This window comes from Syngnathus scovelli, unplaced genomic scaffold (genome assembly GCF_024217435.2).
Source record: "Syngnathus scovelli strain Florida unplaced genomic scaffold, RoL_Ssco_1.2 HiC_scaffold_29, whole genome shotgun sequence".
Taxonomy (NCBI): Eukaryota; Metazoa; Chordata; class Actinopteri; order Syngnathiformes; family Syngnathidae; genus Syngnathus; species Syngnathus scovelli.
Window position 1 is genome coordinate 500,766 of NW_026061381.1, and position 71,600 is coordinate 572,365.

Sequence of the window (71,600 nt, forward strand, 5' to 3'; positions counted from 1 at the left end):
GTTTACTTGTTTGTCTGTTGTGAGCCATGTCTTGTCACCGTGGGATAGGGGGGAACGAAATTTCGGTTTCTTTGTGTGTCTTTGGCATGTGGAGAAATTGACAATAAAGCTGACTTTGACTTTGACTTTGATCTTCTTCTATTATTTTACCTATGAAAAGTTTGAAAGGTTTCGAAATGGTCACTGTTAGGGTTTTCCAGGTTATCTTTATCGTAGGATTATGTTGGAATGTAGACTATAATGATTAAATCAATCTTGTCTTGCCCTCACAATGTAATGATTAAATCAATCTTGTCTTGCCCTCACAATGCAGAGTAAGATGAAGTGGTTGCTTCCACTGCTTGATTGACCAGCTGCAGGGGAAGCAATCAAAGTTGTTCTGTTTCCCACAACAGTGTAAAACACCCCCTGCTCTGATCTTATCAGAGGCCGGGGGTTCACCAAACCTGTCCACTCCCACCCCCACTCTGTTCCTCCTAATAAATATGCCCTTGCAGGAAGGAGACTTTTAGATTTCATTCCTGTAGCGAGTGATCTCTCCACCTGCAGGTGTCTAAAAGAACTTGCCTTGTCTCTGTGTGGTTCTTGCAAAATAAGTTGGAGTGAGCAAATCTCTAACAGTCACCCCGCTCTCTGGTTCCAGTGAAGAGGCTGTGTTCTTTGCTAAACGAGTGACTTTAGAGATTTGCTCACTCCAACTTATTTTGCAAGAACCACACGGGAGACAAGGCAAGTTCTTTTAGACACCTGCAGGTGGAGAGATCACTCGCTACAGGAATGAAATCTGGAGCCTCTCCCAACTGCAAAGGCATATTTATTAAGAGAAAGAGTGGGGGTAAGAGTAGACTGAATGGGAAGCCCTTGTGTTCTAGTCAAAACATATCAGGGGATGTTTTACGACCTTGTGTAGGATGAGACAAGGTAGGTTATTTATTACCGGTTGCATTCCAACATAATCATACGATAAGGATAATTTGAAAAACCCTAACATCTCCCTCTGTTTTATCATATGATTATGCCACCGCAAACAACAAAGACAAGTAAAAAAAAAACCACACACATATATATGTATAATGAAGAAAGAAGAATAGTAAAAATAAAAAACAACAAACAATGATAGCAACACTTTCCAGTGAAGATGAGGCATTACCTCAATACCCCAGATCAAACTTATTGTGTAAGCGAAAAACCTGCTGGCCAGATGTTATTAGCAGGAAAATTCTTACACGGCCCCGTTGCCACAGGCGACCAGAATGCTATCAATAAAAAACAAAAACACACAAACAGTACATCATTGTATCCATCACTTGCGAAGCATTTTCGATGGTCAAATCATCAAGTTTCTGTAAAACATGCTCAATAGAACAGCATCTACGCAATCCACGTGTCATTATCGTCATCACATCCGTCATCTCTAAGAAGTTGTATATGAACTTGGGCTACAGTAGAGGACACAAACTTCGACACAGCAGACTTCAAACATGGGATAACGCAGGACGTAAACAAGCACAACACCACCAGCACAACAAGCACAGGAGACAGCAATTTCAAAAGCAGTTGCCACCAGTTGCCAGAGAATAGCCACGAAAAGAAATCAAACTGATGTGGGACCTTGTCATTAGACATGGCCTGCTGTAAGTTCTTCAGTGAATTCATGGCGTCGTTGATGTGGGTGTCATTTTCTCCTGGTATGTATGTGCAACAGGAAGTCCCAATGATGTGGCACACGCCACCTTGTGCTGCCGTCAACAAGTCCAGAACCATCCTGTTTTGCAAGACCATCAGTCTAATAGCCTGAATCTCTCTATTTTGTCCATCATTGACTTGCAGTGAGAGATTCACAAAGGATTGAAAACGATAGTTCAGTGTCGCGATGAAGAGCGATAGTTTCCCAACCCCAATCTGAGGGAAGAGCGCAAGGACAACTTTGTCTCCGACGGACCATACTTTATGGTCCTCTGGAACGTTCGCACCCCAGACAGGGTCATGAGGGTCAAAGGTTGCAACTGCTCTGCGTCGACGTCCAGAAGAGTTGTGTGCTCCTGTCAGCTGATGATGTCGTATCCTGTAGGTGTGGTCCGTCACCCACACTGGTGCACACACTCCTGTCCAGTTGGCGGGCAGCATCGGATAAACCTTGTGACCACAAAGCCACCAGCCATTCTGTATGAAGTATGTTCCGTTCGATGGTGTAGCCATGTTCGTTGGAGAGCCCTCACCACCTGAAATGGCTCTCTTATCTTGACACTCATCGGTGATGTCCAAAGCTCCCATCCAGTTTCCTCCTGGAGAGCAGTCGTCGTTAATGCAGACATGGGTCTTGTTACCTTGGATGTAACATGTGTAATTCACTCCAGCTGGTCTCTCTGTGTAGGCCACTTGTGGTATTGTTCGTCCTCTAACAGTCACATTGAGATTTGTCCAGAATAGCTGATCACAGGCACCGTCAGCAAGTCCAGGGCGGTGCCATACATTTTGCTTCAGTGACATTCATTGCTCTGGCCTCCAAGCGAACTTGCGTGGAGGAAGGGGGGAGTTTCGAAGACACATAGCACGCCTCCCGTGTGTGAGCTCTCACAATGAACTTGACATACCGGTACCAAGTGTTGGTTTCGTATGGGTGTCTGGGGTCCCATGACCAGTCTTCAAAGTTCTCATCATGCGACCATCGTTTTCCACGGGCAACATTGTCATTTGGTCTGTTCAGATGAGTCAATAGACCATAGCACGCTCCAACCACAACGCAGCAGAGGATCCATCTGGCATATGGAGCCCCGTTGCTACTAGGATGGCAGAGACACCGGGACATCCCCTCGCCTAGCGGAGTGGGGATCGATGAATTCTTCACCAACAGTGAGACGTCTCACCCTAAACAATGGGACTCCTTTGTAGTTAGCCTTCCCCACCACTCCGAATTAGGGGTCCAGCACTCTCTGCAACTTGCAGTGGCTGAGGTGAATCCAACTGGGCCGTTGAGAAATCTTAACCGCCGTGGGAGTAGCAAGCAAAACTTGAAACGGTCCCTCCCACCGCGGGCTGGCCCAGTTCTTTCTTTTGATGACCTTGATGTAGACCCAGTCTCCTGGATTGATGGGGTTGTCCACCTGTGAGGGGGAGAGATCAGGCGGCAGTAAATTTGCATTGGACACATCTTTCAGTTTGAGCGTCCTGATTAGATAATCTGCCAAGGTCTGTTCTTCGTCTGCTTTTTGCAAATCTGCAGGGAACACTGGTAGTCTGTATGTTCTCCCATGTATGACTTCAAAAGGTGTTAGTCCTTCGGAAGTGGGAGTAATTCTCATATAGAGCTTCACTAAGTCGAGGCACTCTGGCCAAGGTCTGCCTGTTGTTTCCATGCATTTTTTCAACCTGCTTTTGATAGTAAAGTTTGCCCGTTCAACCAGGCCTGCGCTCGAAGGATGCCAAGCACAGTGTTTTTTTAACGTTATTCCAAGGTGTACAGCCATGTTCTGCACAACTTGGTTCACAAAGTGTGGACCATTGTCACTGTAAATGGTTTGGGGGATGCCATGAGTTGGTATGATGGTTTTGCAGATAGCTTTTGCCACTGTTAAGGCATCTGCGCGTTTAGATGGAACTACTTCCACCCATTTTGAAAATGCATCAATCATCACTAGGCAGTATTTGTGAGGTCCACTTTGTGTGAGTTCAATAAAATCCATATGCATGATTTGAAATGGATAAGAGGGTTTTGGAAATGAGCCTCTCTTAGGTCTCATGTTTCCTTGTGGATTATGTTTCACACAAACAGGACATGCTTTACAAAAAATGTTTAAGTAAGCATCTAAACCAAAGGTAGTGAATTGTTGCTCTATGATGGACTTCATCCCTCCTGTCGACACATGGCAAGGCCCATGTGTCGCAAGCGCTGCTGCCTTAAAAAGTGATTTTGGTAAAACAGGTTTGTCATTGATGCGGTGGATATTATCTGTATCCACTATTGCACCTTTTGTCGTCCACATTCGTAGCTGTGTGTAAATGTGCTGCCAGTGGTGTGAGCAGCACATTTACACACAGCTAGTTTAGCAGGTAAAAGAATGGCCTGCAACAATTCTTTTAACAAGGAGGCATGGGTAACCGGCTTACCGGTTGATGTTGTCATCCCTCTGCGCTCCCATTGTTTCGCAAAATAGAACAGAGTAGAAAACGCATACTGACTGTCTGTGTATACAGTGACTTCCTTATCTTCCGCTAATTTACAAGCTCTTGTTAGAGCAATCAGCTCAGCAGCCTGTGCTGACCTGGTGTATGGAAGCTTCTCTGCTTCAACAATCTGGTTTGGCAATTTCACAATTGCATAACCACTTTGATTGTTTCCTTTAGGATCCTTTGAACATGATCCATCCACAAACCACTTTTCCCCCTTGTCAAGTGGCGTGTCACTTAAATCTTCTCTGGGCAGCTATAGATGTTCTGTAGCATCCAAACAGTTATGTGGTGTTCCATCCCCTGGCAACGGGATCAACGTTGCTGGGTTAAGGATTGTGCACCTCTTTATTACGATATGTGGTTGTGACAGAAGTATAGCAGAGTAGGACAGATGTCTGGCTGGTGACAAAAAGTTCATTTTGCTTTGCAGCAGCAACACATCTACAGCATGTGGAACCAGCAGCTCCATTTTGTGAAAGAGCACCACATCTGCAGATTGTCTCACTGCAAGCGCCGCCGCGCATACTGCTTGGACACAGTCCGGCAAAGACAGAGCCACTGGATCCAGTTTTTTTGAATAAAATGCAATTGGTCTTAGTTTGCTGCTATGACTCTGCAGCAACACTGAGGTCATAAAACCATTCCTGCAGTCTGCTGTTTGCACAAAGGTTTTATTGTAGTCTGGCAAGATAAGAGTTGTGGTTTCTATCAGAGCCTGTTTCAGCACTACAAAAGCATCATCCGCTACTGGTGTCCACATGATTTTTTCTGTCATTGTCATGGGAACTCCATGCACAATATCCAGCAGCGGTTGTGTTTTTTCCGCATAATGTGGGATCCATGCTCTGCAGTAATTGCAGAGCCCCAAAAATGACATCATTTGTTTTTTTGTTTCAGGTTTCGGTGTATCTGAAATAATCTGCTTTCTGGTTCTTTGTATCTGTCTTCCAGAAGCCGACAAAGTGTGACCTAAATAGTTCACTTCCTGTCTGACCCATTGTAACTTATTTCTGCTCACTTCATTCCCTATAGTGTAACAGTAACAATGCTAAGGAGTCTACCTTGCAAGCAGCTTCAGTTTCAGAGGCCACCAGGAGATCATCTACATAAACTAGAAGTTGGCTTTTGTTTGACATCTGAAAATCAGCCAAACAGGCCATGATAGCTTGAACGAAAATAGTTGGACTATCAGCAAATCCTTGTGGAAATCTGGTGTATGTATAGCTCTGTCCTTTAAAGGTAAAAGTGAACCAAAACTGTGAGTCTGGGTGAATTGGCACTGCGAAAAATGCATTGCTGAGATCAATTACTGTGAAAAACTCTTTCATTTTTTCTTTTTTCCGGGTCCCTTTTCCTTTTTCCTTTTTTCCTTTTGATTCAGATTTTATTTTGTTGACTTGTATATCACTTTTCGCACCATAAACCACTAAATCCACTGGTCTAATTATTTTCATTCGTTCTGTTGCTTATTTTACATCAAATGTATAATTTGTGTTAATATTGTTTTATTTATTTATCTCTTTCGACTCAATCATCAATTAATATTTAATGTTACCTCTGTGTTTTTAATACTTCTGACATTTCGTAAATGATTTTAAATTAATTAGTATTTATACATTTTAAATTTTGACGTTCTAAACTTTTATGTATTTTTAAGCTTTCTTAGTGTTTTTGAAAATTTGTAATTGTCATTTTTTTTATTTTTACATGTTATAGTGGCAGAATTATAATTTAGGCGATTGTTGATGTTAGGATTGTGTGATGTGGGTGGGGTTAGGGGTTAGGGTTAGGGGTTAGGTTTAGGGTTAGGGTTAGTGTTAGAGATTTGCTCACTCCAACTTATTTTGCAAGAACCACACAGAGACAAGGCAAGTTCTTTTAGACACCTGCAGGTGGAGAGTCCATTCGTCGCTGTCTGAACAGCGATTATCGAATGAAGTCTGAAAAGTCTCCTTCCTGCAAGGGCATATTTATTAGGAGGAACAGAGTGGGGGTGAGAGTGGGCAGGTTTGGTGAACCCCCGGCCTCTGGTAAGATCAGAGCAGGGGGTGTTTTACGATGTTGTGGGAAACAGAACAACTTTGATTGCTTCCTCTGCAGCTAGTCAATCAGTTCAAAAGATCTTAGCACTTTGTTCTACTACTTTTGTTAAGACAGGACAGGCAAGTTTAATTATTACAGGTTACATTCCAACATAATCATAGGATCAAGATAACCTGGAAAACCCTAACAGTTAGGGTTAGGGTTAGGATTAGGTTTGGGGTTAGGGTTAGGGTAGGGTTAGGGTTAGGGTTAGGGTTAGGATTAGGTTTGGGGTTAGGTTAGGATTATGGGTAAGGAGTAGGGATTGGGGTTAGGTTAGGATTATGGGTAAGGAGTAGGGATTGGGGTTAGGGATGGGATTGTAGTAAGGATCCAAATCAAGTGGTGTATGGTGAATCTTCAATGCTTAATGTTTAGTCCAATTGGCTCCCTAGTTCCCAATGTAAATATCCAATACCGTTCCCTCCCTTTTCTTTCCATGTCTGTCCAATTAATGTTCCTTTGTAATCCCGCCATTCTCATTGAGGCCATACCATGATCAACAACATGTTTAACTAAGGGTGTGTCCATTTCTTTCTTGTTCTTCACATTATACCGATGCTGATACATGCGTGTGGACAAATTGTTTCGTGATTCGCCAACATATTGGATCCCACATTTGTTACAAAAAATAACATAAACACAATTTCTAGATTTTGGGTTGATTCCCTGGTCAATTCCAAATACTGTTCCCGTTTCTATATTTTTAATGAAATTTAGTCTCTTGAATTGAGTGTCCAACAATAAGGGTTTGTCCCACTTCAATGTTGGCAATTTTGCCCGGATCAAAATATCTGCCAGACTCTTGTTCCGCTTGTAGGCAGAAATGACCTTAGTGCCAGAAAATAGCCCCAGAGCACCCTGTCCGTCGTGGCTGCGCCAGCCATGCTGATCAGGCCAAGTTGGGCTTAAGAAACATGTATTTGCTTTGTATTTGTTGTTTGTTTTTGTGTTTGCACTTTGCCTATCCAGTCGCCTTTGTTATATATGTAATAAATGAGTCTCGACTTGGCATGATAGATTGACAGCGGCATTTGCGGTCAAATTAGTCGTACCTCGCACTTAATTCATCGACTCCCCTATCTGGGTGGAGCGAGAGCATCTTGCTCTGTGCGGCATCCATGCGCTCTCCTATCTGGGTAGAGCGTGAGTAAATTATAATTTTGCACCTAATTGTTTTCCTATCGGCGCTAGTTTGCGCTCCCTTTTATTTCCTCCGTGTGGCCATCGACAACGTTTCGGCATCTTTTGTGCCTTCCTCAGGTCTGGCACACGGGAATTGCAGCTAAATTTAGTTTCGTTGCATGTGGAGCTGTTTCCTCCTTCATGGCCGCATCGAGACTGAATTTCCTGCTCCGAGCAGTCCTTATATGTGTTTCATGTCAGCAATTTGCGTTTCGTTCCGGATAATTTTCCATCTACTCATTTTAGCTTATTAACTTGTTGTTTTTGCTCTTTTCTTGCAGGTACCGATTGGGTGTGAATATGTGAACTCGGCATAGTTAAGTATAACTGTGTGTTTTTCTGTTTCAGGTTATCCAGGTAAGTATTGTTTTTTTGATAGTGTAAACTTTTACTTTCAACCACTTTTTAGTTTATGTCAGGTGCAGAGCAGGGAGAGGACTCGAATGCAGAGACTTCAATGTCCAAAAAGGCTTTTATTGTCTCCACTGATAGTCGAACAAAAAACGCCTCAATAGGAGGGAAAAAAGGGAAAACTAAGGCGCCTCGAACCGAGGGAGAAAAAGGGGAAATCAAAGCACCTTGAACCGAGGGAAATACAAAAACAAGATAGCGATGTAACCAAGTTAACATCGGGGATCAAAGTCGCTCAAACAAGGCTTGTACGTGGAACTCGAGGGTTTCGTGATCGCTAGTGTTCTTACAAGGCAAGACGCACTGGCACTGGATACTGGGAAAGACGCGGGTTATATGGACACAGGAGGGGAACACAGGTGAAGACAGTTGGTCATTGACGCAGGTGCACACACTTGGAATCAGGGGTTCACGTGACCGGGCGCACAGGGGAAGGACACACCGACTGGAACGAGAGGAAAATCACACAATAAAACAGGAAGTGATCCGGACGACACATGACAGCATGACATAACCCCCCCCCCTCTAGGGCCGGATCCCAGACGGACCCGGAGCATCGGGGTGAGCCGCGTAAAAGTCATCTAGTAGCCCGGGATCCAGGATATAGCTACGCGGCACCCATTGCCGCTTCTCTGGCCCGTAACCCTCCCAGTCCACCAGGAACTGCCAGCCCCGGCCCTTCCGGCGCACGTCCAGCAACTTCTTAACTGTGTAGGTAGGCCCACCCCCCACCGTCCGCGTAGGCGGGGGTGCCGCGGGAGCCGGCACCATCCCACTCTCCCTAACCGGCTTGACCTTCCCGACGTGGAAGGTGGGATGCACCGCAAGGGACCGAGGCAGACGGAGTCGCACAGCCGCTGGACCGACGAACTTGGAGATCGGAAACGGCCCTACAAAACGGGGGGCCAGCTTCCTGGAGCCCACCTGGAGGGGAAGGTCCCGGGCGGACAGCCAGACCCGCTGGCCGGGCCGGTAGACAGGTGCCGGACGACGTCTCCGGTCAGCCATCCTCTTCACCCTGTCGCCCTGGCGGACCAGTATGGCCCTTGCCGCTGCCCAGATGCGCCGACAGCGTCTCACCACGGCGCGCGCCGAGGTAACTGACACCTCCGGCTCGCTGTCGGGGAAGAGCGGGGGCTGGTATCCAAAGACGCACATGAAGGGGGACATCCCGGTCGCCGTGATGGGAAGGGAGTTATGGGCGTACTCTACCCAGGTCAAGTTTTGACTCCACGACGAGGGGTTCTGGGTTACCAAACAGCGGAGGCCCATTTCCAGCTGTTGGTTAATGCGTTCTGCTTGGCCGTTCGCTTCCGGGTGGTAGCCCGAAGTGAGGCTCACGGTGGCCCCTATAAGCTTGCAGAAAGCCCTCCAAAAGCGGGACACGAACTGGGGGCCCCTATCTGACACGACGTCCGAGGAAATCCATGAATCCTGCAGACGTGGTCCATGAGAACTACTGCCGTACGTTTGGCCGAAGGTAATTTGGGCAGGGCAATGAAGTGGGCCATCTTGGAGAACCTATCCACGACGGTGAGTATCGTCGCCTTACCGCTAGACACCGGCAGTCCCGTGACAAAATCCACAGAGATGTCGGCCCATGGTCGAGAGGGAATGGAGAGAGGCTGCAGCAACCCCACACGGCGGCCCGGAGTGTTCTTACTCCGCGCACAGATGGAACAGGCTGCAACATACTCCCGGACGTCCGCCCCCATGGAGGGCCACCAGAATCTTTGTTGGATGACGTGCAGGGTTCTTCGCACGCCCGGGTGACACGTGAGCCGGGAGGTGTGCGCCCAGTGGATCACTTGGGATCGTAGTTGGGGCGGAACAAACAGTCTATTCTCGGGACTTCCCTTTGGGGGTGGATCATCGTGGTTTGCCCGCTTCACCAAGTCCTCTATGGGCCAGGTTACGGCTCCCACCACGCAGTGAGGGGGGAGAATGGGCTCTGGCTCTGTGGACACCGGGTCTGGGCTGTAGATGCGTGACAGCGCATCAGGTTTGGTGTTCTTGGCCCCCGGTCTGTAAGACAACGTGAAATGGAAACGGTTAAAGAAGAGGGACCAACGAGCCTGGCGGGAGTTCAATCGCTTGGCCTCCTTGATATATTGCAGGTTCTTGTGATCGGTCCAAACCAGAAAGGGGTGTTGGGCTCCCTCCAGCCAGTGTCTCCATTCTTCAAGAGCCTTTTTGACCGCTAACAATTCCCGATCTCCGACGTCATAGTTCTGCTCCGCGGGGGTCAGCCGTCGGGACAAAAAGGCGCATGGATGGAGCTTGTTATCGACCTGGGATCTCTGAGACAGGATGGCGCCGATTCCCTGACTGGAGGCATCACCCTCCACCACGAACTGACGAGATGGGTCGGGCAAGGTAAGGATTGGAGCGGTGGTGAACCGCCTCTTCAGCTCCTGGAAGGCGGCTTCAGCCTCCGCCGTCCAGCGAAACGGAACTGTCGGGGAGGTGAGAGCGTGCAGGGGAGCCGCGGTGGCGCTGAAGCCTCGTATGAATCGTCTATAAAAGTTAGCAAATCCCAGAAATTGCTGCACTCTTTTGCGGCTATCCGGTACCGGCCATTGGGTCACCGCGCTTACTTTGGCTGGGTCCATTTGGACCTTCCCTGGGGCTATGATGAAGCCAAGGAACGATATCGTTTCTGCATGGAACTCGCTCTTTTCGGCCTTTACATAAAGTCGATGGTCCAGGAGCCGTTGCAGGACCGACTTAACATGACTCTCATGGGTCCTCAAATCTGGTGAATAAATTAAGATGTCATCCAAGTAAACGAAAACAAAGTGGTCTAAGAAATCACTCAGAACGTCATTGATCATGGCCTGGAAGACCGCGGGGGCATTGGTGAGGCCGAACGGCATTACCCGGTATTCAAAGTGTCCCCGGGGGGTGTTGAAGCCCGTCTTCCACTCATCACCTTCCCGAATGCGCACGAGGTGATACGCGTTACGCAAATCTAACTTGGTGAATACCCGAGCCTGCTGCAACTGATCAAACACGGCCGACATGAGTGGGAGGGGGTACCGATTCTTTATAGTGATCTGGTTGAGGGGACTGTAATCTATGCAGGGGCGCAGGGTTCCGTCTTTCTTCCCCACAAAGAAAAACCCGGCCCCTGCAGGCGATGATGACGGCCTGATCAGACCCGCTTTAAGTGACGCGTCAATATAGTCATTTAAGGCCTTCTTTTCGGGGCCCGAAAGGGAATAAAGTCTCCCCTTGGGGATCGAAGCACCGAGCAATAGGTCTATGGCGCAGTCGTAGGGACGGTGGGGTGGTAAGGAGCTCGCCTTGGCTTTGCTAAATACCTCCGCAAGTTGATGGTAGCATTTGAGTACTTGGTTTAGATCCGGAGCTCTGAACTCTGGTTCAGGAGACGCAAAGTCCGAGGGAGAAGTGCATGTGGACTCGATCGAAGGGTTCGGTTTGACACACGATACTTGGCACTGGGATGCCCACCCCTTTATCTCCCCTGACTCCCAGTTTATTGCAGGGTTGTGGTGTTTTAGCCACGGATAACCGAGGATAAGTTTTTAATCAACGCAATAATTTACAACCGTTGACCAGTCGAAATAATCGTCGAAATTTGGCGTCTGTGGCTGGAAGCAGACGCCGAGTTCGACGTTCCTCCCAAACGCCACACTCCCTCGCTTTTCAGGGCTACACAAAAAAACATATTTTTCAAAACAACGAGTTGTAATTACCTTGTACGCTCTAGACCAGGGGTCTCAAACTCATGGCCCGCGTGCCAATTGCGGCCCTCGGGACAATATTTTGCGGCCCCCTGCGTGACATCTAAGCTGTGTGTTAGTGCGGCCCGCGAATTTCTTTTCGCACATGCATCTGGCCGTTTTACTTTTTTTGACACGTATGGACTCCCGTAGCTCAGGCTCGTGACAACTGGGCGAATTAGCAATTGGCTAATTGGCGAATTAGCACTTTGACATGTTTGAATGAACGAGTGGAGGGAAATATCTTGTCACTATCACCTAGTGCTGTACATTGTCAGCCCCCGTCATGTCTGTTTCAAAACCTGCCGTGAAGAGAAAAGTTGCGGATGAGCACAGGCAATTTCAGGAGAAGTGGGAGGCGGAATATTTTTTTGTTGAGCACAGGAACGTCGCAACCTGTCTAATATGCATGGGTAAAGTTGCTGTTAACAAAGAGTTTAACATCAGACGTCATTACTCAACTAAACATGCTGAGGAGTATGCAAAATACCTGGGAGATGAGCGAGAGGATCGGGTCGCCAAACTTAAATCATCTCTACTGAGGCAACAAGTTTTTTTCAAAAAAACAAGCAAAGAGAACGAAGCGGCTGTGAAAGCTAGCTATGTTGTGAGTGAAATGATAGCAAAAGCTGGAAAGCCCTTCAAAGACGGCGAGTTTGTAAAACAGTGCATGATCCAAGCTGCAAGTATTGTCTGCCCGGAAAAAAAGGAGCTGTTTGGTAACATCAGTATTTCCGCCAACACAGTGGCAGAGCGTATTTCTGATTTGTCGGGTAACATTTACGATCAACTGCGTGAGAAAGCTAAACATTTCCACTCATACTCGCTGGCTCTTGATGAGAGCACAGACGTCACTGACACGGCGCAGCTTGCAATATATCTCCGTGGTGTTGACAACATTTTTGAAGTTACGGAGGAGTTGCTCTCAGTGATTCCAATGCATGGCCAGACCACCGGTCAGGAGATATTCCGACAGCTGTGTGATTCCATTGAGGATGCCGGCTTACAATGGAAACGTCTGGCCGGAATAACTACCGACGGAGCGCCATCAATGACGGGGAGAAAAAACGGACTTGTAGCACTTGTTCAAAGAAAACTAGAAGAGGAGGGTGTGGAGGATGCCATTGCTCTGCACTGCATTATCCATCAGCAGGCGCTTTGCAGCAAAATCCTGGGGTTTGACAAGGTCATGTCTAACGTCGTGAAAATGATCAACCATATCAGAGCCAGGGCTTTAAAGCACCGACAGTTCCGCGACTTTTTGGCAGAAATAGAGTCGGAATATGAGGACGTGCTCTACTTCACCGAGGTACGTTGGCTCAGCAGGGGGAAAGTCTTGAAGAGGTTTTTTGAGTTGAGAGAAGAGGTGAAAGCCTTCATCGAGAAGGATGGGATGCCTGTTCCTATGCTAAGTGATCCTAAATGGCTGATGGACTTAGCTTTTCTTGTTGACATCACACAGGAGTTGAATGTACTGAATAAGAAGTTACAAGGCCAGGGCCAGCTTGTCAGTGCTGCATATGACAATGTCAGAGCATTCTCCAGGAAACTTGTGTTATGGAAAGCCCACCTTTCTCAGAAAAACCTCTGCCATTTCCCAGCTTGCAAGACACTCATGGATTCAGGCACAGCATTCAGTGGTGAGAAGTATGCTGATACCATTGGGAAGCTACAAGAAGAATTTGATCACAGGTTTGCAGACTTCAAGACACACAGAGCCACTTTTAACATTTTTGCTGACCCCTTCTCCTTTGATGTTGAGGATGCCCCCCCTGTTCTGCAGATGGAGCTAATTGACCTGCAGTGGAATACTGAACTCAAAGCCAAGTTCAGGGAAGTGAGTGGAAGAACAGTGGAGCTTGGACAATTTTTGAGAGAACTGCCCCCCAGCTTCCCTGAGCTTTCCAGGATGTTCAAGCGGACCATGTGCCTTTTTGGCAGCACCTATCTGTGTGAAAAGCTCTTCTCCACAATGAACTTCAATAAGTCAAAGTACAGGTCCGGAATTAAAGATGAGCATCTTAAAGCCATACTGAGGGTCTCAGTTGCCTCCTCCCTCAAGCCAAATGTGGCTCAGCTGTGTGAGAGGAAGCGTTGCCAAGTCTCTGGCAGCAAGGAGTAGGAGGAAGTAGAAATGAAGCCTATGTTCTGAAGAACTTTTCCTGTTCTGCATGTTCTAACTTTTAATTTGTTCAAATTGAGAAGATTGGATCAGTTGACCTTTTTTATGGATTACTTTTGTGGATTACGATTTGATGCGGCCCAGCCTCACCCAGACTCTACCTCCAGCGGCCCCCAGGTAAATTGAGTTTGAGACCCCTGCTCTAGACGGTCAAGTTGCAAGCTGAAAACAAAAATATTTGTCTTGTTAGTTGTCGTGTTACTAACCGCTGTGTCTTGTTTGCCAGCATTGCCGCTTTCCTACTTCCTGTTGCAAGTCACGCCCACGGATTATAATTTTGCCGTGAGTTCCACCTATTGACATCATGTCCGCGTCACATGACTGCGACATAATATTATCTAAAACTGTTTGTGCGGTATTGTGTTGTTTTGTGCGGTATTGTGTTATTCTGTGCGGCGTCGTGTTGTTCTGTGCGGCGTCGTGTTGTTCAGTGTGGCGTCATGTTGTTCAGTACGGCATGGTGTAGTTCAGTGCGGCATGGTGTTGTTCAGTGCGGCATGGTGTTGTTCAGTGCGGCATGGTGTTGTTAAGTGCGGCATGGTGTTGTTCAGTGCGGCATGGTGTAGTTCAGTGCGGCATGGTGTTGTTCAGTGCGGCATGGTGCTGTTCAGTGCGGCATGGTGTTGTTCAGTGCGGCATGGTGTTGTTAAGTGCGGCATGGTGTAGTTCAGTGCGGCATGGTGTTGTTCAGTGCGGCATGGTGTTGTTCAGTGCGGCATGGTGTTGTTCAGTGCAGCATGGTGTTGTTTAGTGCGGCATGGTGGTGTTCAGTGCGGCATGGTGTTGTTCAGTGCGGCATGGTGTTGTTCAGTGCGGCATGGTGTTGTTCAGTGCGGCATGGTGTTGTTCAGTGCGGGATGGTGAAGTTCAGTGCGGCATGGTGTTGTTCAGTGCAGGATGGTGTTGTTCAGTGCGGGATGGTGTTGTTCAGTGCAGGATGGTGTTGTTCAGTGCGGCATGGTGTTGTTCAAAGCGGCATGGTGTTGTTCAGTGCGGGATGGTGTTGTTCAGTGCGGCATAATGTTGCTCAGTGCGGCATAATGTTGTTCAGTGCGGCATGGTGTTGTTTAGTGCGGCATGGTGTTGTTCAGTGCGGCATAATAATGTTCAGTGCGGCATGGTGTAGTTCAGTGCGGCATGGTGTAGTTCAGTGCGGCATGGTGTTGTTCAGTGCGGCATGGTGCTGTTCAGTGCGGCATGGTGTTGTTCAGTGCGGCATGGTGTTGTTAAGTGCGGCATGGTGTAGTTCAGTGCGGCATGGTGTTGTTCAGTGCGGCATGGTGTTGTTCAGTGCGGCATTGTGTTCAGTGCGGGATGGTGTTGTTCAGTGCGGCATGGTGTTGTTCAGTGCGGCATGGTGTTGTTCAGTGCGGCATGGTGTTGTTCAGTGCGGCATAATGTTGTTCAGTGCGGCATGGTGTTGTTCAGTGCGGGATGGTGTTCAGTGCGGGATGGTGTTGTTCAGTGTGGGATGGTGTTGTTCAGTGCGGCCTAATGTTGTTCAGTGCGGGATGGTGTTGTTCAGTGCGGCATGGTGTTGTTCAGTGCGGCATGGTGTTGTTCAGTGCGGCATAATGTTGTTCAGTGCGGCATGGTGTTGTTCAGTGCAGGATGGTGTTGTTCAGTGCGGGATGGTGTTGTTCAGTGCGGGATGGTGTTGTTCAGTGCGGCCTAATGTTGTTCAGTGCGGGATGGTGTTGTTCAGTGCGGCATGGTGTTTTTCAGTGCGGCATGGTGTTGTACAGTGCGGAATGGTGTTGTTCAGTGCGGCATGGTGTTGTTCAGTGCGGCATGGTGTTGTTCAGTGCGGCATGGTGTTGTTTAGTGCGGCATGGTGTTGTCAAAGTCAAAGTCAAAGTCAGCTTTATTGTCAATTTCTCCACATGCCAAAGACACACAAAGAAACCGAAATTTCGTTCCCCCCTATCCCACGGTGACAAGACATGGCTCACAACAGACAAACAAGTAAACAAGTATAACAAAAGCGTGCTGAATAAATAATGAATAAATAACACAACAATAAATAAATAAATAAATAAATAAATAAATAAATAAATAGGAGGAGCAGAAAAAAAAGGAGCAAGTGCGCGTACAGCAGACATTCCCGAAAATAGCGCAACAGTGCCGCACGCTACGCAGAAGGGGGTAGCGAGTTCAGGGCCCTAACAGCCTGGAGAAAGAAGCTGTTGGCGAGTCTGGTGGTGCGGGAGCGCAGGCTCCTGTACCTCTTCCCAGAGGGCAGAAGGTCAAACAAAGAGTGAGCCGGGTGACTCACATCTCTGGCAATCGAGGTTGCCTTGCGGGCGACATGGGAGGTGTAAATGTCCTTCAGGGAGGGTAGCGAAGCACCAATAATCTTACCAGCCGTATTCACTATGCGCTGCAGGGCCTTCAAGTTCTGTTCAGTGCAGTTACCACCCCAGACAGCGATGTAATTGGTGAGGACGCTCTCAATGGTGCCACGGTAGAATGTAGACAGGACTGCCTGAGGAGCACATGCACGCCTGAGCTTCCGCAGGAAGTACAAGCGGCGCTGAGCTTTCTTCGCCAGTGACGAGGTGTTTTCGGACCAGGAGAGGTCCTCACTGATGTGCACCCCCAGGAACTTGGTGCAGCTCACCCTCTCCACCACAGCACCGTCGATGATCAGCGGCAGGTGTGTTGTGTGACCCTTCCGGAAGTTAACAATCATTTCCTTGGTCTTATTGACGTTCAGCAGGAGGTTGTTGTCCCTGCACCACGTGGTCAGAAGGTCAACTTCCGACCTGTACCGAGTCTCGTCGCCCTTCGTGATGAGACCCACCAGAGTCGTGTCGTCAGCAAACTTCACTATGCGGTTGTCGCTGTAGGTCGCAGTGCAGTCATGCGTCAGCAGGGTGAAGAGCAATGGACTGAGCACGCAGCCCTGGGGGGCTCCCGTGCTCAGCGTGATGCTGGCGGAGATTTTGTCGCCAACACGCACCACCTGAGGCCTCTGACAGAGGAAGTCCAATATCCAGTTGCAGAGGGAGGTACTGAGGCCCAGCTCGTCGAGTTTGCAGATGAGTCGCTGCGGCACAATGGTGTTGAAGGCAGAGCTGAAGTCCACAAACAGCAACCTCACATATGAGTCCTTTCTCTCCAGGTGGGTGAGGGCCGAGTGGAGGGCAGAGCAGATGGCATCCTCAGAGGACCGCTTGGCACGGTACGCAAACTGGAAAGGGTCAATGGTGGGGGGGAGAACGGACTTGATGTGCTCCATGACCAGCCGCTCAAAGCACTTCATGATGATGGGTGTCAGTGCCACAGGGCGGTAGTCATTGAAGCAGGACGGTGCAGGTTTCTTTGGCACAGGAACGATGGTGGCAGCCTTGAAACACGAGGGGACGATGGCCTGCTGCAGGGAAACGTTAAAGATGTCCGTGAAGACACCCGACAGCTCCCCAGCACAGTCCTTCAGCGCTCGACCCGGGATGTTGTCAGGGCCCGCCGCCTTACGGGTGTCAATAGCGGCAAACGCCCTCCTCACACCGTCGGCAGAGAGGCGCAGGGGCTGCTCGTGTGGGGGGGGAGTGGACTTCAGTGGGCAAGTGCTGTTCTGGGCATCGAAGCGAGCAAAGAAGCGGTTCAGATCGTTCAGCAGACGGACGTCGCCCTCACAGCTCCTCGGCGCGGGCTTGTAGTCCGTGATGGTCTGAATGCCCCGCCAAAGGCTACGTGCGTCCTTGCTGTCCTTGAAGTGGGTGGAGACCTTGCACGAGAACGCCTTCTTCGCTTCTTTGATGCCTCGGGACAGGTCGGCCGTCGCTGTCCTCAAGCCAGCCTCATCCCCCGCTCTGAAAGCCTTGTCCCTGGCCCTCAACAGTCTGAGGACAGCCCCCGTCAGCCACGGCTTCCAGTTCGCGCGAGTGACGACGGATTTCGAGCAAGTCACATCATCGATGCACTTTGTGATGTAAGAGGTAACAGAGTCAGTATACTCCTCTATGTCCGTCCAATCGTTGTAGGTTGCTGCCTGCTTAAACAAGTCCCAGTCAGTGGTGTCGAAGCAGTCACGAAGTGCATCGGAGGCACCCTCAGGCCACACTCGAACCTGCCTCCGAACCGGCCTGGATGCCTTTACCAATTGTCTGTATGCGGGCAAAAGCAAAACGGTGAGATGGTCAGAAAGCCCCAGATGGGCTTGTTCAGTGCGGGATCGTGTTGTTTAGTGCGGGATCGTGTTGTTCAGTGCGGCATGGTGTTGTTCAGTGCGGCATGGTGTTGTTCAGTGCGGCATGGTGTTGTTCAGTGCGGCATGGTGTTGTTCAGTGCGGCATGGTGTTGTTCAGTGCAGGATGGTGTTGTTCAGTGCAGGATGGTGTTGTTCAGTGCGGCATGGTGTTGTTCAGTGCAGCATGGTGTTCAGTGCGGCATGGTGTTGTTCAGTGCGGCATGGTGTTGTTCAGTGCGGCATGGTGTTGTTCAGTGTGGCATAATGTTGTTCAGTGCGGCATGGTGTTGTTCAGTGCAGGATGGTGTTGTTCAGTGCGGGATGGTGTTGTTCAGTGCAGGATGGTGTTGTTCAGTGCGGCATGGTGTTGTTCAAAGCGGCATGGTGTTGTTCAGTGCGGGATGGTGTTGTTCAGTGCCGCATAATGTTGCTCAGTGCGGCATAATGTTCAGTGCGGCATGGTGTTGTTCAGTGCGGCATGGTGTTGTTCAGTGCGGCACAATAATGTTCAGTGCGGCATAATGTTGTTCAGTGCGGCATAATGTTGTTCAGTGCGGCATGGTGTTGTTCAGTGCGGCATGGTGTTGTTCAGTGCGGGATGGTGTTGTGCAGTGCGGGATGGTGTTGTTCAGTGCGGCATGGCGTTGTTCAGTGCGGCATGGTGTTGTTCAGTGCGGCATGGTGTTGTTCAGTGCGGCATGGTGTTGTTCAGTGCGGCATGGTGTTGTTCATTGCGGCATGGTGTTGTTCAGTGCGGCATGGTGTTGTTCAGTGCGGCATGGTGTGGTTCAGTGCGGCATGGTGTTGTTCAGTGCGGCATGGTGTTGTTCAGTGCGGCATGGTGTTGTTCAGTGCGGCATGGTGTTGTTCAGTGCGTCATGGTGTTTTTCAGTGCGGCATGGTGTTTTTCAGTGCGGCATGGTGTTGTACAGTGCGGAATGGTGTTGTTCAGTGCGGCATGGTGTTGTTCAGTGCGGCATGGTGTTGTTCAGTGCGGCATGGTGTTGTTCAGTGCGGCATGGTGTTGTTTAGTGCGGCATGGTGTTGTTCAGTGCGGGATGGTGTTGTTTAGTGCGGGATCGTGTTGTTCAGTGTGGCATGGTGTTGTTCAGTGCGGCAGGGTGTTGTTCAGTGCGGCATGGTGTTGTTCAGTGCGGCATGGTGTTGTTCAGTGCGGCATAATGTTGTTCAGTGCGGCATAATGTTGTTCAGTGCGGCATGGTGTTGTTCAGTGCGGGATGGTTTTGTTCAGTGCAGGATGGTGTTGTTCAGTGCGGCATGGTGTTGTTCAATGCGGCATGGTGTTGTTCAGTGCGGGATGGTGTCGTTTAGTGCGGCATGGTGTTTTTCAGTGCGGCATAATGTTGTTCAGTGCGGCATGGTGTTGTTCAGTGCGGCATGGTGTTGTTCAGTGCGGCATAAAGTTGTTCAGTGCGGGATGGTGTTGTTCAGTGCGGGATGGTGTTGTTCAGTGCAGGATGGTGTCTTTCAGTGCGGCACGGTGTCGTTCAGTGCGGCACGGTGTCGTTCAGTGCGGCACGGTGTCGTTCAGTGCGGCATGGTGTCGTTCAGTGCGGCATGGTGTTGTTCAGTGCGGCATGGTGTTGTTCAGTGCGGTATCGTGTGTTTCCGTGCGGTATCATGTTGTTCAGTGCGGTATCGTGTTGTTCAGTGCTGTATCGTTGTGTTGTCCGTATTGTGTTGTGTTGTTCGTATTGTGTTGTGTTGTGTTGTTCATATTGTGTTGTGTTGTTCATATTTTGTTGTTCGTATTGTGTTGAGTTGTTCGTATTGTGTTGTGTTGTTCGTATTGTGTTGCCTTTAAAACTTAGCCTCTAACACTTAGCCTCTAACACTTAGCCTCTAACACTTAGCCTCTAGCACCTAGAAGGTAAATAAATAGGAAGGAAGGACTCACCGGTGACGTCTTTGCCCACGTCCAAGCGTTGTACTTTGTATTTTCATCCTTCTGACATTGGAAAACATATAGCCAACAAACACCGTGGAACCTAAACGAATGAAAGAAAACTATCATTTGGCCACAACCAACATTCACAGATACAACACAATGTGACGTGCGGTGGTAGAGGTTAAAGGTTGAGTGAAGGGCCCTCGTTTTAAACAACTTTTTTGAAAAGGATTGGGAACAAGTAAGACGTATTTAATTTATTTAATGGGAAGTAGTAAGAGCTATTGAATTTAATCTATGTATTATATTCTATTGTATTGTATTCTGTTGTATTCTTTTGGAGTGTATTCACACTAACCCCACTAAAACTTCAGCCCACAAAAACTCGCCTCTGGCGCCTAGCCTCTGGCACTTAGCCTCTAACACTTAGCCTTTAACATTTAGCCTTTAACACTTAGCCTAGAAGGTGAATAAATAGGGTTAAAGGTTGAGTGAAGGGCCCTCGTTTTAAACTACTTTTTTGAAAAGGAGTGGTAACAAGTAAGACGTATTTAATTTATTTAATGGGAAGTAGTAAGACTTATTAAATTTATTTAATCTACTTTTCTTCCCAGGCAAAATTTGATGTGCTGCAATTCCAAATTTCCAAAGTGAATGAAGGAATGAAGTCCTTTAAATTATGATTTTGTATAAATACTAGGCATAAACACAGAATCTACGGCACAAAATGGGCAGACTTTACTTGTTTGAAAAGGACTGGTTACAAGACATACTTTTTTAATTTATTTAATGGGAAGAAGAGTTATTTAGTTTAATTGATCTATTTTTGTTCCCTGGCAAAATTCGATTTGCTGCAATTCCAAATTTCCAAAGTGAATGAAGGAAAGAAGTCATTTAAATTATGATTTTGTATAAATACTAGGCATAGACACAAAATCTACGGCACAAAATGGGCAGACTTTACTTGTTTGAAGAGGACTGGTTACAAGACAAACTTTTGTGATTTATTTAATGGGAAGAAGACTTATTTAGTTTATTTAATCTATTTTTGTTCCCTGGCAAAATTGGATTTGCTGAAATTGTATTTTGCCAAATCTTGAATTGAGACCTGATAGGAAGTATTAAACGCTTAGTTAAATCGATACAAGTTGGTAATAAGAGCGAGTAATGTTGGTTGGACCGATGAATGAAGGTTGAAAGCAATTTAAATTATGACTTTGTATAAATACTAGATATTAACAGAACATCTACTGCGCAAAATGGGCAGAGTTTACTTGTTTGAGAAGGAGTGGCTTATTCAAAACTAAGATTTATTTAATCTGTTTGTTCCCAAGCCAAATTGGATGTGATGCAATTCCAAATTTCACCACATGTTGGTGCCCAATTTTGACTTCATAGGACATATTAAACACTTAGCTTGTTATTATGTTCAAGGTAATCAGATTTGTTTATTATTCTAATGGCCTTTTCAAAACTATTCTGGATTACTAGTTTGGATCTATTCTACATTACTCGGCAACAACATACTCTGTAACAGATTAGGCAGTATAATCACATATGTTAACTTGAGAGTGCCCACACTCAATCTACTTATCGTGATGTGTTAAATCAATTACTGTTAGACATTATTTGTCTGATAATCTACCAAATCTTTGAATTGAAGAATTTGTGATTTAATTAATAGCTTGTTATTATGTTCAGGGTAATCAGACTTGTATATAATTCTAATGGCCTTCTTTTGAAAACTATTCTGAATTACAACTTTGGATCTTATATTACTTTGCAACAATATACTCGGTGACGGATTAGGCAGTATAATCACATATGTTAACTTCAGTGCCCACACTGTATTTATTTATGGTTATTTGTTAAATCAAGTACTGTTAGACATGAAATAGGAAGTGTTTAACATAAATGTTATGGCTACTCACCATTGTAGCTCGCTCCTGGTCAATGATACTTGTAGCTCGCTCCTGGTCAATGATACGAGCCTCTTCTTGCAGTGGAAAACTTACAGCCAACAAACACCGTGGAACCTAAAGGAAGGAAATTAAACATTAACATTTAGCCTCAACCAACATTTACAGATGTAACGCAACGCAAACTACACAAACGTAAATCTTTTTAAACCTAATGAGTTGTACTTACCGTGTACGCTCTAGACGGTCCACTTGCAAGCAGAAAATAAAGATATTTCTGTTGATAGTCGTCGTGTTTGTATCCGTTGTCTCGCTCAAGGCCATTGCGCCCACAGATTTGAATTTTGGCGACAGTTCAGCCTATTGACGTCATTTCCGCGGTGTAATATGTCAGGCAGGGGACAAGACGGAGGACCCGGATGCAGAGTCGTTTCTTTCTGGGATTTATTCCAGCAAGCACACTGAGCAAAAGTACAAATCAAATCGCCTCTTGCGAGGGAAAACACGTGGCAAAAAGTACAAACAAAAGGTGTCGCACTGAGGCGAGTCAAAAGGCTAAAAGTACAAATCAAAACGCCTCTTACGAGGGAAAACACGTAGCAAAAAGTACCAACCAAAGGCGTCGCACTGGGGCGAGACAAAAAGGCGATGGGGACCAAGGCACAAACAAAAGCGTCGCTCGGTGGCAAGACAAAAAGGAGGGTTCTTACAGAGAGCTCGGACATCAAGGGATCGCTGGTGGTCGGGACGAGGCAAGACACACTGGCACAAGACAAGGGAAAGACACGGACTAAATACACACAAAAGGGCGGGGACACAGGTGATGACAATTAGTGTCAATTACGCAGGTGCACACAATCGGGATCAGGGAAGACAAGACAACCAAACACCGAGGAAGGAAACACGAACTGAAACGGAAGGGATGACAAAATAAAACCGGAAGTAAAGTTACGACAATCGACGAGACAAAAAACTGGAAAAATAAACGCGACCGCATGACAGAACCCCCCCCTAGGGCCGGATCCCAGACGGCCCAGGAGCCCCAGGGTGAGCCGCATAAAAGTCATCAAACAGTCCCGGGTCCAAAATATAACTAGGCGGCACCCATTGCCGCTCCTCCGGCCCATAACCCTCCCAGTCCACCAGGTACTGCCAGCCCCGGCCTCTTCTGCGCACATCCAATAGTTGTTTTACGGTGTAGACCGTCCCACCTCCCACAGTCCGCGGAGGCGGCGCAGGATCCGGCACCAATGGACTGTCCACCACCGGCTTGACCTTCCCGACGTGAAAGGTGGGGTGGACTGCAAGGGACCTGGGCAAGCGGAGACGCACCGCGGCCGGGTGCACGACCTTGGCGATGGGGAACGGACCCACAAAGCGAGGCGCCAGTTTCCTGGAGTCCCCCCGGTGGGGAAGATCCTTGGCGGACAGCCAGACCCGTTGACCTCGCTGGTACACGGGCGCCGGACGTCTCCTCCGGTCAGCCATCCGCTTGACCCGGTCCCCCTGTCGGACCAGCGTGGCCCGAGCCGCCGCCCAGACGCGATGGCAGCGGCGCACCAAGGCGTGGGCCGAAGTCACCGTCACCTCCGGCTCACTGTCAGGGAAGACTGGGGGCTGGTAGCCATACACACACTTGAATGGGGACATACCTGTGGCCGTGGTAGGCAGGGAGTTGTGGGCATACTCCACCCAGGAGAGGTTCTTGCTCCATGAGGAGGGGTTCTGGGAGACCAGGCAGCGGAGACTTGTCTCCAACTGCTGGTTGACCCGTTCCGTCTGCCCGTTCGCCTCCGGATGATAACCTGACGTGAGACTCACGGTTGCCCCTATGAGCCTGCAAAACTCCCTCCAAAACCTGGATACGAATTGGGGCCCCCTATCGGAGACAATGTCTTTCGGGAACCCATGAACCCGGAATATGTGGTCCATCATTACTATGGCTGTTCGTCTAGCGGACGGGAGCTTGGGCAAGGCGATAAAGTGAGCCATCTTTGAGAATCTGTCTTCTACTGTGAGTATGGTGGTCCGCCCATGCGAGACCGGAAGTCCGGTGACGAAATCCATGGATATCTCTGCCCATGGACGCGAAGGAATGGGTAGGGGATGCAGCAACCCCATACGGGCGCCGTGGGAGTTCTTGTTCCGGGCGCAGACGGGACAGGCTGCCACGTATTCTTTGATGTCAGCCCTCATGGAGGGCCACCAGAATCGCTGCTGGATGACAAACAGGGTTCTGCGCATGCCTGGATGACAAGAGAGTCTGGAGGTGTGAGCCCAATGGATGACTTGGGATCGGAATTGATCTGGGGAATAAATCAAAATATCGGCCAAATATCCATATACAAAACGGTCCAAACAGTCTCTCAAAACATCATTGATCATGGCCTGAAACACAGCGGGAGCATTGGTGAGACCAAATGGCATGACCAAGTATTCGAAGTGTCCTCGATGGGTGTTGAACCCTGTCTTCCATTCGTCCCCTTCCCGGATGCGCACTAGATGGTATGCGTTGCGCAAATCTAACTTTGTAAACACCCGGGCTTGCTGTAGTTGGTCGAACACGGTCGACATCAGTGGGAGCGGATACCGGTTCTTGATTGTGATCTGATTGAGAGGACTATAATCAATACAGGGACGTAGGGTGCCGTCCTTCTTGCCCACGAAAAAGAACCCCGCCCCCGCAGGCGACGATGATGGTCGAATCAGTCCTGCTTGCAGGGAGGAGTCTATATATTCGTTCATGGCTTGCTTTTCAGGTCCCGAAAGAGAATAAAGCCTCCCCTTAGGTATAGTCGAACCCGGCAGGAGTTCAATGGCGCAATCATACGGACGGTGGGGAGGTAGGGAGGTAGCCTTGGCCTTGCTGAATACCTCGGCCCATGGGTGGTAACACGCAGGGACCCCGGTTAAGTCGGGGGTTTGCGCGTCCCGAGCAGGAGGCACAGCGCGCGGGTTAGACCTGACACAGGAATCATGACAGTCGGGCCCCCATCCCGTTATTTCCCCTGATCCCCAGTCTATGACGGGGTTGTGGCGTTGAAGCCATGGATACCCGAGAATGAGAGGGTTCATTGGAGAGGTCACGACATGTAGCCTTATATTCTCCTGGTGGGGACCTATCGACAACGAGACTGGTTCTGTTATGTGAGTTATTTCAAAAAGTGCCTGTCCATTGAGTGCCTTAGCTTTCACGGGGGTGTTCATCAGCTCAGTCTTTACCCCCCACCGGCGAGCAAATGCCCAGTCTATCAGGCTTTCATCTGCTCCTGAGTCTATTAGTATTTCGAGTTCTATTTCTCTTCCCAACTGTGTAATCCTGCCCTTGGGAAGCACTCGCTCCGGGGACGGAGCCGCAGAGAAGGCGCTCACCTTCAGGGTCCTCCTCGCTGGACAGGAGAGAAGGAGGTGTCCGAGCTCACCGCAGTAGTAGCATCTTCCCTCTCGGCGTCGCCGTAACTTCTCCTCCTCGGTCAACTTAGCTCTGCCCAACTGCATCGGTTCTGGCTCCTGGCGCTGCCGATCCCCGTCCAGCCTGGAGTGGTGAACGTCAGGGCCGGCTACTGGGACGAAGGCGGGGGTGTTCCTGCTTCGGTGCTTCCTCCACTCTTGCACCCGGTTGTCAGTGCGGATAGCCAGAGCGATGAGGGCGTCGAGGTCGGTGGGAAGGTCTAAGGGGATTAGCTGATCCTGTATGGACCTAGAGAGGCCCCGGAGGAAGATGTCATATAGTGCCGTCACGTTCCAACCGCACTCCGCGGCCAGCGTGCGGAACCGGATGGCGTAGTCCCCGACGGTGTCTTGTCCCTGGACTATCTGACAGAGTTGGCGAGTCTTTTCTCGGTCAGCGGAGATTGGATCGAACACCGTTCGCAGAGCCTTGATGAAAGCGGGGAGAGAGTGACAGGAGACGGAATCCCTGGCCCATTCCGCGGTGGCCCACGTGCGGGCCCTTCCCGTCAGGTATGAAACCATGTAGGCCACCTTGGAGCGCTCGGTGGGGAACTCTGCTGGGGCCCTCTCAAAATGCATCCCGCATTCTGTAATAAATGCCCGGCTAAGGCCGGGTTCCCCAGAGTAGCGCTCTGGAGGAGCCAGTCTGGCACCGCCGGTCATGGGAGCTATGGCAAGGGGAGTGACTGAGGAAGCAGCGGGTGTACTGGAAGTCGCTGCTGGTCCCGCGTTCAAGAGCGAGAGCACGTCCTGCATTTGCTGGCCCAGCTGTGCTACTTGGGTGGCGACCGCTCCTCTGAATTCTTCTTGACACTTAGCGATTCCTCGGATTTCTTTCCCCAAGTCGCCCACTTGCTTCTGGTGCTGGGCGAGCTGTGAGGCATGGGAACGCACTGCGGCGCACAGGTGCTCCGACTCTGCCGAGTCCATGACTGGCCAGTGTGTACTGTCAGGCAGGGGACAAGACGGAGGACCCGGATGCAGAGTCGTTTCTTTCTGGGATTTATTCCAGCAAGCACACTGAGCAAAAGTACAAATCAAATCGCCTCTTGCGAGGGAAAACACGTGGCAAAAAGTACAAACAAAAGGTGTCGCACTGAGGCGAGTCAAAAGGCTAAAAGTACAAATCAAAACGCCTCTTACGAGGGAAAACACGTAGCAAAAAGTACCAACCAAAGGCGTCGCACTGGGGCGAGACAAAAAGGCGATGGGGACCAAGGCACAAACAAAAGCGTCGCTCGGTGGCGAGACAAAAAGGAGGGTTCTTACAGAGAGCTCGGACATCAAGGGATCGCTGGTGGTCGGGACGAGGCAAGACACACTGGCACAAGACAAGGGAAAGACATGGACTAAATACACACAAAAGGGCGGGGACACAGGTGATGACAATTAGTGTCAATTACGCAGGTGCACACAATCGGGATCAGGGAAGACAAGACAACCAAACACCGAGGAAGGAAACACGAACTGAAACGGAAGGGATGACAAAATAAAACCGGAAGTAAAGTTACGACAATCGACGAGACAAAAAACTGGAAAAATAAACGCGACCACATGACATAATACCCACATATCTGAAACGGCAAAGTTAAGAGTAGAGTTAAATAAAGTTTTTAATCAACGCAATCATTTACAACCGTTGACCAGTCGAAATAATCGTCGAAATTCGACGTTCCCCCCAAACGCCACACTCACTCGCTTTACAGGGCAACAAAAGTACTTCTTTTTAAAAACGATGAGTTGTACTTACCGTGTACGCTCTGGACGGTCCAGTTGCAAGCAGAAAATAAAAATATTTCTCTCGTTAGTCGTATGTTACCATCCGCTGTGTCTTTGTCAACATCGCCATTTTCCTACTTCCTGTTGCGAGCCACGCCCACGGATTTAAATTCTGGCGGAAGAGCCCGCCCATTGGCGTCGTTTTCGCGTATAGCAAATCCGATTGGTTGGGAAGGGGGCGCGGTTATGCAGCCGAGGGGTCCTGTGATCGGTGGGATGTAAAGTAGGCGTCGACGTCACGTCCGCGTCACGTGACCACGACGTGGCAGACGTCATATAGAAACCGCTGTTTTGTTTAGTAGACTTAAAGTTGTTATGCATTGACATAATGGCGCACATTCCAAATGGATTTGAATAAATTAAATAATTCTTCTGCCCACTCCCTTTTAAACAAGTTAACTCTCCCCGCGGATTTGAATTCCGGCGGAAGTTTCGCCCATCGACGTCACGTCTGTCACGTGACCACAACGTGGCAGATGTCATATAGCAACCGCTGTTTTGTTTAGTAGATTTACAGTTGTTATGCATTGGCATAATGATGTGCACTCAAAATAGATTTAAATAAATTAAATATTTCTTCTGCCCACTCCCTTTTAAACAAGTTAACTCTGCCCACGGATTCTAATTTCGGAGGAAGGTCCGTCCATTGATGTCTTGTCTGCGTCACTTGACCACGTAGCGACGTCATATAGTAACCGCTGTTTTGATCAGTAGACTTAGTTATTATGCGTTGACATAATGGCGCACTGGTTAGCATGTCCACCTCTTAAGCATGATGTTGCAGGTTCGACGCCTGATCAATGTTAGCCATGGAGTGAGCTGAAGTGCATGGCGCTGAAGATTTGAATCTTTGAAATGCGCTGAGGTCTGACATATCAGGCAGAATGGTTTGCCATCACGTTCAACAAAAAATAGAAACTGTCCCACTCTGATAAAAACGTCCTGTGTTCATCTAAATATTGCCGTTTTGCTGTGCATCTTTTCCCTGCCATTTTGAGAGCCCAATTGACACTAATAGTTTACTGGAATGTGTTTGCCCATCCTACTTTGTGGAATTTCACCACATGCGCTTTTGACCAAAATACCAAATTGAACTCAAGTGAAGCCAACACGCACAACCCCTCCCCCCACACCCCACACACACACACACAAATGTTGATATGAACATAAAAGGGCCGCATGAATCCAAGCAAAGAGCCGCATGCGGTTCAGGAATTGCGGCTTGGCCAAACCTGTACAACTTTATTTGTATAAAATTTTCACAACAGCTGTCACACAAACAAAGCGGGAAAAAACGAAGACGTGCGTGTTCCGCCCACGCTGGATTTATTTGCACCTTTGAAAAGACACCGTATTGCCGCAGATGTGGCAAAGAGTACTTTTGGGCATCTGAGACGGAAGGATGTCCAAAGCATCACGTCACCTGCTCTGGTCGGCATGGTGGTGGGACGTTGAGGTCAACCGCTTTGGGGTTGGCTGAATCTTTGGTCGCAGGATGCCACACACTTGAAGACAGAAGCAGAAAAGCAGAGCTAAATGCAAAATGTACTCACCGGTGACTCCAATTTTTTTCCCCCCTGAAGAAATGGATGGACGGGTGGCCCCGGCTGGCCGGTGGGACTCTTGTTATTCTGACCCTTTTTAGTGCGCGTTTGGGGCAACAACCGTTTTTTGTGGCGCTCTCTTCTGGTTCAAGAGTGCCCTGCATGTGAATTTGCCTTTCCTGCCTTCTGATTGGATGAGCGCCAGTGTGACGCGGTGCCTCTGTCACCGTGGCGGGGGGTATACGTCGGCATCGGAGCGTCTGCCAACGTCTGAGACCGGCTGACAGTGTATCGGAGGTGTCGAGTGCGGTGCCGCTGGAGCTCACTCACCAGCTGGTGTTAGGGCCACAGAATGAAGGCCAAGGAGAAGACTAGAAAGAGAAACAGAAACTTCTCCTCCAATTGTTTGATTTGTCTCTTCTGAGCTTCGATGAATTCTTTCAGCTCTTTGTTCCTCTAGGACGGACAAATGGAAAGTGGCCTTCAAAAGCCAGTAAGCGTGCAAGTAAGTGCCGAGCTGGCTTTGGGCCCTTACCTGTTGCGCGCTGTGCAGCAGATCCATTCTATCTTGGAGGATGCAAGCGTCGCGCTCCCTCAACTCGCACATCAGGGCTCGCTTCCATTGGTCCACGGCGCTCCTAAGCTCTTCTCTCTGATCCGCCGTCAGCACGTCATTCACGGCAGCGTGGCTGGCTTTTTCGCCGTCCGTGGCGGGGCAGTCCCGCTGCGGTAGCGCCTCGTACAACATGGCCTCCAGCTCCAGGATCCTCTGGGCCGCAATCCTCGTCCATCAGTGGTCCGGCGGGAGATTTGAGGGTGGCTTACCTTATGAGCCTGGTCCATGGAACGCTTCCTGAAGTCCAACTCTTCATCCAGGTAGCCCTTCTGCTTACAGAACATATCCTAGCACAGCTCAAAGTCAGAATTGTTGGGGCACATTGCCGGAGTTCCCCTTGGCTGATGTCGCGTGTCTGTCTACCTTCTCACTTTCAATGTCCATCATTTCCTGTAAATTGCTGACTTGGTCACTTTGATGTATTCTAACCACTGAGGAAAGGCTGCTGTCACATAAGCAGAATGCGAGAGCGTGCGTGGACGTGCGCGTTACCTTCTCGGCTAGGGTGAGAAGGGTCCTGGCGTGAATCACGACCACCTGCTCCTCGTTGGTGAGATTCTGCAAGAGCCCAAAGGCACAGCGTCAATAAGCTTCTTTCAGCGCAAAGCCTTCCAAAAGTCACATTTGAGCCGCCGAGTCTCGTGGAGTGCGAACATAAGGAGTTCGACATACACTTACGGCGTTATCGCCCAGGATGTCCAGCTTCTTCATCAGATCACTGATGACGATGTCCGGGGGAAAGGCGCAAGGAGCAATGTAAGGTGTTCTGGGACCTCGGGTTAAGGTTAGGGTTGCGAGGGACGCCTTACGTACGCTCACGCCCTCGGCCTCGCAGTAGATCTGCAAAGGGCTGAGGCCGTCTGGGAAACGGACTTGCAGAAACTTCAAGACGGGGGAGCGCCACTCCCTCTCCTGAAAGGCAGAGGCATGCATCCGTCCGTCCGTCCGTCTGTCACATCTCTGGCCTCAACACGCTTGTGCGAGTCTTCCCACCTCCAGCTCCAGGATGCGGAACTCAAGCAGTTCGTTTTGGTCTCGGATATCCTGGATGTGCTCTTTCAGACGCGCTTCTTCCGCCTCCATCCGCCTGACCTGAAAAGACCTCATCTGTGGGGCTTCCCGACGGGTGTGACGCCAAGCGACTCCGCCCAGCGCCTTTCTTTCCGTCACCTTTTCGGCCAACTGCTGATTGCTCTGACGCAGCAGCTGCTTCTCCTCCACCCACTTGACATTCTAGAAGAGACAAACGCGTGGACAGCTTTGGAATGTTGTGTCATTTTCATCCACAAATTCTTTGGTTGACTGGAAAACGACATTTGCCTTTCTCCGCATTTTCCCAGCCACGTTCAGGGGGGGGGGTTGGTCCAGTAATGCCAGACGAATGAGTGACTGAAGAATGTAGCTATTTTGTCTGAGAAAAAGGTGTGCTCATTGATGACCTTACCTGTCCTTGTTGCTTCAGCGCTGACTCCAGATCTGCTACTCTGCTTTGATAGTGACCCATTTCTACCATCAGCTTTTCTCTGGTCTGAAAGGAGGAGGAGGGAGGCTCCTCCTCCTCCTTTCAGACCAGAGAACACCCGAGGCTGGGTGAGAACGGGGAGGCTGCGACCCGGCCGGGGGTTGCGGGAAGGGGCGCCACCTTGATCTCCTTCTCGGCGTCGTAGTCCCCTCCGCTGGTCTGGGCTAGCAGAGCGTAGGCTCGTTGCAGCGCTTGATATTCTTGCGTCAGCTGGCGGTAGCGAAGCTCCGCCTCCTCATGCACACACCAATGCAACACAGCACTAGTACCAGAATCAGTCAGACCGGCGACAAAGCACCCGCGACGCAAAGACGAGTCTGATTCCAGGCTGAAGAGGAATGTTTGGCGCCAATACGCTGGCAGAAATGGCGGGCTACCTCTTCGGGTTCCGTGTCGGGGGTTCTGTCGGTGTGAAAAGACAAGGACGATCCGTCCGAGTCCACCAACACGTCTTCGTCGTAGCCGTAAAATGTTTCGATGACCTGCGGGCGCGGAAGCAAACATCTCTCTGAACAAACTGAAGCGACACCTCACGATGAATCGACGAGAGGAACGATAGCGAGAAAAAGGCCATTTCATCTTGCGCAACACCAAGCAGCCGCAAACAAACAGACTCACCTTGCAGGACCTCACGCTTTGTTCCTCCTCAGAGATTCTCGACGTCGGTATCGTAGCAGCAAATCTCTCTCCTGTCGACACAAATAATCCGCCTTTGAGATTCTTTGGATGCAAAGGGAACGAACGGCTCCGGCGCAGAAACAAACGCGACTCACGATGACATTTCTGACATGAGCTCCTGTCTCCAGAGCCTGAAAAACCCGTCACCGGCGATGATTGGAGGGACGCTAGTCGTTTCCAAAAGTGACAACTACAGGGTGTGTCAGGGTTTTCCAGATTATCTTTATCGTATGATTATGTTGCTTTGACTTTGACTGCAACCTGTAATAAATAATATTATTTATCCCTTATTTATCCCTATCGCTTATCCCTTCCTACACAAAGTCGTAAAACATCCCTTGCTATGTTTTGACTAGAGGTCAAGGGCTTTCTCTATTCAATCCACTCTTACACCCACCCTGTTTCTCTTAATAAAAATGCTCGTGCAGGAGCCGAGAGTCAGACTTCATTCGTACAACGGATGGACTCTCCACCTGCAGGTGTCCAAAAGAACTTACTTGTCTCCCGTGTGGTTCTTGCAAAATAAGTTGGAGCGAGCGCAACTCTAACAGGGTGCATTTTGCCACTAGCTGCCTACGGACAATGACGTCGCGCTCGCGGCTCATGGTTGACGGGCTGAGCAGCCGGGCGAGTCCGTCGTTTTCAGCGCACAGCGAGTGGCAAAGGCGCTGACAAAACGGGAGCTTTAAACTGCTGAAAATGGCAAAACAAGTCTAAGGCGTGTTCAAACGCGTGCGCACAATGCTCCTGCTTGAAAGGTCGGAATTTAAGGGGCCAATTTTTTGGACGGAAAAGGTTTCCTGGCGACAGCGAGCGAGCGCGGCGCTGCCGTACGTGCACCGAGTTGCCTGCCTGAAGACCTTGGACAAGTCGTCGATGATGTGCCGCTGCTCCACAACTTGAAGGAACTCCATTTCACCGTCCTGCTGGCCGCAACCGCGGTCCAGGTCATTGAGCGAACTAGGCCTTCTCTGTGGAACACAAATGCAGTGGACTCTGTTGGCACGCCGCCGTTGTCCGCGTCGACTTACCAAGCTTGCCATCTCCTCGTTCTCCTGGGTGACAAAGCGCACTTTGTTTTCAAGGCGACACAGCACCAAAGTCAAAGTCAAAGTCAAAGTCAGCTTTATTGTCAATTTCTCCACATGCCAAAGACACACAAAGAAACCGAAATTTCGTTCCCCCCTATCCCACGGTGACAAGACATGGCTCACAACAGACAAACAAGTAAACAAGTATAACAAAAGCGTGCTGAATAAATAATGAATAAATAACACAACAATAAATAAATAAATAAGAGGAGCAGAAAAAAAGGAGCAAGTGCGCGTACAGCAGACATTCCCGAAAATAGCGCAACAGTGCCACACGCTACGCAGAAGGGGGTAGCGAGTTCAGGGCCCTAACAGCCTGGGGAAAGAAGCTGTTGGCAAGTCTGGTGGTGCGGGAGCGCAGGCTCCTGTACCTCTTCCCAGAGGGCAGAAGGTCAAACAAAGAGTGAGCCGGGTGACTCACATCTCTGGCAATCGAGGTTGCCTTGCGGGCGAGATGGGAGGTGTAAATGTCCTTCAGGGAGGGGAGCGAAGCACCAATAATCTTACCAGCCGTATTCACTATGCGCTGCAGGGCCTTCAAGTTCTGTTCAGTGCAGTTACCACCCCAGACAGCGATGCAACTGGTGATGACGCTCTCAATAGTGCCATGGTAGAATGTAGACAGGACTGCCTGAGGAGCACATGCACGCCTGAGCTTCCGCAGGAAGTACAGGCGGCGCTGAGCTTTCTTTGCCAGTGACGAGGTGTTTGCGGACCAGGAGAGGTCCTCACTGATGTGCACCCCCAGGAACTTGGTGCAGCTCACCCTCTCCACCACAGCACCGTCGATGATCAGCGGCAGGTGTGTTGTGTGACCCTTCCGGAAGTCAACAATGATTTCCTTGGTCTTATTAACGTTCAGCAGGAGGTTGTTGTCCTTGCACCACGTGGTCAGAAGGTCAACTTCCGACCTGTACCGAGTCTCGTCGCCCTTCGTGATGAGACCCACCAGAGTCGTGTCATCAACAAACTTCACTATGCGGTTGTCGCTGTAGGTCGCAGTGCAGTCATGCGTCAGCAGGGTGAAGAGTAATGGACTGAGCACGCAGCCCTGGGGGGCCCCCGTGCTCAGCGTGATGCTGGCGGAGATTTTGTCGCCAACACGCACCACCTGAGGCCTCTGACAGAGGAAGTCCAGTATCCAGTTGCAGAGGGAGGTACTGAGGCCCAGCTCGTCGAGTTTGCAGATGAGTCGCTGCGGCACAATGGTGTTGAAGGCAGAGCTGAAGTCCACAAACAGCAACCTCACATATGAGTCATTTCTCTCCAGATGGGTGAGGGCCGAGTGGAGGGCAGAGCAGATGACATCCTCAGAGGACCGCTTGGCACGGTACGCAAACTGAAAAGGGTCAATGGTGGGGGGGAGAACGGACTTGATGTGCTCCATGACCAGCCGCTCAAAGCACTTCATGATGGATGGGCGTCAGTGCCACAGGGCGGTAGTCATTGAAGCAGGACGGTGCAGGTTTCTTCGGCACAGGAACGATGGTGGCAGCCTTGAAACACGAGGGGACGATGGCCTGCTGCAGGGAAACGTTAAAGATGTCCGTGAAGACACCCGACAGCTCCCCAGCGCAGTCCGTCAGCCCTCGACCCGGGATGTTGTCAGGGCCCGCCGCCTTACGGGTGTCAATAGCGGCAAGCGCCCTCCTCACACCGTCGGCAGAGAGGCGAAGGGGCTGCTCGTGTGGGGGGGGAGTGGTCTTCAGCGGGCAAGTGCTGTTCTGGGCGTCGAAGCGAGCAAAGAAGCGGTTCAGATCGTTCAGCAGACGGACGTCGCCCTCACAGCTCCTCGGCGCGGGCTTGTAGTCCGTGATGGTCTGAATGCCCCGCCAAAGGCTACGTGCGTCCTTGCTGTCCTTGAAGTGGGTGGAGACCTTGCACGAGAACGCCTTCTTCGCTTCTTTGATGCCTCGGGACAGGTCGGCCCTCGCTGTCCTCAAGCCAGCCTCATCCCCCGCTCTGAAAGCCTTGTCTCTGGCCCTCAACAGTCTGAGGACAGCCCCCGTCAGCCACGGCTTCCAGTTCGCGCGAGTGACGACGGATTTCGAGCAATTCACATCATCGATGCACTTCGTGATGTAAGAGGTAACAGAGTCAGTATACTCCTCTATGTCCGTCCAATCGTTGTAGGTGGCTGCCTGCTTAAACAAGTCCCAGTCAGTGGTGTCAAAGCAGTCACGAAGTGCATCGGAGGCACCCTCAGGCCACACTCGAACCTGCCTCCGAACCGGCCTGGATGCCTTTACCAATTGTCTGTATGCGGGCAAAAGCAAAACGGTGAGATGGTCAGAAAGCCCCAGATGGGGGAGGGGGGTGGCTTTGAAAGCTCCCTTTTGCGCCGAGTAGACTAGGTCCAGGAAGCTGTCGCCACGTGTCGGAAAAGGAACATGCTGGTGAAGCCTCGGGAAAACAGACTTCAGGTTGGCATGATTGAAGTCTCCAGCGAAGATGGTGAAACTGTCAGGGTGCGCTGTTTGCTGTTCACTGACAGCCTGGTACAGTTCACCAACCTGTCTCCTTCGATGTTGGAAGGCGGGATGTATACCGCGACTAGCAGAATCGCGGTAAATTCCCTCGGCAGATAAAAAGGACGGCACTTAATGATCACAAACTCCACAAGCGGCGAGCAGTGCTTACATACCACCACAGAGTCCCGGCACCATTCTTCTCGGATGTAGACGCATATTCCACCTCCACGCGACTTTCCGCCTCGTACAATGGCACGGTCCGCCCGATAGCACGCTAGCCGCTCCAGATGCACTGCAGAGTCCGGAATGTTGTCACTCAACCAGGTCTCGGTGAACACGAGCACACAGCAGTTCCGCACCGTCCGGTTCGTAGACCTCAGCAGGCGAACGTAATCCATTTTGTTGTCCAGCGATCGAACATTCGCCAGAAGAATGGAGGGCACCGCCGGTCGCGCTGGGTTGGCCGCCAGCCTGGCCCGGACGCCTCCGCGCTTGCCCCGCTTCTGCCTCCTCGCACACCGTTCTTCATTCTTCCTGCTCAGGCGTTTGTTTTTGTACAGGAGTGGCAGAAACTGGCTTTCTGTTTCTCTCAGTCGCTTAAGCTGCAAGCATGAAGTGCGGGATGCGAAAGACGCACAACACGCGGGCCAGAACGTATCCATTCCTTTTGCATCGGTTTGAACGGAATCGTGGCTTTGGCTTCCAATAAAAGACATCTACCAGGCAACCGACTCGCCGCGCCGCTCAACTAATAAGCAAGCGCAATGGGTGCCTCGCTGGATGGCGCGCATCAAACGTAGCGCAAACCTTCAAGCGTGCCGTCAATAAATTACCAGTTCATTGCGCTCTTCAGAAAGCAGGGCGTTTCGATCCTCCAGTTTCCTGATGACTGCGCTGAGCTCAGCGATTTTCAGATGAAACCTTCGCGTGTCCCGATCCTCCTGAGACTGAAAACGCCCCGCAACACACACACACAACCACTCGTTCAAAGTTCAAAACTGTTTTTGTGCTACCTTCCTCCAGCAACGAACTAAGTCATGCGTACTGCAAGTGTGTGATGAGGTGGCTTACGCTATGAAGAGGATTGCTAGTAGCGCCGTTGACCCCACTTCCAGGGTAGTTTAGGCCCGCCCTTTGGGAATCCCTCAGGGCAGCGATCTGCTGCTCGGCAGCCTGAGTCTGCAGCTGAAGGCGGTGGACGTGGCCGGCCCCAGGGCTTTATCCAAAACACTAACCGCTCTGTCTTTCAGCTTGATCTCATCCATCTGGATGTACAAACGGGGAGCGCTCAGGCAGGCGGGCAAACTCATTTGCCAGAATTGTGACAAAAACAAAGAGAGCAACCGGCCAATTTTTATCTTGAATCGACTAGAACACCATTGATGTGACAAAAGCGAAGCGAGCAACCGGACGTTTTCTTCTTGTGAAATAGAATAGAATAGAATGCCTTAGGTGTCAGTGCACTGCAGGTATACAACGAAATTGGGAACATAGCCACGCACCGCGCATCTGATCAGTCCTACCAGTCGGCGGATCTCCCTCTCGCAGTCTCTCTTGGTTCGGCTCAGCTCCTCCCGATGCTGGTGATGAGCCGATCGGAGCTTGGCCGCTCGGGACTGCCAGGCCTGCTGGGCCGCTGCCAGGGCTTCTTCCGCGCTCCTGGTGGAGGCGACACCGCTCGGTCTCCCGACACCGCCGCGTCTCCTCCACCTCCGCCAGCAAAGCGCCCCCGCTCCTCACCTGAGCAGACATTGCGCCACACCGGGCCGTTGAGACCGCAACGGAGCGCCGCGACGCTTACTGGGGACAAGCTACACAATACGGTAGCGGCCGCATCGGAGCCCGACGTGGCGTGCGGATAATCAGACACGGATTGAGCGGATCACCTTGTCCATGGAGCCGTCCCTCAGGCTGAGAACCAAGGCATTCAGTCGCTGGATCTCTCCATCTTTGATTTTGATCACTCTCATCAGCTCCATTTCATGCTGCCGCAGTAATGTCTCCCTGGTAACGGCTAACTCTTTCTGCTTCTCCTCATGGAGTTTGCTTTTGAGTTCCGTCATGGCGGCGGTGGCACGGTGGTGCTCCGCCCGCAGGTCCTGACTTCTCTCTCTCTCCAGACAGCTGACCTGACATGACTTAGACTTAGACAAACTTGCAGTGCTAATTATGCAATAGTGCAAGTAGGCAAAACAGTATTCAAGAGTGTGCAGAGGAATGCTAAACCATGTATTAAACTTCTATTTAAAGGGTTTACACAAGTTCAGTAAAGTTGGTAGTGCGAGATAGTGCAAGATAGAGGTCCGTAGTGTCATAAAGTACAGTTCTGTGAATGTGTGATGCAGAGTTCAGTTTAGAGCTCAACAGTTCTAGTGTTCAACAGTCTGATGACAGCAGGGAAAAAGCTGTTGCAGAACCTGGTGGACCTGCAGCGGATTGTGCGAAACCTCTTCCCAGAGGGCAGGAGGGAGAACAGTCCATGGTGGGGGTGTGATGGGTCATTGATGATGTTACGGGCACGGGACATGCAGCGCTGAGATGAAATGTCCTGAATGGAGGGAAGAGGAGCCCCTATGATCCTCTCTGCTGTCCTCACCACTCGCCTCACGTTCTTCCAATCGGAGGCGGTGCAGCCTCCACACCACACAGAGAGTCAGCTTGTCAGAATGCTCTCTATGGTGCTCCTGTAGAACGTCCTCATGATGGGTGGGGGCAGGTGGGCTCTCCTCATCCTCCGCAGGAAGTACAAGCGCTTCTGTGCCCTCTTGACCAGTGCCGTAGTGTTCATAGTCCAGGTGAGGTCTTCTGTGATGTGGACCCCCAGGAATTTGGTGCTGCTGGTGTTCCAATTTTCCTACTAGATGCTGTGGGATGATGGTGTTAAACGCTGAGCTGAAGTCCAGGAACAGCATCCGAACATGGGTGTTCTTCTCCTCCAGGTGAGCCAGGCTCAGTTGAAGAACGGAGGAGATGGCGTCCTGAGTGGAGCGGTTTTGCCGGTCGGCAAACTGGAACGGGTCAAATAATGGGGGGAGTCTGGAAACGATGTGATCTTTAAGCAGCCTTTCGAAGCACTTCATCATGACCGGAGTCAGTGCAACAGGCCGGTAATCATTAAACGAGGTGATTTGAGGTTTCTTCGGCACCGGAATGATGGAGGCAGTCTTAAAGCACGCTGGCACTGTGGCTTGGCCCAGCAAGGTGTTAAAAATGTCTGTGATGACCCCAGCCAGCTGACTTGCACATTCCCTGAACACACGCCCAGGAATGTTGTCGGGGCCAGGGGCCTTACGGGGGTTGACTCTCATCAGGGTCTTCAACACATCGGCGGAGTCAAGGCAGAGTACCTCCTCTTCCTGATGGGGGACAGTTTTAACTGCTGGAGTGCCGTTTAGTGCCTCGAACCTCCCAAAGAAGTTATTTAGACCATTTAGAAAGTCAGCATCAACTTCACCCACCGGGGGGGGAGGGTGAGTTGTAGTCTGTAATCGCCCGTATGCCTTGCCACATACTCCTGGTGTTGTTGGCGTCGTGGAAACGATCCTGAATTTTTCGACTGTGGTCTCGCTTCGCTACCCTGATGGCACGGTTCAAGTTGGCTCTCGCTGTCCTCAGTGTCTCCTTGTCGCCAGACTTGAAGGCAGAGTTCCGCGCTCGTAGCGTTTGACGTACCTCCTCAGTCATCCAGGGTCGTTGGTTGCCCCGGGTGATGATATTCTTAGTGGTGCTGACGTCCTCGGTGCATTTGTTGACGTAGGCTGACACAGTCATGGCACACGCATGTCAAATCTACATCGGGGAAACTGGGAGGGAGGGAGGGAGGGAGGGCGGGAGGGAGGCAAGCAGGGAGGCAGGCAGGCAGGGAGGCAGGCAGGGAGGCAGGCAGGGAAGCAGGCAGGGAGGAAGGCAGTGTCTGTCTGTTGAGGTTTTCACCTTGTTCTTCTCCTGCTGAAGTTCTAACTGGACGTCCATCAGTTTGGCTCTCAGCTCGTCATTGGCGGCCTGAAAGGCGTCCGTTCGCTCCGCCTTGACCCGCCCTGCCGGAGCTCGTTTGGACATCTCTTACTCGAGTCTCGCCCGGTCGTCAGTCAGAGATCACAACATTTGTACCTGGAGAGCACAAACGCAGCGCTGTTTTCCACTGGCTTCGGACTCAACTTCAATCGGTACCGTAACGTACAACATCATAAACATAGATCTAGCTTGACTTATTCATTGAATAAATGCATTTGGTTCTTCAAAACTGCATCACGCAACATAGCGTGACCGAGACGGCCGTTATCCACCTGCGTGAAGTTATTTGGTGAAATGAATGAGATGTTTAAGACACCATCGTTCTGTCTCTATGTAGATGAAGGGAAATAATCGATTGCTGAAGGTCCAAAGGTGTTGTGATAAACAAATAAACATATTAGTGATTAGTGACATATTTGTGATAAACATATTAGGCAGGATAATCACATATGTTAACTTGACTGCCCACACTGTATTTATTTATGGTTATTTGTTAAATCGGGTACTGTTAGACATGAAATAGGTTTAACATAGTTTAACATAAATGGACGACGAAAGGGGTACTCACCATTGTAGCTCCTGCTGGTCAATGATACGAGCCTCTTCTTGCAGTGGAAAACATACAGCCAACAAACACCGTAGAACCTAAAGGAAGGAAATTAAACATTAACATTTAGCCTCAACCAACATTCACAGATACAACGCAACGCAAACTACACAAACGTAAATGTTTTTAAACACAATGAGTTGTACTTACCGTGTACGCTCTAGACGGTCCACTTGCAAGCAGAAAATAAAGATATTTCTGTTGATAATCGTCGTGTTTGTATCCGTTGTCTCGCTCAAGGCCATTGCGCCCACAGATTTGAATTTTGGCGAGAGTTCAGCCTATTGACGTCATTTCCGCGGTGTAATACCCGCATATCTGAAACGTTAAATAAAGTTTTTAATCAACGCAATAATTTACAAACGTTGACCAGTCGAAATAATCGTCGAAATTTGGCGTCTGTGGCTGGAAGCAGACGCCGAGTTCGACGTTCCTCCCAAATGCCACACTCCCTCGCTTTTCAGGGCTACAAAAAAACATATTTTTCAAAACAATGAGTTGTAATTACCTTGTACGCTCTAGACGGTCAAGTTGCAAGCTGAAAACAAAAATATTTGTCTTGTTAGTCGTCGTGTTACTAACCGCTGTGTCTTGTTTGCCAGCATTGCCGCTTTCCTACTTCCTGTTGCAAGCCACGCCCACGGATTATAATTTTGCCGTGAGTTCCGCCTATTGACGTCATGTCCGCGTCGCATGACTGCGACGTAATATTATCTAAAACTGTTTGTGCGGCATGGTGTTGTTCTGTGCGGTATTGTGTTATTCTGTGCGGCGTCGTGTTGTTCTGTGCGGCGTAGTGTTGTTCAGTGCGGCGTCGTGTTGTTCAGTGCGGCATGTTGTTGTTCAGTGCGGCATGTTGTTGTTCAGTGCGGCATGGTGTTGTTCAGTGCGGCATGGTGTTGTTAAGTGCGGCATGGTGTCGTTCAGTGCGGCATGGTGTTGTTCAGTGCGGCATGGTGTTGTTCAGTGCGGGATGGTGTTGTTCAGTGCGGCATGGTGTTGTTCAGTGCGGTATGGTGTTGTTTAGTGCGGGATGGTGTTGTTCAGTGCGGCATGGTGTTGTTCAGTGCGGCATGGTGTTGTTCAGTGCGGCATGGTGTTGTTCAGTGCGGCATGGTGTTGTTCAGTGCGGCATGGTGTTGATCAGTGCGGGATGGTGTTGTTCAGTGCGGCATGGTGTTGTTCAGTGCGGCATGGTGTTGTTCAGTGCGGCATGGTGTTGTTCAGTGCGGCATGGTGTTGTTCAGTGCGGCATGGTGTTGTTCAGTGCGGCATGGTGTTGTTCAGTGCGGCATAATATTGTTCAGTGCGGCGTAATGTTGTTCAGTGGGGCATGGTGTTGTTCAGTGCGGCATGGTGTTGTTCAGTGCGGCATGGTGTTGTTCAGTGCGGCATGGTGTTGTTCAGTGCGGCATGATGTTGTTCAGTGCGGCATAATGTTGTTCAGTGCGGCATAATGTTGTTCAGTGCGGCATAATGTTGTTCAGTGCGGCATAATGTTGTTCAGTGCGGCATGGTGTTGTTTAGTGCGGGATGGTGTTGTTCAGTGCGGCATGGTGTTGTTCAGTGCGGCATGGTGTTGTTCAGTGCGGCATGGTGTTGTTCAGTGCGGCATGGTGTTGTTCAGTGCGGCATGGTGTTGTTCAGTGCGGCATGGTGTTGTTCAGTACGGCATGGTGTTCAGTGCGGCATAATGTTGTTCAGTGCGGCATAATGTTGTTCAGTGCGGCATGGTGTTGTTCAGTGCGGCATAATGTTGTTCAGTGCGGCATAATGTTGTTCAGTGCGGTATAATGTTGTTCAGTGGGGCATAATGTTGTTCAGTGCGGCATGGTGTTGTTCAGTGCGGCATGGTGTTGTTCAGTGCGGCATGGTGTTGTTCAGTGCGGCATGGTGTTGTTCAGTGCGGCATGGTGTTGTTCAGTGCGGCATGGTGTTGTTCAGTGCGGCATGGTGTTGTTCAGTGCGGCATTGTGTTGTTCAGTGCGGCATGGTGTTGTTCAGTGCGGCATGGTGTTGTTCAGTGCGGCATGGTGTTGTTCAGTGCGGCATGGTGTTGTTCAGTGCGGCATGGTGTAGTTCAGTGCGGCATGGTGTAGTTCAGTGCGGCATGGTGTTGTTCAGTGCGGCATGGTGTTGTTCAGTGCGGGATGGTGTTGTTCAGTGCGGGATGGTGTTGTTCAGTGCGGGATGGTGTTGTTCAGTGCGGGATGGTGTTGTTCAGTTTGGCATGGTGTTGTTCAGTGCGGCATGGTGTTGTTCAGTGCGGCATGGTGTTGTTCAGTGCGGCATGGTGTTGTTCAGTGCGGGATGGTGTTGTTCAGTGCGGGATGGTGTTGTTCAGTGCGGGATGGTGTTGTTCAGTGCGGCATGGTGTTGTTCAGTGCGGCATGGTGTTGTTCGGCATGGTGTTGTTCAGTGCGGCATGGTGTTGTTCAGTGTGGCATTGTGTTGTTCAGTGCGGCATGGTGTTGTTCAGTGCGGCATGGTGTTGTTCAGTGCGGGATGGTGTTGTTCAGTGCGGCATGGTGTTGTTCGGTGCGGCATGGAGTTGTTCGGTGCTGCATGGTGTTGTTCAGTGCGGCATGGTGTTGTTCAGTGCGGTATCGTGTTGTTCAGTGCGGTATCGTGTTGTTCAGTGCGGTATCGTGTTGTTCAGTGCGGTATCGTGTTGTTCAGTGCGGTATCGTGTTGTTCAGTGCGGCATGGTGTTGTTCAGTGCGGCATGGTGTTGTTCGGTGCGGCATGGAGTTGTTCGGTGCTGCATGGTGTTGTTCAGTGCGGCATGGTGTTGTTCAGTGCGGTATCGTGTTGTTCAGTGCGGTATCGTGTTGTTCAGTGCGGTATCGTGTTGTTCAGTGCGGTATCGTGTTGTTCAGTGCGGTATCGTGTTGTTCAGTGCGGTATCGTGTTGTTCAGTGCGGTATCGTGTTGTTCAGTGCGGTATCGTGTTGTTCAGTGCGGTATCGTGTTGTTCAGTGCGGTATCGTTGTGTTGTTCGTATTGTGTTGTGTTGTTCGTAATGTGTTGTGTTGTTCGTATTGTGTTGTTGGTATTGTGTTGTGTTGTTCGTATTTTGTTGTGTTGTTCATATTGTGTTGAGTTGTTCATATTGTGTTGAGTTGTTCGTATTGTGTTGTGTTGTTCGTATTTTTTGCCTCTAACACTTAGCTTCTAACACTTAGCCTCTAGCACCTAGAAGGTAAATAAATAGGAAGGAAGGACTCACCGGTGACGTCGTCGCCCACGTCCAAGCGTTGTACTTTGTATTTTCATCCTTCTGGCAGTGGAAAACATATAGCCAACAAACACCGTGGAACCTAAACGGATGAAAGAAAACTATCATTTGGCCACAACCAACATTCACAGATACAACACAATGTGACGTGCGGGGTTGAGGTTAAAGGTTGAGTGAAGGGCCCTCGTTTTAAACTACTTTTTTGAAAAGGAGTGGGAACAAGTAAGACGTATTTAATTTATTTATTGGGAAGTAGTAAGACTTATTAAATTTATTTAATCTACTTTTCTTCCCAGGCAAAATTTGATGTGCTGCAATTCCAAATTTCCAAAGTGAATGAAGGAATGAAATCTTTTAAATTATGATTTTGTATAAATACTAGGCATAAACACAAAATCTACGGCACAAAATGGGCAGACTTTACTTGTTTGAAAAGGACTGGTTACAAGACAGACTTTTTTAATTTATTTAATGGGAAGAAGACACTATTTAGTTTAATTGATCTATTTTTGTTCCCTGGCAAAATTCGATTTGCTGCAATTCCAAATTTCCAAAGTGAATGAAGGAATGAAGTCGTTTAAATTATGATTTTGTATAAATACTAGGCATAAACACAAAATCTACAGCACAAAATGGGCAGACTTTACTTGTTTGAAAAGGACTGGTTACAAGACAGAATTTTTTAATTTATTTAATGGGAAGAAGACTTATTTAGTTTAATTGATCTATTTTGTTCCCTGGCAAAATTCGATTTGCTGCAATTCCAAATTTCCAAAGTGAATGAAGGAATGAAGTCGTTTAAATTATGATTTTGTATAAATACTAGGCATAGACACAAAATCTACGGCACAAAACGGGCAGACTTTACTTGTTTGAAGAGGACTGGTTACAAGACAGACTTTTCTGATTTATTTAATGGGAAGAAGACTTATTTAGTTTATTTAATCTCTTTTTGTTGCCTGGCAAAATTGGATTTGCTGAAATTGTATTTTGCCAAATCTTGACTTGAGACCTGATAGGAAGTATTAAACGCTCAGTTAAATCGATACAAGTTGGTAATAAGAGCGAGTAATGTTGGTTGAAGCGATGAATGAAGGTTAAAAGCAATTTAAATTATGACTTTGTATAAATACTAGATATTAACGGAACATCTACTGCGCAAAATGGGCAGAGTTTACTTGTTTGAGAAGGAGTGGCTTATTTAAGACTAAGATTTATTTAATCTGTTTGTTCCCAGGCAAAATTGGATGTGATGCCAGTCCAAATTTCACCACATGATGGTGCCAAATTTTGACTTTATAGGACATATTCAACACTCAGCGTGTTATTATGTTCAAGGTAATCAGATTTGTTTATTATTCTAATGGCCTTTTCAAAACTATTCTGGATTACTACTTTGGATCTATTCTACATTACTTGGCAACAACATACTCTGTAACAGATTAGGCAGTATAATCACATATGTTAACTTGAGAGTGCCCACACTCAATCTACTTATCGTGATGTGTTAAATCAATTACTGTTAGACATTATTTGTCTGATAATCTACCAAATCTTTGAATTGAAGAATTTGTGATTTAATTAATAGCTTGTTGTTATGTTCAGGGTAATCAGACTTGTATATAATTCTAATGGCCTTCTTTTGAAAGCTATTCTGAATTACAACTTTGGATCTTATATTACTTTGCAACAATATACTCGGTGACAGATTAGGCAGTATAATCACATATGTTAACTTCAGTGCCCACACTGTATTTATGTATGGTTATTTGTTAAATCAAGTACTGTTAGACATGAAATAGGAAGTGTTTAACATAAATGTTATGGCTACTCACCATTGTAGCTCGCTCCTGGTCAATGATACGAGCCTCTTCTTGCAGTGGAAAACTTGCAGCCAACAAACACCGTGGAACCTAAAGGAATGAAATTAAACATCAACATTTCGCCTGGACGAATATTCACACGTACAACGCAACGCGGCTACACTTCTGCTAGCGCCTCAGCTACACGTTGCTATTACAAACGTAAATCTCTTTAAACACAATGAGTGTTACTTACCGTGTACGCTGTAGACGGTCCAGTTGCAAGCAGAAAATAAAGATGTTTCTTTTGATATTCGTCGTTGCTAAGTGGCTCTCGGCCATCGCGCCAACAGATTTGAATTTTGGTGGAAGTTCCGCCAATTACGTCATATCTGCGGCACATGACTGCGACGTAATACCCGCTTATCTGAAACGGCAGTTAAAAGTAGAGTTACATCAAGTTTTCTTGGAACCTAAACGAATGAAAGAAAACTATCATTTGGCCACAACCAACATTCACAGATACAACACAATGTGACGTGCGGGGTTGAGGTTAAAGGTTGCGTAAATGGCCCTTGTTTTAAACTACTTTTTTGAAAAGGAGTGGGAACAAGTAAGACGTATTTAATTTATTTATTGGGAAGTAGTAAGACTTATTAAATTTATTTAATCTACTTTTCTTCCCAGGCAAAATTTGATGTGCTGCAATTCCAAATTTCCAAAGTGAATGAAGGAATGAAATCCTTTAAATTATGATTTTGTATAAATACTAGGCATAAACACAAAATCTATGGCACAAAATGGGCAGACTTTACTTGTTTGAAAAGGACTGGTTACAAGACAGACTTTTTTAATTTATTTAATGGGAAGAAGACTTATTTAGTTTAATTGATCTATTTTTGTTCCCTGGCAAAATTCGATTTGCTGCAATTCCAACTTTCCAAAGTGAATGAAGGAATGAAGTCGTTTAAATTATGATTTTGTATAAATACTAGGCATAGACACAAAATCTACGGCACAAAACGGGCAGACTTTACTTGTTTGAAGAGGACTGGTTACAAGACAGACTTTTCTGATTTATTTAATGGGAAGAAGATGTATTTAGTTTATTTAATCTCTTTTTGTTGCCTGGCAAAATTGGATTTGCTGAAATTGTATTTTGCCAAATCTTGACTTGAGACCTGATAGGAAGTATTAAACGCTTAGTTAAATCGATACAAGTTGGTAATAAGAGCGAGTAATGTTGGTTGAAGCGATGAATTAAGGTTGAAAGCAATTTAAATTATGACTTTGTATAAATACTAGATATTAACAGAACATCTACTGCGCAAAATGGGCAGAGTTTACTTGTTTGAGAAGGAGTGTCTTATTTAAGACTAAGATTTATTTAATCTGTTTGTTCCCAGGCAAAATTGGATGTGATGCAATTCCAAATTTCACCACATGATGGTGCCCAATTTTGACTTCATAGGACATATTCAACACTTAACTATTATGTTCAAGGTAATCAGATTTGTTTATTATTCTAATGGCCTTTTCAAAACTATTCTGGATTACTACTTTGGATCTATTCTATTCTTCCCATGGGCTCACCACCTGTGGGAGGGGCCGAAGGGGTCGGGTGCAATGTGAGCTGGGCGGCAGCCAAAGGCGGGGACCTTGGCGGTCTGATCCCCGGCTGCAGAAGCTGGCTCTTGGGACATGGAATGTCACCTCTCTGGCTGGAAAGGAGCCCGAGCTGGTGTGCGAGGCAGAAAGATTCCGACTAGATATAGTCGGACTAGCCTCCACACACAGTTTGGGTTCCGGTACAAGCCCTCTCGAGAGGGGCTGGACTCTCCTCCACTCTGGAGTTGCCCACGGTGAGAGGCGTCGAGCAGGTGTGGGTATACTTATTGCCCCCCGGCTGGGCGCCTGCACATTGGGGTTCACCCCGGTGAACGAGAGGGTAGCCTCCCTCCGCCTTCGGGTGGGGGGACGGGTCCTGACTGTTGTTTGTGTCTATGCACCAAACAGCAGCTCAGAGTACCCACCCTTCTTGGGGTCCCTGGAGGAAGTGCTGGAGAGCGCTCCTTCTGGGGACTCTATCGTTCTACTGGGTGACTTCAATGCTCACGTGGGCAATGACAGTGAGACCTGGAAGGGCGTGATTGGGAGGAACGGCCCCCCTGATCTGAACCCGAGCGGTGTTCTATTGTTGGACTTCTGTGCTCGACACGGATTTTCAATAATGAACACCATGTTCAAACATAAGGGTGTCCATGTTTGCACTTGGCACCAGGACACCCTAGGCCGCAGTTCGATGATCGACTTTGTAGTCGTGTCATCGGATTTGCGGCCGCATGTTTTGGACACTCGGGTGAAGAGAGGGGCGGAGCTGTCAACTGATCACCACCTGGTGGTGGGTTGGCTCCGATGGTGGGGGAAGATGCCGGTCCGACCTGGCAGACCCAAACGCTCTGTGAGGGTCTGCTGGGAACGTCTGGCAGAATCTCCTGTCAGGAAGAGCTTCAACTCCCACCTCCGGCAGAGCTTTTCCCACGTCCCGGGGGAGGCGGGGGACATTGAGTCTGAGTGGACCATGTTCCGCGCCTCCATTGTTGAGGCGGCCGACCGGAGCTGTGGCCGTAAGGTCGTTGGTGCCTGTCGTGGCGGCAATCCCCGAACCCGCTGGTGGACACCGGCGGTAAGGGATGCCGTCAAGCTGAAGAAGGAGTCCTATCGGGCCGTTTTGGCCTGCGGGACTCCGGAGGCAGCTGACAGGTACCGGATGGCCAAGCGGAACGCGGCTTCGGCGGTTGCTGAGGCAAAAACCCAGGCGTGGGAGGAGTTCGGTGAGGCCATGGAGAATGACTTTCGGACGGCTTCGAGGAAATTCTGGTCCACCATCCGGCGTCTCAGGAGGGGGAAGCAGTGCAACGTCAACACTGTTTACAGTGGGGATGGCGTGCTGCTGACCTCGACTCGGGACGTCGTGAGTCGGTGGGGAGAATACTTCGAAGACCTCCTCAATTCCACCTACACGCCTTCCATTGAGGAAGCAGGGCCTGGAGACTCTGAGGCGGATTCTCCAATCTCTGGGGTCGAAGTCACTGAGGTAGTTAAAAAACTCCTCGGTGGCAAGGCCCCGGGGGTGGATGAGATCCGCCCAGAGTTCTTAAAGGCTCTGGATGTTGTGGGGCTGTCATGGCTGACACGCCTCTACAACGTTGCGTGGACATCGGGGACAGTGCCTCTGGATTGGCAGACTGGGGTGGTGGTTCCCCTCTTTAAGAAGGGGGACCGGAGGGTGTGTTCCAATTACAGGGGAATCACACTCCTCAGCCTCCCTGGTAAGGTCTATTCAGGGGTGCTGGAGAGGAGGGTCCGTCGGGAGGTCGAACCTCGGATTCAGGAGGAGCAGTGTGGCTTTCGTCCTGGCCGTGGAACAGTGGACCAGCTCTACACCCTCGGCAGGATCCTCGAGGGTGCATGGGAGTTCGCCCAACCAGTCCACATGTGTTTTGTGGACTTGGAGAAGGCGTTCGACCGTGTCCCTCGGGAGGTTCTGTGGAGGGTGCTTCGGGAGTACGGGGTGCCGAGCCAACTGATAAGGGCGGTTCGGTCCCTGTATCACCGATGCCAGAGTCTGGTCCGCATTTCCGGCAGTAAGTCGGATTCGTTCCCAGTGAGGGTTGGACTCCGCCAAGGCTGCCCTTTGTCACCGATTCTGTTCATAATTTTTATGGACAGAATTTCTAGGCGCAGCCGAGGCGTTGAGGGGGTCCGGTTTGGGGACCTCAGCATCGCGTCTCTGCTTTTTGCAGATGACGTGGTGCTGTTGGCTTCTTCAGGCCGTGATCTCCAGCTCTCGCTGGAACGGTTCGCAGCCGAGTGTGAAGCGGTCGGGATGAGGGTCAGCACCTCCAAATCCGAGTCCATGGTCCTCGATCGGAAAAGGGTGGAATGCCCTCTCCGGATCGGGGATGAGATCCTGCCCCAAGTGGAGGAGTTCAAGTATCTTGGAGTCTTGTTCACGAGTGAGGGGAGGATGGAGCGTGAGATCGACAGGCGGATCGGTGCAGCGTCGGCAGTAATGCGGACCCTGTACCGGTCCGTTGTGGTGAAGAGAGAGCTGAGCCAAAAGGCAAAGCTCTCAATTTACCGGTCGATTTACGCTCCTACCCTCACCTATGGTCACGAGCTATGGGTCGTGACCGAAAGAACGAGATCTCGGATACAAGCGGCCGAAATGAGTTTTCTCCGCAGGATGTCCGGGCTCTCCCTTAGAGATAGGGTGAGAAGCTCGGTCATCCGGGAGAGACTCGGAGTAGAGTCGCTACTCCTCCACGTTGAGAGGAGCCAAATGAGGTGGCTCGGGCATCTTATCAGGATGCCTCCTGGACGCCTCCCTGGGGAGGTGTTCCGGGCATGTCCCACCGGTAGGAGACCCCGGGAACGACCCAGGACGCGCTGGAGAGACTATGTCTCTCAGCTGGCCTGGGAACGCCTTGGGATCCCCCGGGATGAGCTGGATGAAGTGGCTGGGGAGAGGGAAGTCTGGGAGTCCCTCCTAAAGCTGCTGCCCCCGCGACCCGACCCCGGATAAGCGGAAGAAGATGGATGGATGGATGGATCTATTCTACATTACTTGGCAACAACATACTCTGTAACAGATTAGGCAGTATAATCACATATGTTAACTTGAGAGTGCCCACACTCAATCTACTTATCGTGATGTGTTAAATCAATTACTGTTAGACATTATTATTCTGATAATCTACCAAATCTTTGAATTGAAGAATTTGTGATTTAATTAATAGCTTGTTGTTATGTTCAGGGTAATCAGACTTGTATATAATATAATTTTTATGTCTAAAAAGGGTCAGAATAACAAGAGTCCCACCGGCCAGCCGGGGCCACCCGTCCATCCATTTCTTCAGGGGGGGAAAAAATTGGAGTCACCGGTGAGTACATTTTGCATTTAGCTCTGCTTTTCTGCTTTTGTCTTCAAGTGTGTGGCATCCTGCGACCAAAGATTCAGCCAACCCCAAAGCGGTTGACCTCAACGTCCCACCACCATTCCTACCAGAGCAGGTGACGTGATGCTTTGGACATCCTTCCGTCTCAGATGCCCAAAAGTACTCTTTGCCACATCTGCGGCAATACGGTGTCTTTTCAAAGGTGCAAATAAATCCAGCGTGGGCGGAACACGCACGTCTTCGGTTTTTCCCGCTTTGTTTGTGTGACAGCTGTTGTGAAAATTTTACACAAATAAAGTTGTATAGTACAGGTTTGGCCAAGCCGCAACTCCCGAACCGCATGCGGCTCTTTTATGTTCATATCAACATTTGTGTGTGTGTGTAGGTGTGTGTGTGTGTGTGTGTGTGTGTGGGGGGGGGGGGGTTGTGCCTGTTGGCTTCACTTGAGTTCAATTTAGTATTTTCGTCAAAAGCGCATGTGGTGAAATTCCACAAAGTAGGATGGGCAAACACATTCCAGTAAACTATTAGTGTCAATTGGGCTCTCGAAATGGCAGGGAAAAGATGCACAGCAAAACGAAAATATGTAGATGAACACAGGACGTTTTTATCAGAGTGGGAAAGTTTCTATTTTTTGTTGAACGTGATGGCAAACCATTCTGCCTGATACGTCAGACCTCAGCGCATTGCAAAGATTCAAATCTTCAGCGCCATGCACTTCAGCTCGCTCCATGCTAACATTGATCAGGCGTCGAACCCGCAACATCATGCTTAAGAGGTGGACATGCTAACCAGTGCGCCATTATGTCAACGCATAACAACTGTAAATCTACTAAACAAAACAGCGGTTGCTATATGACATCTGCCGCGTGTGGTCACGTGACAAACGTCACGTGATGGGCAGAACTTCCGCCGGAATTCAAATCCGCGGGGAAAGTTAACTTGTTTAAAAGGGAGTGGGCAGAAGAATTATTTAATTTATTTAAATCTATTTGGAGTGTGCGCCATTATGTCAATGCATAACAACTGTAAGTCTACTAAACAAAACAGCGGTTGCTATATGACGTCTGCCACGTCGTGGTCACGTGACGCGGACGTGACGTCGACGCCTACTTTACATCCCACCGATCACAGGACCCCTCGGCTGCATAACCGCGCCCCCTTCCCAACCAATCGGATTTGCTATACGCGAAAACTACGCCAATGGGCGGAACTTCCGCCAAAATTTAAATCCGTGGGCGTGGCTCGCAACAGGAAGTAGGAAAATGGCGATGTTGACAAAGACACAGCGGATGGTAACATACGACTAACAAGAGAAATATTTTTATTTTCTGCTTGCAACTGGACCGTCCAGAGCGTACACGGTAAGTACAACTAATCGTTTTTAAAAAGAAGTACTTTTGTTGCCCTGAAAAGCGAGTGAGTGTGGCGTTTGGGGGGAACGTCGAATTTCGACGATTCTTTCTGGTCAACGGTTGTAAATGATTGCGTTGATTAAAAAAGAAAACTTGATGTAACTCTACTTTTAACTGCCGTTTCAGATAAGCGGGTATTACGTCGCAGTCATGTGCCGCGGATATGACGTAATTGGCTGAACTTCCACCAAAATTCAAATCTGTTGGCGCGATGGCCGTGAGCCACTGAGCAACGACGAATATCAACAGAAATATCTTTATTTTCTGCTTGCAACTGGACCGTCTACAGCGTACACGGTAAGTAACACTCATTGTGTTTAAAGATATTTACGTTTGTAATAGCAACGTGTAGCTGAGGCGCTAGCAGAAGTGTAGCCGCGTTGCGTTGTACGTGTGAATATTGGTCCAGGCGAAATGTTAATGTTTAATTTCATTCCTTTAGGTTCCACGGTGTTTGTTGGCTGCAAGTTTTCCACTGCAAGAAGAGGCTCATATCATTGACCAGGAGCGAGCTACAACGGTGAGTAGCCATAACATTTATGTTAAACACTTCCTATTTCATGTCTAACAGTACTTGATTTAACAAATAACCATAAATAAATACAGTGTGGGCACTGAAGTTAACATATGTGATTATACTGCCTAATCTGTCACCGAGTATATTGTTGCAAAGTAATATAAGATCCAAAGTTGTAATTCAGAATAGTTTTCAAAAGAAGGCCATTAGAATTATATACAAGTCTGATTACCCTGAACATAACAACAAGCTATTAATTAAATCACAAATTCTTCAATTCAAAGATTTGGTAGATTATCAGAATAATAATGTCTAACAGTAATTGATTTAACACATCACGATAAGTAGATTGAGTGTGGGCACTCTCAAGTTAACATATGTGATTATACTGCCTAATCTGTTACAGAGTATGTTGTTGCCAAGTAATGTAGAATAGATCCAAAGTAGTAATCCAGAATAGTTTTGAAAAGGCCATTAGAATAATAAACAAATCTGATTACCTTGAACATAATAGTTAAGTGTTGAATATGTCCTATGAAGTCAAAATTTGGCACCATCATGTGGTGAAATTTGGAATTGCATCACATCCAATTTTGCCTGGGAACAAACAGATTAAATAAATCTTAGACTTAAATAAGCCACTCCTTCTCAAACAAGTAAACTCTGCCCATTTTGCGCAGTAGATGTTCTGTTAATATCTAGTATTTATACAAAGTCATAATTTAAATTGCTTTTAACCTTCATTCATCGCTTCAACCAACATTACTCGCTCTTATTACCAACTTGTATCGATTTAACTGAGCGTTTAATACTTCCTATCAGGTCTCAAGTCAAGATTTGGCAAAATACAATTTCAGCAAATCCAATTTTGCCAGGCAACAAAAAGAGATTAAATAAACTAAATAAGTCTTCTTCCCATTAAATAAATCAGAAAAGTCTGTCTTGCAACCAGTCCTCTTCAAACAAGTAAAGTCTGCCCGTTTTGTGCCGTAGATTTTGTGTCTATGCCTAGTATTTATACAAAATCATAATTTAAACGACTTCATTCCTTCATTCACTTTGGAAATTTGGAATTGCAGCAAATCGAATTTTGCCAGGGAACAAAAATAGATCAATTAAACTAAATAAGTCTTCTTCCCATTAAATAAATTAAAAAAGTCTGTCTTGTAACCAGTCCTTTTCAAACAAGTAAAATCTGCCCATTTTGTGCCGTAGATTTTGTGTTTATGCCTAGTATTTATACAAAATCATAATTTAAAGGATTTCATTCCTTCATTCACTTTGGAAATTTGGAATTGCAGCACATCAAATTTTGCCTGGGAAGAAAAGTAGATTAAATAAATTTAATAAGTCTTACTACTTCCCAATAAATAAATTAAATACGTCTTACTTGTTCCCACTCCTTTTCAAAAAAGTAGTTTAAAACGAGGGCCCTTCACTCAACCTTTAACCTCAACACCGCACGTCACATTGTGTTGTATCTGTGAATGTTGGTTGTGGCCAAAGGATAGTTTTCTTTCATTCGTTTAGGTTCCACGGTGTTTGTTGGCTATATGTTTTCCACTGTCAGAAGGATGAAAATACAAAGTACAACGCTTGGACGTGGGCGACGACGTCACCGGTGAGTCCTTCCTTCCTATTTATTTACCTTCTAGGTGCTAGAGGCTAAGTGTTAGAAGCTAAGTGTTAGAGGCAACACAATACGAACAACACAACACAATACGAACAACTCAACACAATATGAACAACTCAACACAATATGAACAACACAACAAAATACGAACAACACAACACAATACCAACAACACAATACAAACAACACAACACATTACGAACAACACAACACAATACGAACAACACAACGATACCGCACTGAACAACACGATACCGCACTGAACAACACGATACCACACTGAACAACACGATACCGCACTGAACAACACGATACCGGACTGAACAACACGATACCGCACTGAACAACACGATACCGCACTGAACAACACGATACCGCACTGAACAACACCATGCCGCACTGAACAACACCATGCCGCACCGAACAACACCATGCCGCACTGAACAACACCATGCAGCACTGAACAACATTATGCCGCACTGAACAACATTATACCGCACTGAACAACACCATGCAGCACTGAACAACATTATGCCGCACTGAACAACATTATACCGCACTGAACAACATTATGAAGCACTGAACAACATTATGCCGCACTGAACAACACCATGCCGCACTGAACAACATTATGCCGCACTGAACAACATTATGCCGCACTGAACACCATGCCGCACTGAACAACACCATCCCGCACTGAACAACACCATCCCGCACTGAACAACACCATGCCGCACTGAACAACACCATGCCGCACTGAACAACACCATGCCGCACTGAACAACACCATGCCGCACTGAACAACACCATGCCGCACTGAACAACACCATGCCGCACTGAACAACACTATGCCGCACTGAACAACATTATGCCGCACTGAACAACACCATGCCGCACTGAACAACACCATGCCGCACTGAACAACACCATCCCGCACTGAACAACACCATCCCGCACTGAACACCATCCCGCACTGAACAACACCATGCCGCACTGAACAACACCATGCCGCACTGAACAACACCATGCCGAACAACACCATGCCGCACTGAAGAACACCATGCCGCACTGAACAACACCATCCCGCACTGAACAACACCATCCCGCACTGAACAACACCATCCCGCACTGAACAGCACCATGCCGCACTGAACAACACCATGCCGCACTGAACAACACCATGCCAAACTGAACAACACCATCCCGCACTGAACAACACCATCCCGCACTGAACAACACCATCCCGCACTGAACAACACCATCTCGCACTGAACAACACCATGCCGCACTGAACAACACCATGCCGCACTGAACTACACCATGCCGCACTGAACTACACCATGCCGCACTGAACAACACCATGCCGCACTGAACAACACAATGCCGCACTGAACAACACAATGCCGCACTGAACAACACCATGCCGCACTGAACAACACCATGCCACACTGAACAACACCATGCCGCACTGAACAACACCATCCCGCACTGAACAACACCATGCCGCACTGAACAACATTATGCCCCACTGAACAACAATATACCGCACTGAACAACATTATGCCGCACTGAACAACATTATGCCGCACTGAACAACACCATGCCGCACTGAACAACATTATGCCGCACTGAACAACATTATGCCGCACTGAACACCATGCCGCACTGAACACCATCCCGCACTGAACAACACCATGCCGCACTGAACAACACCATGCCGCACTGAACAACACCATGCCGCACTGAACAACACCATGCCGCACTGAACAACACCATGCCGCACTGAACAACACCATCCCGCACTAAACAACACCATGCCGCACTGAACAACATTATGCCGCACTGAACAACATTATGCCGCACTGAACAACATTATGCCGCACTGAACAACATCATGTCGCACTGAACAACACCATGCCGCACTGAACAACACCATGCCGCACTGAACAACACCATGCCCCACTGAACAACATTACGCCACACTGAACAATATTATGCCGCACTGAACAACACCATGCCGCACTGAACAACACCATGCCGCACTGAACAACACCATGCCGCACTGAACAACACCATGCCGCACTGAACAACACCATGCCGCACTGAACAACACCATCCCGCACTGAACAACACCATGCCGCACTGAACAACACCATGCCGCACTGAACAACACCATGCCGCACTTAACAACACCATGCCGCACTGAACAACACCATGCCGCACTGAACAACACCATGCCGCACTGAACAACACCATGCCGCACTGAACAACACCATGCCAAACTGAACAACACCATCCCGCACTGAACAACACCATCCCGCACTGAACAACACCATCCCGCACTGAACAACACCATGCCGCACTGAACAACACCATGCCGCACTGAACTACACCATGCCGCACTGAACTACACCATGCCGCACTGAACAACACCATGCCGCACTGAACAACACAATGCCGCACTGAACAACACAATGCCGCACTGAACAACTCAATGCCGCACTGAACAACACCATGCCGCACTGAACAACACCATGCCGCACTGAACAACACCATGCCGCACTGAACAACACCATCCCGCACTGAACAACACCATGCCGCACTGAACAACATTATGCCGCACTGAACAACATTATACCGCACTGAACAACATTATGCCGCACTGAACAACATTATGCCGCACTGAACAACATTATGCCGCACTGAACAACATTATGCCGCACTGAACAACATTATGCCGCACTGAACAACATTATGCCGCACTGAACACCATGCCGCACTGAACAACACCATCCCGCACTGAACAACACCATGCCGCACTGAACAACACCATGCCGCACTGAACAACACCATGCCGCACTGAACAACACCATGCCGCACTGAACAACACCATGCCGCACTGAACAACACCATCCCGCACTGAACAACACCATGCCGCACTGAACAACATTATGCCGCACTGAACAACATTATGCCGCACTGAACAACATTATGCCGCACTGAACAACATTATGCCGCACTGAACAACATCATGTCGCACTGAACAACACCATGCCGCACTGAACAACACCATGCCGCACTGAACAACACCATGCCCCACTGAACAACATTACGCCGCACTGAACAATATTATGCCGCACTGAACAACACCATGCCGCACTGAACAACACCATGCCGCACTGAACAACACCATGCCGCACTGAACAACACCATGCCGCACTGAACAACACCATGCCGCACTGAACAACACCATCCCGCACTGAACAACACCATGCCGCACTGAACAACACCATGCCGCACTGAACAACACCATGCCGCACTTAACAACACCATGCCGCAGTGAACAACACCATGCCGCACTGAACAACAACATGCCGCACTGAACAACAACATGCCGCACTGAACAACACGACGCCGCACTGAACAACACTACGCCGCACAGAACAACACGACGCCGCACAGAATAACACAATACCGCACAGAACAACACCATGCCGCACAAACAGTTTTAGATAATATTACGTCGCAGTCATGCGACGCGGACATGACGTCAATAGGCGGAACTCACGGCAAAATTATAATCCGTGGGCGTGGCTTGCAACAGGAAGTAGGAAAGCGGCAATGCTGGCAAACAAGACACAGCGGTTAGTAACACGGCGACTAACAAGACAAATATTTTTGTTTTCAGCTTGCAACTTGACCCTCTAGAGCGTACAAGGTAATTACAACTCATTGTTTTGAAAAATATGTTTTTTTGTAGCCCTGAAAAGCGAGGGAGTGTGGCATTTGGGAGGAACGTCGAACTCGGCGTCTGCTTCCAGCCACAGACGCCAAATTTCGACGATTATTTCGACTGGTCAACGTTTGTAAATTATTGCGTTGATTAAAAACTTTATTTAACTCTACTCTTAACTTTGCCGTTTCAGATATGCGGGCATTACACCGCGGAAATGACGTCAATAGGCTGAACTCTCGCCAAAATTCAAATCTGTGGGCGCAATGGCCTTGAGCGAGACAACGGATACAAACACGACGATTATCAACAGAAATATCTTTATTTTCTGCTTGCAAGTGGACCGTCTAGAGCGTACACGGTAAGTACAACTCATTGTGTTTAAAAAGATTTACGTTTGTGTAGTTTGCGTTGCGTTGTATCTGTGAATGTTGGTTGAGGCTAAATGTTAATGTTTAATTTCCTTCCTTTAGGTTCCACGGTGTTTGTTGGCTGTATGTTTTCCACTGCAAGAAGAGGCTCGTATCATTGACCAGCAGGAGCTACAATGGTGAGTACCCCTTTCGTCGTCCATTTATGTTAAACACTTCCTATTTCATGTCTAACAGTACTCGATTTAACAAATAACCATAAATAAATACAGTGTGGGCAGTCAAGTTAACATATGTGATTATCCTGCCTAATATGTTTATCACAAATATGTCACTAATATGTTTATTTTTTTATCACAACACCTTTGGACCTTCAGCAATCGATTATTTCCCTTCATCTACATAGAGACAGAACGATGGTGTCTTAAACATCTCATTCATTTCACCAAATAACTTCACGCAGGTGGATAACGGCCGTCTCGGTCACGCTATGTTGCGTGATGCAGTTTTGAATAACCAAATGCATTTATTCAATGAATAAGTCAAGCTAGATCTATGTTTATGATGTTGTACGTTACGGTACCGATTGAAGTTGAGTCCGAAGCCAGTGGAAAACAGCGCTGCGTTTGTGCTCTCCAGGTACAAATGTTGTGATCTCTGACTGACGACCGGGCGAGACTCGAGTAAGAGATGTCCAAACGAGCTCCGGCAGGGCGGGTCAAGGCGGAGCGAACGGACGCCTTTCAGGCCGCCAATGACGAGCTGAGAGCCAAACTGATGGACGTCCAGTTAGAACTTCAGCAGGAGAAGAACAAGGTGAAAACCTCAACAGACAGACACTGCCTTCCTCCCTGCCTGCTTCCCTGCCTGCCTCCCTGCCTGCCTCCCTGCCTGCCTGCCTCCCTGCTTGCCTCCCTCCCTCCCAGTTTCCCCGATGTAGATTTGACATGCGTGTGCCATGACTGTGTCAGCCTACGTCAACAAATGCACCGAGGACGTCAGCACCACTAAGAATATCATCACCCGGGGCAACCAACGACCCTGGATGACTGAGGAGGTACGTCAAATGCTACGAGCGCGGAACTCTGCCTTCAAGTCTGGCGACAAGGAGACACTGAGGACAGCGAGAGCCAACTTGAACCGTGCCATCAGGGTAGCGAAGCGAGACCACAGTCGAAAAATTCAGGATCGTTTCCACGACGCCAACAACACCAGGAGTATGTGGCAAGGCATACGGGCGATTACAGACTACAACTCACCCTCCCCCCCCGGTGGGTGAAGTTGATGCTGACTTTCTAAATGGTCTAAATAACTTCTTTGGGAGGTTCGAGGCACTAAACGGCACTCCAGCAGTTAAAACTGTCCCCCATCAGGAAGAGGAGGTACTCTGCCTTGACTCCGCCGATGTGTTGAAGACCCTGAGGAGAGTCAACCCCCGTAAGGCCCCTGGCCCCGACAACATTCCTGGGCGTGTGTTCAGGGAATGTGCAAGTCAGCTGGCTGGGGTCATCACAGACATTTTTAACACCTCGCTGGGCCAAGCCACAGTGCCAGCGTGCTTTAAGACTGCCTCCATCATTCCGGTGCCGAAGAAACCTCAAATCACCTCATTTAATGATTACCGGCCTGTTGCACTGACTCCGGTCATGATGAACTGCTTCGAAAGGCTGCTTAAAGATCACATCGTTTCCAGACTCCCCCCATTATTTGACCCGTTCCAGTTTGCCGACCGGCAAAACCGCTCCACTCAGGACGCCATCTCCTCCGTTCTTCACCTGAGCCTGGCTCACCTGGAGGAGAAGAACACCCATGTTCGGATGCTGTTCCTGGACTTCAGCTCAGCGTTTAACACCATCATCCCACAGCATCTAGTAGGAAAATTGGAACACCTGGGCTTCAACACCCCCCTTCGCAACTGGCTGCTAGACTTCCTCACCAACAAACCTCAGTCAGTCCGGGTCGGACAGAACACCTCTGATGTCATCACCCTCAGCACAGGCTCCCCTCAGGGCTGCGTCCTGAGCCCCCTGCTGTTCACCCTGATGACACACGACTGCGTCCCCAGGTTCACCACCAATCACATCGTGAAGTTCGCAGACGACACAACGGTGGTGGGGCTCATCAGAGACAACAACGACCTGGACTACAGAGAGGAGGTGGAGCAGCTGGTGGGCTGGTGCAGAGACAACAGCCTGATCCTGAATGTGGAGAAGATGAAGGAGATCATCGTCGACTTCAGGAAAAACCAGCCTCACCACGCTCCACTGATCATCAACAGCTCAGCTGTGGAGGTGGTCAGCAGCACCAAATTCCTGGGGGTCCACATCACAGAAGACCTCACCTGGACTATGAACACTACGGCACTGATCAAGAGGGCACAGAAGCGCTTGTACTTCCTGCGGAGGATGAGGAGAGCCCACCTGCCCCCACCCATCATGAGGACGTTCTACAGGAGCACCATAGAGAGCATTCTGACAAGCTGACTCTCTGTGTGGTGTGGAGGCTGCACCGCCTCCGATTGGAAGAACGTGAGGAGAGTGGTGAGGACAGCAGAGAGGATCATAGGGGCTCCTCTTCCCTCCATTCAGGACATTTCATCTCAGCGCTGCATGTCCCGTGCCCGTAACATCATCAATGACCCATCACACCCCCACCATGCCCTCTGGGAAGAGGTTTCGCACAATCCGCTGCAGGTCCACCAGGTTCTGCAACAGCTTTTTCCCTGCTGTCATCAGACTGTTGAACATTAGAACTGTTGAGCTCTAAACTGAACTCTGCATCACACATTCACAGAACTGTACTTTATGACACTACGGACCTCTATCTTGCACTATCTCGCACTACCAACTTTACTGAACTTGTGTAAACCCTTTAAATAGAAGTTTAATACATGGTTTAGCATTCCTCTGCACACTCTTGAATACTGTTTTGCCTACTTGCACTATTGCATAATTAGCACTGCTGCACTTTATACTTATTTGTAATATATATATATATATATATATATACAGTATATGTATATATATATTTTCATAGGATATGTTACTTCTATTCAACTGCAATATCACTACTTTGTTGTAAGCCGTGTGCAACGAAATTTCGTTTTGTATGCACCATGTGCAGACAAGATGACAATAAAGTTTGTCTAAGTCATGTCAGGTCAGCTGTCTGGAGAGAGAGAGAAGTCAGGACCTGCGGGCGGAGCACCACCGTGCCACCGCCGCCATGACGGAACTCAAAAGCAAACTCCATGAGGAGAAGCAGAAAGAGTTAGCCGTTACCAGGGAGACATTACTGCGGCAGCATGAAATGGAGCTGATGAGAGTGATCAAAATCAAAGATGGAGAGATCCAGCGACTGAATGCCTTGGTCCTCAGCCTGAGGCACGGCTCCATGGACAAGGTGATCCGCTCAATCCGTGTCTGACTATCCGCACGCCACGTCGGGCTCCGATGCGGCCGCTACCGTATTGTGTAGCTTGTCCCCAGTAAGCGTCGCGGCGCTCCGTTGCGGTCTCAACGGCCCGATGTGGCGCAATGTCTGCTCAGGTGAGGAGCGGGGGCGCTTTGCTGGCGGAAGTGGAGGAGACGCGGCGGTGTCGGGAGACCGAGCGGTGTCGCCTCCACCAGGAGCGCGGAAGAAGCCCTGGCAGCGGCCCAGAAGGCCTGGCAGTCCCGAGCGGCCGAGCTCCGATCGGCTCATCACCAGCATCGGGAGGAGCTGAGCCGAACCAAGAGAGACTGCGAGAGGGAGATCCGCCGACTGGTAGGACTGATCAGATGCGCGGTGCGTGGCTATGTTCCCAATTTCGTTGTATACCTGCAGTGCAATGACACCTAAGGCATTCTATTCTATTCTATTTCACAAGAAGAAAACGTCCGGTTGCTCGCTTCGCTTTTGTCACAGCAATGGTGTTCTAGTCGATTCAAGATAAAAATTGGCCGGTTGCTCTCTTTGTTTTTGTCACAATTCTGGCAAATGAGTTTGCCCGCCTGCCTGAGCGCTCCCCGTTTGTACATCCAGATGGATGAGATCAAGCTGAAAGACAGAGCGGTTAGTGTTTTGGATAAATCCCTGGGGCCGGCCACGTCCACCGCCTTCAGCTGCAGACTCAGGCTGCCGAGTAGCAGATCGCTGCCCTGAGGGATTCCCAAAGGGCGGGCCTAAACTACCGTGGAAGTGGGGTCAACGGCGCTACTAGCAATCCTCTTCATAGCGTAAGCCACCTCATCACACACTTACAGTACGCATGACTTAGTTCGTTGCTGGAGGAAGGTAGCACAAAAACAGTTTTGAACTTTGAACGAGTGGTTGTGTGTGTGTGTTGCGGGGCGTTTTCAGTCTCAGGAGGATCGGGACACGCGAAGGTTTCATCTGAAAATCGCTGAGCTCAGCGCAGTCATCAGGAAACTGGAGGATCGAAACGCCCTGCTTTCTGAAGAGCGCAATGAACTGGTAATTTATTGACGGCACGCTTGAAGGTTTGCGCTACGTTTGATGCGCGCCATCCAGCGAGGCACCCATTGCGCTTACTTATTAGTTGAGCGGCGCGGCGAGTCGGTTGCCTGGTAGATGTCTTTTATTGGGAGCCAAAGCCACGATTCCGTTCAAACCGATGCAAAAGGAATGGATACGTTCTGGCCCGCGTGTTGTGCGTCTTTCGCATCCCGCACTTCATGCTTGCAGCTTAAGCGACTGAGAGAAACAGAAAGCCAGTTTCTGCCACTCCTGTACAAAAACAAACGCCTGAGCAGGAAGAATGAAGAACTCTCGCTGGTGCTGTGTCGCCTTGAAAACAAAGTGCGCTTTGTCACCCAGGAGAACGAGGAGATGGCAAGCTTGGTAAGTCGACGCGGACAACGGCGGCGTGCCAACAGAGTCCACTGCATTTGTGTTCCACAGAGAAGGCCTAGTTCGCTCAATGACCTGGAGCGCGGTTGCGGCCAGCAGGACGGTGAAATGGAGTTCCTTCAAGTTGTGGAGCAGCGGCACATCATCGACGACTTGTCCAAGGTCTTCAGGCAGGCGACTCGGTGCACGTACGGCAGCGCCGCGCTCGCTCGCTGTCGCCAGGAAACCTTTTCCGTCCAAAGCTTGGCCGGCGGCCGCCATCCAAAAAATTGGCCCCTTAAATTCCGACCTTTCAAGCAGGAGCATTGTGCGCACGCGTTTGAACACGCTTTAGACTTGTTTTGCCGTTTTCAGCAGCTCAAAGCTCCCGTTTTGTCAGCGCCTTTGCCACTCGCTGTGCGCTGAAAACGACGGACTCGCCCGGCTGCTCAGCCCGTCAACCATGAGCCGCGAGCGCGACGTCATTGTCCGTAGGCAGCTAGTGGCAAAATGCACCCTGTTAGAGTTGCGCTCGCTCCAACTTATTTTGCAAGAACCACACGGGAGACAAGTAAGTTCTTTTGGACACCTGCAGGTGGAGAGTCCATCCGTTGTACGAATGAAGTCTGACTCTCGGCTCCTGCACGAGCATTTTTATTAAGAGAAACAGGGTGGGTGTAAGAGTGGATTGAATAGAGAAAGCCCTTGACCTCTAGTCAAAACATAGCAAGGGATGTTTTACGACTTTGTGTAGGAAGGGATAAGCGATAGGGATAAATAAGGGATAAATAATATTATTTATTACAGGTTGCAGTCAAAGTCAAAGCAACATAATCATACGATAAAGATAATCTGGAAAACCCTGACACACCCTGTAGTTGTCACTTTTGGAAAAGACGAGCGTCCCTCCAATCATCGCCGGTGACGGGTTTTTCAGGCTCTGGAGACAGGACCTCATGTCAGAAATGTCATCGTGAGTTGCGTTTGTTTCTGCGCCGGAGCTGTTCGTTCCCTTTGCATCCAAAGAATCTCAAAGGCGGATTATTTGTGTCGACGGGAGAGAGATTTGCTGCTACGATACCGACGTCGACAATCTCTGAGGAGGAACAAAGCGTGAGGTCCTGCAAGGTGAGTCTGTTTGTTTGCGGCTGCTTGGTGTTGCGCAAGATGAAATGGCCTTTTTCTCGCTATCGTTCCTCTCGTCGATTCATCGTGAGGTGTCGCTTCAGTTTGTTCAGAGAGATGTTTGCTTCCGCGCCCGCAGGTCATCGAAACATTTTACGGCTACGACGAAGACGTGTTGGTGGACTCGGACGGATCGTCCTTGTCTTTTCACACCGACAGAACCCCCGACACGGAACCCGAAGAGGTAGCCCGCCATTTCTGCCAGCGTATTGGCGCCAAACATTCCTCTTCAGCCTGGAATCGGACTCGTCTTTGCGTCGCGGGTGCTTTGTCGCCGGTCTGACTGATTCTGGTACTAGTGCTGTGTTGCATTGGTGTGTGCATGAGGAGGCGGAGCTTCGCTACCGCCAGCTGACGCAAGAATATCAAGCGCTGCAACGAGCCTACGCTCTGCTAGCCCAGACCAGCGGAGGGGACTACGACGCCGAGAAGGAGATCAAGGTGGCGCCCCTTCCCGCAACCCCCGGCCGGGTCGCAGCCTCCCCGTTCTCACCCAGCCTCGGGTGTTCTCTGGTCTGAAAGGAGGAGGAGGAGCCTCCCTCCTCCTCCTTTCAGACCAGAGAAAAGCTGATGGTAGTGTCAAACGCACCTCTTTCAATAAGGTGCCCCCGGCTTCCCGGTAACGGGTTTGTCTTAGCCGAGTAACTCAATTCGAGGCAAGACTTCGAAGTGACCGCATCGTATTGAAGGCTCCCCGCTAATGTTTGAAGTTCTTATTATGTTACGGATATTTTTAGATGTCTTTGTTAAGACCTCAGGGATTCGTTTGTATAGCGCACCCTAGCACTAGTTTTGCCGAAGTAAATGTTGATATGGGTCCGTTCTACTTGGTCGCTCAAGCAGCGAGCCGACCAACTTGTTTATTCGAAAGAGAATCGAATTAATAAAAGTGTGACAATAATAGCATTTAAGGAGAAAATTAATGCACTTTACGTTATTAATTCTAACTTCTTATATGTAGATCTAGCACTTAACTGTCGGAGTGCTTCACCCCACTTGATTGCTTTAAAAAGAATAACAACTTTCTTAAAACGAATAAAAATGTCTTACTCTATTTAGATTTGCCCAGTAATTAATTTGGAAGGCAAGTCTATTTTTCGATCGTGTCCTGTTTAACTTTTGACGCGGCCCGACAAAATTAAGAACTGGGCCGCGCCCGACGGACAATCGAAATACTTTTATCCTTCACCAACTCAAATGATCTATTTTAACCATCGTCGTTATTTTATTTAGAGGAAGTAAATTTTCAAACGAATTCACTTTTGACGAAATTCACTCTTTCCTTAAATATCTACGAAAGTTATTTAATTCTCTAACATGTTCGGAGTTACTTTTTACGCGGCCCGTCAAAAGGGGAAACGGGCCTGCGCCCTTCAAATAATTAAATTACTTTCAGTTCTACACCAAACCAATAATCCGATTCAAACACTTCCGTTAATTTATTCAGACGAAGCAAACTTTCAAACGGATTGAAATTCACTCGTGTCTCAAATAACTACGAAAGTTATTCAATTCTCTAAAATTGTCTGATGTTACTTTTATTTATTACGGTCCTATGTTATACCATAATAACCCCCCGCACATTAATCAAATTGTCAAATCAACCCCGAACCATCGATTGTACATTCAGTACAAATCAGCGCACAACAAAGTAGATGAATATACACAACACATTTATTGAAGAAACATGAAATAGAATTACAAATCTTAATCACTCCAGAAACCGAACAATTTCACCCACTGATACCCGTGTTAATAAAATCATTCAATCTGATTTAAACACTTCCTTTAATTTATTCAGTCGAAACAACTTTCGAACGGATCGAAATTCAATCGTGGCTCAGATAACTACGGAAGTTATTTAAGTCTCTAACTTGTTCGGAGTTCCTTTTTACGCGGCCCGTCTAAAAGGGGAAGCGGGCCTGAGCCTTCGGTTGCATATTCAGTACAAATCCGCGCACAACGAAGTAAGTAATATACAAAACACATTTATTGTAGTAACATGGAATAGAATTACAAATCTCAATTACTCCAGAAACTGAACAATTTCACTCACTGATACCCGTGTTAATAAAATCATTCAATCCCAGAACAATTCGATTGCAAAACACAGTTCATAAAAAAGGGAAGAGGTAAATACCAGCTGCGTGCTATTTTTGGTGGAAGCAAAATCGAGTGATCAGTTCGATCTTGCTTCTAAAATCCAAATTAGAGAAACAGGCTGGCCACGAGGAAGCCGGCGGCCCGATGACTATTCCCCCCTCTCGCTAAAATACATAAAAACGGTCATCCTCACCGATTTCTCCTATAAAGTTGTCCAGTCCAATTTTTGGGAGTAAATCCAAGTTAATTTCAGTCCAGCGATCCTGCGTCTCACACAAAGATCTTTGGGACTTTGGAAAAAAAATCTTGAAACTCCTCCGGGCCTCTTCACGTATGAGCGCTCTTTTGGGGGAAAAAGCCCTGAAGCTGCTCCTGCAGGACCTTTTATAGACCTCTCCGTCCCCCCCCTCCCCTTTCTTTTCTCCTGTACTTTCCCTATAGGGTAAGACTGCCCAGTTTTCCCACGCCTATAGAAGGGACTGGCCAGCTTTCTCACGCCTATAGAGGGAACTGGCCAGTTTTCCCACGCCCATAGAGGGAACTGGCCAGTTTCCCCACGCTTGGTTATCTGTGGCCTTCAGCAGCTGTTTCCGCCCTGACCACGCAGTACTTTCCACCAAATGCACAGCTAGTGGTAAAACCTTTCACTTCCCCTTTTCTTCTCTTTCTGTTACATGAAAATAACTTTTTAAAGTTACGCTTCAATTAACTCTGAAATAAAAATCCAAACCCTTGACCTACTTTTCTAAACAATTTATGTCACGCCACTATTCTCATAGTGACGGGTTTCTTGATCGAATTGACAAATAATATTGCTTAAAGCGGTTACAGAATACATTTTTAGCCAAGCAAGGAAATAAAAAAAAAATAAAAATCACATTTGTGCTTCCTTGCGTGACTCACACTCTGACACCGTGTTCCTTTTTTATATCTATTTTAACCGGTTCAGCTTATTCTGGCCCCTCTTTTGGGCTCACGTTTGGTCTGGCGCCATCTTTTGGACAAATTTGGAATTTCAGCTCTGCCAATTTATTCCTGTGAACAATCCATATTCTACCATTTGCACCATCTCTACCCCCATGTTACATGACACCCCCTCTTTGGATTGAAAACAGGTATAAATTATCCCTGATCCCCAAGAGCTACACAGCCATGTCGTCGTCTTCGTCTGAGATATTCACAACCTCAGCGGTCGTTAAAGTAGGGCAGGCCGCTGCCATGTCTCCCTGTCGGGCGATCTCTGCGAGGGCGTTGATCAGGCGCGACAACCGACCAGCAGCGTTGTCGTCGTCAGCGTGGTTCTCCACGGCGAGGGCTCTCAGCTCCGGTGGTGTTGAACCCCCTGTGGCCACACTCTTGACATCTGCATCCTCATTTTCAGCCTCGCTCCTGCGTCCTCCGTCTCGAGCCTCATCGTCGTCCTCAGACTCAGAAGGAGCTGCATCCACATCCAGCGGGCTTATCAGCCGTACGGGGCTGATGGGCGAGTCGAGGGGAGGATCGTCATTGTAGCCAGGCCCTCCATACGCACGGCTGCCGTCTGGATCCCGACGCCCCATGCAACCCTCGCATGGCTCTCTGCACCGGACGTAAGACCCATCCAGGGTCCAATGTCCAACACACCGTCCTCCTCCCCGACGCGCAGGCCGGACAAGCCCCACAGGGGCCTCGCTGGGCATCTCCATAGGTCGGTGTAATCCATACCCTGCGTTTGGGTGCGTGTAAAAGTCAGCCGAGAGAAAGCGATGAGGAGCGCTCACTCCCGTCCCGAACACACGTGCACGAGCTAATTTGTCCAGCCCGTACATCCATGGTTGGTCCGATCTCCCATTGTGAAAAGAACACCATTCGTGTCAAAATGGTAATTCGACACTGGTGGCACACCATGGCATCCAATACTTTGACTGGAAGCTTGTCCTCATTTCTCTGGGCAAATTCCAGCTCTCTTACTTCGGTGGTCAGTACAGATGGCATCATGAAGCCTACTCCCGACCACATAGTAGGCAACAGGTTGGGTGTCAAACAAATGACACAAGCTTCGTCGACCCATGTCCAGTGAAAATGTTCTGGTCCACTGGGTGTGCAACCCCGCTTGGCCAATCTCACCAGATTTAGGGCCCTTCCGGTCTGGATCCCATTTAGTGTTCTTCTTACGATGACCGCACCTTTGTGTGCGGCCATGCGCACGAAGGCCGGGATTGTTCCGTGGTCCGTTGCCATATGTTATTTGAATTACTTCTTGGCTTGATTCGGGTCAGCCGATAACGGCTTCAGCTGTTCAACTCCTTGGATACCTTTCTTCTTTAGTCGTACTGTGTTTCTATCCAAAACTTCACTAACGATGTCCGAGCAGTCGTACTTGGCCTTCACTGCCGTGTTGCTGTTCAGGTCCCTCGACTTGATCCACACCTTCTGTCCAACGCTGAACCGACACTTCTCCTTATTCTGGGACGAGCCGTCTTGGGTTCTGCCCACTTCTTGTGACACAAAGAGTCGTTGGTTCAGCTCTTCGGACGGGGAGGGCCGGCTGCTTCTGCTCCTCCCGTTCAGGTCCGCAACCAAATCAAGCAGTTTAGTACTCCACTCTTTTCCGTTAGCATTTTTTCCCAACCAGGTTTTGACCAGACCAATAGTTCTTTCTGCCACCCCATTTGCTTGTGGTGTATAAGGAGGCGAATAGACTCTGACTATTCCCCACCTACGACACCATTCGTCCACCTGGGCGTTTTTGAAATGTGTTCCATTGTCTGTTCTCAACTCTTTTGGGATTCCTAGCCACATGCACCCATCTTCCAGTGTCTTGATCACACTGTTTGCATTGGCTTTTCTCACTGCTTTCAGCCCGACGTGTCCTGACATCGAGTCTACCAGCACAACCAGGTATTTCTCACCCTTTGCGCCACTTATTCCCATGGGGCCAGCCACGTCCATACAAACCGAGCCCCACGGCACAGTACTCCTAATCATCAATCCATCCGTGCATCGTCCTCTTCGCCCTGCGTTGTATTTGTTACGGATTACAATCCCGCAGGACCGCACGAATCGTCCGGTCAGGGACCCAGAGTTCCAGCATCTCTAACTTTTTTCGCGTAGGCAGTGGACCCGCGTGGCCTAGTGCTTCATGCACTGCCGACACAACTTGCCTCACGCTCTCATCTGGGACCACTTTTCCGCGTGGGGTCTTGTCCCATTTTTCTGCTCCTACAACTATTATTCTTCTTTCCTGGACGTATCGATCAACTTCGTTATTACCTCTCCAATGAGCTCCTTCCTTCACATGAGATTTCTGGTGAACCACATCCAGACTCAAATTTAGCCGTAACTCGGCTATCTTTTTCCACACTTCATAGTGGGCCACTAGTTTTCCTTTCGCGCCCTCAAAGCCATTCTCTTCCCAAATGGCTAGGTCGAATTTGAGAGCTTGCGCGCAATAATGACTGTCAGTTATAAGTCTTACGCGTCCAGCGTGACTTTTTTCCGCTTCTAACAGTCCTTCCAGCACTGCCGTGGCCTCTCCTGCTTGCGCGCTGCCGGGTGTCTTTCCTTTGCGGCGGCAACGCTCCACTCCATTTTGCTTCAGAATAAAACCCCAGTGGGCATTCTGCTCTCCTTCCTTTTTTGACCCATAGAGTCCATTCGTAGGGCTTCTCTTCATCCATACTCTTTTTGAGTATCGGCTTCTTTGTGGAGGTTGTAGTTGGTCCAATTTCCAAGTCGGGGTCCAGTAGGATGTCTTCCCATCTGCCCCATCGAATGTTGGTCGCTTTAGTGCTCTCGATTGTAGTCTTTCTTAGAAAACGATGCACGTTACTTCCCGTCTGGACTTTGATACCTTGTCCTTGGGCCAGGTCTTTTAAATTACTCCAGTACCTTGCCAACACTGCAAGTTCTTTCTCCTCCTGGGGGAATTTTTTCTCGACGCTGGACAGGGTGTAGGTCCACAAGGCCACCAAACCGGCACCTTCGTTGCTGACCGACACCATTGCATCATTTTCTTCGCACTGCACCTTTGCGACCAGTCTTACTGTCAAACTTCGTGGCTCAAGCCGCACGGCATCTCGGACGGCCTGTTTCAAATTATTCAAGTTCTGATTGTCACTGTCTGACCACTGCCACTTGGTTGGTTTTTGGCCCTCCGGAGTTTTCTTCAAGCGGCCGTACAGTGGCCTTGCATGCTTCTGATAGTGAGGAACATGATCCCGCACATAATTGCACAGTCCAAGTATTCGCTGCAACTCTGTTTCTGATCTCGGGGGCGAGATCTGTTCGATTTTCTGTCGAAATCCTTCTGAGATTCCTAAGTTCTCAGTCACTTGGAATCCCAAGTAATCCACTTAGAATCGGGCTAGTTGGCATTTCTTGAGATTCAGCTTGAGACCGGCAGCGGAGACTCGTTCCACCACTTTCTGCAGCAAGTCCAAATGTTCCTCCTCTTCGTCATTTGAAACAAACACATCATCGATGTACACCGTAACATCCAAACCACTCAGAACTTGTAAAACCGCTGATTGAAACACATTTGGGGAGTTTTTGTATCCTTGTGGCAATCTTTGCCACACGTATGATTTCCCTTTGTCCGTGAATGCTGTTTTTCCTTGTGATGTTTTGGCCAGTCGTAGTGAAAAGAACCCGTTTGCTAAATCAATGCATGATTTGTATTTCTTCACTCTTAGAGTCTTTAGGGATGCCTGGGGATTCATGAGGCTCGCTCGATTAGCCACCGTCCGGCGGTTAAGAGCTTTAAAGTTTATAACTGGCCTCCATCCTCCCCCAGACGCCTCTGGTTTTTTCACTGCCTGAATTGGGCTGTTGGTCACTGGATTTGATTCTTCCCAAATGATGCCAAGCTGTAGAAGTTCCTTCACGATTGTTTCCATTTCAGCCACTGCCTCGGGATTCAAGGGATATTGTCTCACCGGTGGATGCACTCCTCCTTCAATTGTGTGGATGTATTTTGATCCAAGGTCACCACAGTCGTTCTTGAAATGCGCCACAGTTGCCTTCTCCAATATAGCGGTCAGTTTCTGCTTCCCATCTGGAGACAGGTCGCTGTTTTGGACCAATTGGATCCGGACGGAATCCACATCCACAGGTTTGTACCATTCATTCAGTGGCATGGTTTTAGTTGGACCCACTCGGACTGTTTTTGCTTTGATGTTTTCCAATCTTGCTTTTACTGGCTGACGCTGATGTGCTGGTTTTGTCAGATCTTCGGCGTCTCTCAATGTCAGTAAATTGCGGGGCCCTTTCACCCAAACGATTCTTTTCCAGACTCCAATCGGCATGCTGGTCACTGATCCATCTGCCATCATAACAGTTAGGTGTCCTATCACTTTCAAGGCTTTGCGGGTCATCGACACCTCGGCTCCGGTATCTACTAAATACGGAGCTCCATCAATATCAGTGTAGAGATTGTCTCCCTCTCTGTACACGCCCGACAGGGTGACCCGCGCCTCCTTTTTACTTATTTTCTGGGCCCAGCAGGGGCCGCAGCCTTGCGAGCCTCTGCCAGGGCCTTTCTTTCTTCTGGTGACATTTTGTCATACACATCTTTTGCCACATAACCAGTTGAATTCACTTTGCCATAAAGTGGTTTGGGATTATCTTGGGTGTTTTGTCTCTTATTTTCATTAGATTTTTGCCCCTTCTCATAAGTTGGTCGTGGTGGTGGTTTCCGACCTGCTTGTGTATCTTCTGTGCGAGTGCGAGTGCTGCCCGATGGATTCGGCTTTTGTCTCTCCATGTAGTGTTTTGTTACTCTGTCCCATTTCTTTATAGATTCTTCGATTCGTGCCAGAGTTGCCTCCGCACCCAGCTTCACAAAAGTGGTGTCCTTGTCCTCGGTAACTGCTCTCAATACTCGCACGTATCTGTTCGGGCTTATCACTTGCTTCAACTTATGCCACACATTCAGCAAGGTGAGACCCTGCTTTAATGCTTCTTTAGCTCTGGTTATATGTGCATCTTCGTCATCTTCTTCATCATCCACCCACCTCTGGTAGGCATCCTGGGCTGTCTCATCCCTTCCAATGGGCTCGGCTGTAATATATTGCAGCCACAACTTCTTTGACAACTATCCGCCCGGACTGTCTTTGATTACCAGCCAGGTTGCCAATAAATATTCTTTGATGCTTTCCTTTTGGTACTTTACGCGTACCATTCCTTTTAGAGTTTTAAAGGCTCGTGTCTCTCTTTCCAGGTCATTTCCGGGCATCCCTGTATTTTCCAGATAAGTCGCTCC

At 48.8% G+C, this 71,600-nt stretch overlaps 1 protein-coding gene and 3 long non-coding RNA genes across 5 annotated transcripts; 1 reads left to right on the forward strand and 3 right to left on the reverse strand.

Annotated features, from left to right (window-relative positions):
- Positions 1-28,266: 28,266 nt before the first annotated feature.
- On the reverse strand, positions 28,267-29,834 carry LOC125993452 (janus kinase and microtubule-interacting protein 3-like). Its single transcript, XM_068649793.1, has 3 exons — positions 29,108-29,834; positions 28,903-29,028; positions 28,267-28,533 (listed from the first exon to the last, which is right to left on the reverse strand). Exons 1-2 carry the CDS (start codon positions 29,318-29,320, stop codon positions 28,912-28,914), a joined length of 330 nt encoding a protein of 109 aa, XP_068505894.1. The 5' UTR covers positions 29,321-29,834; the 3' UTR covers positions 28,267-28,533; positions 28,903-28,911.
- A 7,986-nt stretch (positions 29,835-37,820) lies between these two features.
- Positions 37,821-39,629, reverse strand: LOC137839979 (uncharacterized). Its single transcript, XR_011086370.1, has 3 exons — positions 39,533-39,629; positions 38,884-39,060; positions 37,821-38,708 (listed from the first exon to the last, which is right to left on the reverse strand). It is a non-coding gene; the product is annotated as an uncharacterized lncRNA (long non-coding RNA).
- Positions 39,630-39,741: 112 nt separating this feature from the next.
- LOC137839972 (uncharacterized) lies at positions 39,742-42,878 on the reverse strand. The gene is made up of 3 exons (XR_011086358.1): positions 42,801-42,878; positions 40,080-40,109; positions 39,742-39,889 (listed from the first exon to the last, which is right to left on the reverse strand). It is a non-coding gene; the product is annotated as an uncharacterized lncRNA (long non-coding RNA).
- Positions 42,879-50,832: 7,954 nt separating this feature from the next.
- On the forward strand, positions 50,833-63,120 carry LOC137839973 (uncharacterized). Of its 2 annotated transcripts, XR_011086360.1 has the most exons (7): positions 50,833-50,936; positions 51,114-51,284; positions 51,430-51,507; positions 61,265-61,458; positions 61,583-61,696; positions 61,928-62,083; positions 62,144-63,120. It is a non-coding gene; the product is annotated as an uncharacterized lncRNA (long non-coding RNA). The 2 variants fall into 2 exon arrangements; XR_011086359.1 differs by having other exon boundaries at positions 61,928-63,120.
- The last annotated feature ends 8,480 nt before the right edge of the window (positions 63,121-71,600 follow it).

Coding starts and splice junctions, on each gene's coding strand:
- LOC125993452 (XM_068649793.1), bottom strand. CDS start 29,320: ATGTTGTACGAGGCGCTACCGCAGCGGGACTGCCCCGCCACGGACGGC. Junction 29,029..29,107: donor TGCTGCACAGCGCGCAACAG/GTAAGGGCCCAA, acceptor TGTCCGTCCTAG/AGGAACAAAGAGCTGAAAGA.